Consider the following 68,351-nt stretch of genomic DNA (forward strand, 5'->3'; position numbering starts at 1 on the left):
GCTGCTGTTACTTTATGGCCCAAAGTGAACGGGCCAAGCTGGTCCAGGTTTGATTTCTGGAAACTCTCCTTCCTTGAAATGGGCCGGCTGTCTGCTTGCCTCAGCTGTGGGCTCAGAATGGCAAGCCCCACCCCGGGTCCTTCTGTTACAGGGCAGCCCCGATATAAACCGGGTTGCCTGGCTGTGGGTCCCCACCTGCGCGCTTAAAAAGGACTTATTAATGCTCCACTGCAGACACACACAAAAGGTTAATAAAAGGTTTATTTTCAAGGGAAGGCGAAATGAGGAAATGTACAACTCAGGGAGAAAATAGGGAAATAAAGTCTTAAATGCGTCCTACCCGATCCGCCGACCTGGAAACCCAATGGCACTCTCAGAGCTGTCAGCGAGCCGAAAGCTGGCGGAGAGCCAAAAGGAAGCCCCCCAAAGCCCATGTGTCTGGTTTTATACCAAACCTGGCTGCTTAACTCCACCCTCAGGTTCCAGCAACCTTTCCTTTGGTGGTGACGGGATTTGTCTTTCCCAATGTCCTGATGGCTTTGGCCTGGGGTGGGGGTGGAGTCCACAAAGCCTGCATGGAATTAGCTTAGGACATCCTTTTCCCCCCTAACACTTCCACTCCAGCATCCTCACCGGCTCCACTGCCACCTGCAACCTTCCCCAGAGACGGGCCCTCAGGATCCAGTCATCCTCCAGGGAGGTCCATCGCCACCACCACAACTCCAGCCCTGGGGGAGGTGACACTTACTTTGCTCACAACCTTAAAGTTATAAAAGTCTGATCCTTTAATCCCCAGAACACAGCATATCCCAGTCTGCAGCTAATAAGAAGAATGTACTGGAAGCTGAGGGATACCAGAAAGAACTACTAAGGGACAACTTATTGACCCCACCAGGTAATGGGTCTGGCCCAGAAGCCCGGCCCGAGGCAGCCCACACGCTGACAGGCCCTGAGTGGTGGCTCCTGCGTTGCTCCCGGTCGGCTCTGTGTCCAAGGGCCCAGCTCACCGCACTCAGCAGCGACACCAGGCTCTGGGCCCAAGAGCACGTGGGCACATACAGTGCCAGGGAAACACTCATACACATTTGGTGTCAGAGGTGAGAGATCTTGGGTTTCACCCTATGGGATTGTGGCATTCCCTCAGAGCTGACACAGCTTGCCAGCCCATGATGGGCAGGCCTACACCCTTGGGGAGCCTGGGTCTTGGCGCGGGCATGCCCCTCACTAACCCTCCCGACTGTCATGGCTGCAGTCAGCGGCTTCTTGTTTGACTGGATCATGATCAGAGCATGTTTATGAAGCAATCTCTACTCTGGGGAAGTCAGCAAGATTTTCCTGTGTGTCAGATATGCGGCTGCTGTGGGTGAGGAGAGAGCGGAGAATGCTATTCTCTGTCAGGGACAAAGGCCTAAAAATGCCCATTCATTCCCGCGATTCGATTCTATAACACAAAGCCTTCACACCCTTGTTTTTCTTGGTAACTTAATCTGCCAATGACCAGGAGTCGTGCCCGATGGCCCCGCGCTGTTGGCACAGCCAGTTCTGTCCTATCTGGGCCGGTTCTCTTCACAGGGCCCAGGACTCCAGCTCAGTGACCTGCTTCAGCCAGGAAACCCCAGCGCTTGGGTTGGTGCAGGGTGGAGGGAGTTGTAGAGACTCCCCTAGACACAGACCCGAGTCTGGATCAGACTTAGAAGAAGCTTTTTTTTTTTTTTTAATTTATGCAAGCACTGGGTACAGTCAGAAGTGCGGGAGGGTGAGAGAATTCACCACAGCCAGAGCGGGGAGCAGAGCAGGCAGAAGGACCGAAGGACACTGCTGAGGGGAGCAGCGGGCGGCAGGAGAGGTCTACGCGCCATGTGGGACCCTCGCCGGTGGCCGGGGATCGAACTGGCCCTGCAGAGGCTGCAGGCAGCTTCTCAGCCCAGAGCTCAACTGCTGCGCCACCAGGGAGGCCCACGAAGAAGCTTTTATTAGCTGGCCAGGGACTGTCCTTCTCGGAGGGAGCAGCCCCAACCGGGGGTGATAAGGGTTCTTAAATCCAAAAACCGCATCCAGGAGTGTACAGCGCCAGAGCAAGCGGAGTACAGCAGCAGAAACAGGCAGTTCCAAGCAGCAGTGTTTCACCACATCCCAGGGCCCAGGTGCAAAGGGTACATACACCTTATTTTTCTGACGGGAACCAGCCTCTACTGTTTTGACTGGAATTTTCCCACAGTCCTAAATTGTCCTCCTGAGATGGCTCAAGGTTAGGCCTTGTGTGGTCCCCTACATTTCACATTGCCCCATTCCACAGAGGGCTCAGCCCTCCAGGGCCCCGCACTCTGGAGAGATGGTCCTGGGCATCCCCTGTGGGGGCAGACTCCGCTGTGGAACCACAACCCGCTCCCACGATTCACCTGTGTGGTGGGTGGGACCCCCACGTATGGCTCCTGGGTGGAGGGGGATGCGGCGGGGGATAAATGCACAAACTAAATAAATACCAGCGCACACTGGATAAACGTCAGAAGGAAACAATCCTCTCTTGCCATCTTTACATGAGATTTTTGCCAACAGCATAGAAGGATGTTTCTCAACAGCACAAAATCTCCTCTACTGGGATGGCTGGTGTATTCGGTTTTATTTTTTCTATTATTAGTATTTAATACAAGTATTAAAAATATAAATTTATACATGTGATGCCATGTGGTAGATTTTATTATGTAATACATGCGTGTACTGCTCTATACAGTATACAAGACATGTCATTACATATAATATATGTAATTAGTAATTATTAAATTGTTTTTTCTCTCGCCTTGCAGTGTCCCTTGGTGCTGGGTCCCCTTTCACTTAGCCTCTCTGTGCTGAGTCTCCTTCCTTATGGGATGAGGATATTAGCACAGGGAGTGCAGCTCCCCACCAAGATCCTTGCGCTCTCCTTCATGGCCGTAGATGTGCACCCAGGCACCTGGTCATCCCGGGGGGCCACCTCCAGCCCCCCAAAGTCAGTGTTGGGATCCCTTCCCCATCGGTCTCTGGCCTCCCTCTGAGCAGTACATGTGGGTGTGAGCTCATGGTCCCGCCTCGGGCCTGGGGATAGTGAAATCAGAAGCACCTTGTCCACGTCCTATTTCTCAGAGAGGGACACCTAGATATGGAGGTGACTGAGCTTCAGCCACAGATGGTGCTGAGCTGCAGTGAGACGATGACCAGGTCCACCCTGGGGTCCCCCAGGAGCAGACCGGCCTGCTGTTCTCGGCCATTCTCCTCAGAACTGTTAGGTGAGGATGACCTGAGTGTCTACACCCTTTGAGCCACTGTACTGGGGCGTCTGTGTTAGGCTAGAAAGCCTGTGTCCTTGCCGAGGCCAGGAGGAAGATGGAACCCCATCCTGGGCTGCAGGGGGGAGTGGCAGAGGGTGGGGAGCAGAGCTGGGGTGCCAGGGCCCCCGCAGCCTCAGGTTCCTGGTTCCAGGAGCAGCCCTGCTTGGCATGGTGGGGACACAGTTTAGTGTGATAGGGAGGAGGAGGGGGCCCATGCTGGGAGCAGGCTGGCCCCCCTCTTCTCTGGCCAGGCCCATGGGTCCCGCTCAGCAGTGGACACAGTAGAGCCGGACGCTGCCACTGATGCGGAGCTCCCGCAGCCGCTCCAGGGCCTGCTGGCCCAGGCTGGTGGCCCCCACGCCCTGCCCGTTGAGCGCCAGCTGCAGCCCTCCCTCCTGGCACAGCAGCAGCACCTGGGACGGAGGAAAAGGACGCTGCCTCATGCCCTCTCAGGGGCCCCTCCTCCCCTCAGGGGGCACAGGGCCCCAGCATTGCAAAGAACAGGACCAGGGGCGTCTGGTCTCCGGCCAGGGTCCTCCCAGCCCTGGCCTCAGGGTTACCTGCTAGAGCAGGGTTTGCTCCCCTCGGGAGGAGGGTCTTCAGCCCTGGCTTCAAGCTGGAGCGACATGAGGGCTTTTCAGTAAGCGGATGCGGGGTGCGCCCAGATTAATTAAAGCTGGGCTTCTGGGTGCAGGACCCCCGCCCCAGGCATGACTCCCAGCCTCTGTCGGGCGCCTGGGACGTGCCCCTGGTGTCCGGGACGGGGCTGCAGCCCTGTGCTCCACCCACCGCCACCCCAGGGGCAGGTCATGGGGTTGACCCACCTCAAAGAACCGCTGGGGGTAGAAGAGGAAGGGGGCCAAGATCAGCTGCCTCCGTCCCCAGGGCGAGACCCAGGCCAGAGTTCTGTCCGCGAAGGAAGCCCTGAGGGTCACAGGAACGTGGGCGGCCTCGTCCCGCAGGCTCAGGGTGAAACTGCAGAGGGGAGGACAGGGCGTCAGCCACAGGGGCTGGAGGTTTGGGGAACAGAGCTTGGGCGCCCCCTGTGGGAGGAGTCAGCAGCTTCCACTGAGCTCCTGTGCCCTCCCCGTCCGCTTCCCAGCCCCAGCCTTGCTTCAGCCTCCTGATTGCTAAGCCAGGCACCGTGCTGCCCTGGCAGCGTCCTCTGGGGTGGCAGTGGCACCTGCAAAGGGCCCGTCCCGAGGCCCCCGCTGGGACCTGCCCCGTGCTGGGCTTGGCCGGGTGTTCTGTGGGGAGACGTTCCCCGAGGTGGGGCTGCTGGGGCTCTGCAGGCCACCTGAGCCCCCAGTCCCAGCCTGGCTCTCACAGGCTCTGTCTACTTCTCTGAGGCTCCACTGTGTAAAGTGGGGATTAAATATGTGGTGGGAGGAGAAAGAGCTAAGCCTCTTGGAATAACAGAACAGCGTATAATAAACATGTATACGAAGCCGCCGCCTGCACACGCAGGCTTCTCCCGTCCACCTGGACACTTACTCCTTAGGCTCTGGCAAGACCAGGCCCCGCACGGTGATGGTCTGCCCTGGCCAGAGCCCCCGGGGAAGAGCACGGGAGCAGGGCGCCTCCTGGAGGAACAGGGAGATGACTGAGAAGGCCACTCTCAAGGGGCCAGGGAGGACCCCCCACCCCCCTCATTCCCCAGGCGGGCCCCTGTGTCCCCCATCGCTGCACCCAGGCTATGATGGCTGCTCCCCACCAGCTGGAAGCTGGGATGATTGACCGCTGCTTGGGCTGGCCCCGGGCTGGGCACAGAAACACATCAGCTCACAGTGCAGAGTAAATGGAGAAAAGGCCGAATGGAGCCGGAGCCTCAGCCCAGAGGCGGCCCGCAGTTTGCCTGGAGGAAGGGGAAGCCCTGCTGCCCAGGGCCTTACCCGCCAGGTGGCGCTGCACCCCCCCTCCCCCTCCCTGGCCCTCCCAGCCCTGATAGGGCAGGATGAGGGTCACTCACCAGCCACGGGCTCTCGGACAGGAAAGGCTGTCAGGGAAAGAAAGAGGGTCCAGGGGCCACTTGGCGTTTGTCCTGTGAGCCAGCACCCCTTAATACTATTGTTGTTACTAGAAATTGGGGACATTTGGGATTCATCCCTCTTAGAAATAACACAGGTGGGTCACTGGAGCCCCCAGTGGGGCCCTCTTGCATTCTGAGGAACACCAGCCCTGGAAGATGGGGGGAGCTCGACAGGGGGTCTGTCATTAACCCACTAGGAGGCTTGGGGCCAGCATGGGGTCCCATCCCCCCTCTACCCAGCAGGCCTGCCTGGCCAGCTCACTGCCTTACAGGGTTGCCCACCTGGGGATTGAGAGCTCCCACTAAAAGGGTCATTGATCGGAATATTGGGGTCCTGCCCACTCCTCGCAGCCAGCATCCCAGCTGTCTTAGCTGTCTTCCTTAGGGCCTGAGGCCCAGCCAGCTGTATCCATGGTGGAAAGGAGGAGCAGCTGGTGCAGGTGAGCCACACCCAGGAGGGTGGCCACATGGTGGTGGTGGTAGGGACCCCGGCTCAGCTGTGGCTCCACCCCAAGGGCCAGTCTTGCTCTCAGGAGACTCACGTGTCCAGCAGGGTACTCACTGCCGCCCTCCACAAAGGGCTGTTGGGAAGAGAAAAGGCAACGAGCAGGACTCAGGGTCTCTGCCAGCTGGAGAGCTGCTCACTCAGGCCTGTCTGCGCCAGGGAGGGCCCCTCACCCTGCCCATGAGCCTTGTAGGAGGTTCTTAAGCCTGACATTCTGACATGTGGAAGCCTCGGTCCCACTTCAGTCACACTGAGTCAGAATCTCTGCCGTGGGCTCCAGAAATCTGCATTTTTAATGAGCTCCCCAGGTGGGAGTGGTAGGGCCAGCTGGACTCTCTGGGCCCCGCCTTCCACGTCTCCCAGTCACCGGCCCAGCCTGGCTCCTCTGCTTACCCAGAATGCTCCCCAGTACAGACTCCTGCTGAGGCTCCCGGGCTGCGTCTGGTGTCTCCTCATCCCCTCACCCCACTATTTCTGACGGCTTGATGGGCCCCCTCTCGCTGGGCTGTAACTGGCGTGTCTGGGCAGGAGGGGCCCCAGGGCCTGTCCAGGCATCAGGGCAATCCGAGGCCGCAGCCACACAGGCCTGGGCCGGGAACTCACGTTGCTGTTCAGGAATGCAACGGCCTTCACGGAGACGTCGCCGGATATGCCCAGGGTGTCCACCCGCGACAGCGGGAGCCGGTAGCGGAAGTGGAGAAAGTGTTTTCCGTTCACACTCACCTGAGAGACGGGGGCGGCTCAGCAGGGCTGAAGCACTGAGCTCAGGACCCCCGGGGGGGTTGGCCCCCTGCCTGGAGTTCTCCCCTTTAACTCTCACCCACTGTGGAGGCAGGTATGGTTTATAGGCTTGGGGGGGCTAAAGTGACCTTCCCAATTTTACAGACCTGGTCTTGGAACTGAGGAACCCCCCAGTGCCCTCGCTGACCCTGACACAGCACCCCACGTGTCTCTCATCCTCAGCAGACCTCCCCATTGCACCCCCATCCCAGGGGAGGGGGCCAGGCTCAGGTGGCTGTGTGAGCCCCTACCCCACCGCCCCTCCCTCCTGGCAGCTCCACCAAGCCTGTCCCCGCCCAGAAGTCTGAAGACCCTTTGTCATCTCTCTGGCAGGAATTCACAACAGAGGCCAAGTTCTCGCTCCCTGTCCTCTGGCCCTCAGCTGTCAGAAGGGGAGAATGAAGCGCCCGCCTCCTGGGTGCTCGTGGGGACCCCTGAGCTGATGCCAGAACAGTGCCAAGCACTTTACGGGTGCTCGGCCCCGCCAAGAGCTCTTGGCCCCTCCAGGCCCCGCCACCAGACAGCTTTCGTGCCGCCGTGTGTACCAGGGCACGCAGGCCCAGGGCCGCTTGGAACTGGGCTTGGCGGCCCCTTGACCCCTTCTGTGCTGGACTTTCCGCTCCTGCCCCTCAACACGGTGACGGGGTGTATTTGGAGGAGGCGGGAGGGCGCAGCTGAGGCACCGACCCTTCCTTCCCACACACCTTCACATCCTCGTCTCCAAAGAGAAAGAGGGTGAGGAAGCCGGCTCCTCTCTGCAGGGCCAGGCGCGGCCACCGGGTCTCGGCCTGCCAGCGCCCACCGCGCAGGGTGTTGCAGATGACGTGGGGCTTGGTGGTGTGGAAGCGAGGGTTGAAGTGGAAGGCGATGTCCGGCCGGGGGTGCTGGCTGCAGCCGCACTGGAAGTCCACCTGGAACCTGGCGGGAGGGGAGGCCTTCCATGGGCACCTCCGCTCAGAGCCCCCAGTGGGGTGCCTCGGCTGAGCACCAGCCCCCCGGGGTGCCCTTTACCTGCGTGCATCCAGAGGCACCTCTCCCTGGAGCAGGACCATCTTGCCGGCACGCAGGCCACCGAAGATTGTCGTGACATAGGGAACCACCTGGATGGGGAGAAAGCCGCCCCCACACGGGTGGAAAAGGGTCAGGACCCCAGGCTGGGGCTGGGGGGAGGGAAGAGAAGAAGAAAACTCAGTTCTTGTGCCTGAAATAAAAAATGTCCTATCGGGAAAGAAATTCATTTTCCTTGAAATGTTCCATCCCCGTCCCTGAGCCCGGGTCACCAGCTCAGCCTCTCTCCCAGCTCCAAGGGTGCAACCGTGTCCCCAGTGAGTCTCTGTGTCCACAGGGTGCCACCCCAACCTCCAGAAGGCTTCCTGAGGGCCATTTATTGGTCAGAACCTGGGACCCGGGAGGCGGAGGATGGACAAGCTGGGCCTGGAGAGCAGCCCTCGTGCACATGCCTGGGGGACGCGCAGCCGTGGCCCAGCTTGCCTTCAGCCTCACCTTTCCCACGAAGCTGCCAGGCACCCCACACAATACATGCTGCACAGCTCCCTACCTGGTGGGGTTGAGCCCCACTCTCCCTCCACTCTATGAAATCTAGCTTGACTTTCAAGGCTCTGGCATCTCTGACACCTTCTCCATCATGGACTTTGGTGTCTGACTTGTTCCTTCCCTCCCATGCTCCAGAACACTCCACTGTCTGGTCTGCCGGGTCCTTGCCGGGAAACCGGGGCTGTTAATGTGGGGAGGCCACACCCGTCCTCTGTAGGCTCAGCGCAGCTGAGTGCCAGAGGGTTCTGAGCAGGTGTAGCAGAGTGGGTGTGGGCCGTGAGCAGGTGCGCGCTGGGCAGTACCTCAGGCTTCCTGGATCTCCAAATTCCAGCAGCTTTCAGTAGCCCAAGCCACCTAGGAAGAGCTGAGCCCCCGCAGTGCTACCCTCTGCTGGGAGATTGCAGCCTGCAGAGCAAGAAGCGGCTGCAAATGGGGCGGCTGCTTCTCCCATTACTCAGGTGCTGGGGTGGGGGGCCTTGCTGCCACAGCCAGATAAGACACTGGCAAGCAGCTAAGAAAAAGGGCCTCACACTGTGGGGCTGAAGCTCAAAGAGCCTCACACCGTGGGGCTGAAGATTAATCTATGACCTATAAGCATCTCTTTGTTTTTTTGTTCTTGGTCACATAAGAAAAAAGTCTCGGAAAGTACATTGGGTAATAAATTATATGTACAGAATACTGTAAGTAAATGGCACAAAGAAATACCTGCTCAAAAATTACTCACTGTAAATTTGGCCTGCCTGACAATGGGAAATAATTGTTATACATGAACATGCCTGGCAAGCAATCCAGCACAACAATTATAGTAAATCCTTCTTTTGCTTTTTTTAGAAGTTTCTTAGGAAAGTTTTTAAATGAAGTTAATTGTGTTAAAAAGCTTCTAGGTAGAAAACCCTGTTAGCTGATAACCAGAAAGCAGCTGGTCTCCAGCTGAAGGCCATGCGAATAAGAAGAATCTTTTGATGCTTAGGCTTTAGCTGATAGGAATGTACCAACGGCTATCAACTGTCCTAGGTAACTGTCTGAACTGAAATAATGAATTTCAGTGTAAGGCTTAGTTTTTTATCTATTAACCTTGAAGGTTGCCTTCTTGCTGAGAGCGTGTAGCAGCCAAAAGTCTATGGGAAAAGAACGTACTGATTGTTTCTGCTTTGCTTCTGTGCATATGATGATGTCATCTCACTGCTTGCAAAAAATTAATAAAGATCTGCTGAGTCCCTCAGCAGAAGATACTTGCACCTCATCAAGTGTCAGTGTCTCTTCACTACCTCATCCCCTTCCCCTTAGCCCTTAAGTTTTCTCGCTGACTCCGTCTCATCCTTTCAGGGACTCCTGACACGGCATTTTGCCGAGGCTGGTCTTCAGCACTCAGGCACCCAGGGAGGTGAGGGAGAGCCCCGGTCCTAGCTCAGAACTTCAGCCTCTCCCATCTCCAGGCACCAGGCCTGACAAGAACTGTGCTGTAACCAGCTCTCCTGGGAGAGCAGATGGCCCTTCCTAAGTCATCACTGTCTCCCCCAGTGCCATAGCCCCCCTCAAGCCTCTGAATCACCCTTCATTAAGCAGGGGCTGGGTCTCCAGGCTCTACTTTTAAAATGCAAGGACCCTGCGAGCCTAAGAGTCATCCACCCAGATGCCCATCGGCCACTTGCCAAGTTCAGATGCTCAGCTCAACTCAGATCTTCAGGTGCTAGGGAAAGAAGGCGCTAGGCTGAGGCCCTCTCCACTCCCACGTGGGGTCTGGGCCAGCTGGAAGGGAAGAGCTCTGAGACCTAGGTGGTTCCCGGTGGAAGGGGCGGCTCACCGGGTGGAAGGCAGGCGGCTGCAGGATGAAGGGGTCTGGAAGAGGATCCAGCTTTTCTCCAGGTGCCATGGGCAGTGGCTCACCTCAACTCAGGCTGCAGATCCTGGTTCCAGGGGCCCTGCCCCCTCTGGACTGACTCACCTCTCCCAACCGGATCCTAAGTGCCCGGCACAGCTCTCCCAGCTGATAGTGCTACCTGTGCCCTGCAGGGTCCTAACGCCGAAGGCAGCAGGGGTGGGTGGGCAGAGACCCCTGGCCCCACACCTCAGGTTCCTGGAGGCTCCCCACCCACCGGCAGCCACTGACCTGGCCACAGCCTCCCATTCACTGCTGAGTGCGCCTCAGGCTCCTCCTCTGCTCCCCACAGAGGTTTTCTCCTTCCCTTATTCCCCTGCCTCTTCCCCCACTCTTCTAGCTTTTGCAAGTTTTATAGTCTCCCTGGGGACTCCATTTCAGCTTCAGTGGCAAATGCCAGGGCCCAGTGGGGGTCACAAAAAGTGGGGTGGAAAGGAGAAAAGGGAGGGAGAGAGGAGAGCAAAAGGACAAAGGCAGTGGGTGGGGGTGGGGGGCACACAGCGGCACCCACAAAGACCTGGTTCTCCCCTGCCTGGGCTCTATGTACTCTGGGACGTGTCACTCCCCTCCTCTGGGCTCCCTTCGCACATCTGTACATGCCAGGGGATGCCACATCAGAGGGTCTCCAGAGAGGTCTGTATCTGGGGGTGATCCAGACATCTGCATGTTTACCAAGCTTCCCCATGAGCTTGCACTAGAGTCGATGCAGTTCTGCTTCAAATTCCAGTAAGGCTTCCCCTTTAAAAAGTAGCACAACCTGTCAACTTTATCCTTAGTTGGGAGATCTCATCAACTCTGAACACAGTGTCAGACTTGGCAGCAGGGAATCCCTGGCAAGACCAGGCGGGCAGAGGCTCCAGTGCCTGGCCCTGGGGGGGGGGGGGGGGCAGTGAGCTGTCCTTTGATGGGGGGGAGACTAATGGGTCTGGGGAGAGGCCTCTCCAGGTCAGCATCAGCATCCCTGAAAGTTCATCAGGAATTCAAATTTGGGGGCCCCACCCCAGGCCCATTGAAGAGGAAGCTCTGCTGGCAGTGCCTGGGGAGCTCTGGGCGATTCTGCTGCCAGTTGATGTTTGAGAAGCTCTGACTTGGGTCCTGGCTGGTACAGCTTGGGGCCAGGAGACCGGAGTTTGTTGAGATCTTGCTGGGTAGTTGGGACTGGGCTGCTGAAGGTGCTTTATGTGGGGAAATCTGACCAGAGGTGTGTTCAGAAAGAATAATCTATACACACAGTGGGAGGAGAAAACAAAGGTGGAGAAACCGGTTGGGCAGGTCCATGGAGCCCATCTGGGCCCTGGTCCCAGCCTCCAACCATGTGGCCATAAGCCATGGCCCCTGTGCCCCACTCCCATCCCAGCCTCAGTTCCTGCCTGGAGGGAGGATATTTTAGTTTGCTCTGGCTGCCATAACAAAATGTTTTAGACTGGGTGACTTAATTGATATATGCAAAGGCCTCAACCTTCCTAGTGATCTGTGGCAGTGAAAACGTCATGCATACTACTTTGCTTGCATTCACCTGGAAAAGTTAAGTAGGACAGTACCCAGCGCTGGTGGAACTTACGTCAACAAGAATTCTTACAATAATCCCTCACGATTTTTTTTAAGATTTATTTTATTTATGCACACAAGAGCTGGGGTACAGGCCAGAGGTGGGGGGGGGGTGAAAGGATTCACCAGGGACAGAGTGGGGAGCAGAACAGGCAGATGAAATGCACTGCCGAGGGGAGCAGCCGGCGAGACAGGAGAGGTCTGTTGCACCCTGTGGGTTGCACCCTGTGGGTAGCTCCCTGGCCGGCCAGGGATCCAACTCCTGCTGCAGTGGCTGTGGTCTCCCCACCAGGGAGGCCCAAAAATCCCTCACGATTTTAACTCCTGCCTCACGATTTTAACTCTTCTGGCCTCGGCCACTCTCCAGATGTCATTTGTCCGTCGGGTCCACGTCGGTCCGCTCCATCACATTCAGGTCTCCGCGAGTCAGGTGCCACCCCCTGGCCTTCGCGCGTCCGGTTCTGCGTTCCCTTCCATTCCAGGTGAATCCCCTACGCCTCCTCTCCCAGTATTCTCCCCCACAGGCCCCCCGGTTCCTGGACCTTCAAGCACCCCTCTGTTCACTGGACGTGCTCAGCCGCTGGTCACCCTCTGCGGGGCCGGTCACCCCGCGCGCCTCTGGCCTCACGCACCTGCCGTTGGCCCCGTGCCCCGGCTTCCCCTCCTCGCGCCTCCTCGCTCCCCCCCAGTAGCTCCTCACAGCGCTGCCGCCTGGACCTCCACCCCGCGGCTCCGCTGACCTGAGGCTGCGCCACCTGGGCACTGGCCGGCGCTGTCCTCTGAGAGGCCTGGACCCGCGGGGCCACCGCAGCAGCCCATGGGTCTGAGCCCCGGCGCCACGGGGGAGGGCGGGCTCCGCCTTGCGAGGTTACCCCGCTTCCGCCTCTCCTTGAGGACGGCGGGTAAGTGGGCGGACAACCACCAACCCCTCCTTGACATTCAACTATTCCCCCCCCACCCTACGGTCGCCCCAGGAATGGAGCCCCTCCCCATCAAGCCACCACGTCCTGGCCTGGAGTCCTTCTGAATAGTTCTCCCGGGCACCCCACCGCCTGATCCCCGGAAAGTCGCCATAGATGCCTCTAAGGCTCTGGGTCGTAGATATGTGACGAGCAGGCGATGGTTGTTGGGAATGAGCGCACGTTTCCGAAATGATGGAAATGATCGCTTGCCGCGAGTCTAGGCGAGCCAGGCGCCCAGCGGCAGTGTCTGGTGTCCACCCTCCAGGGCCTACAGGAGCAATGGCCTCCCCCACCGGGAGGGAGCTGAGAAGGCTCTGCCTCTGAGGAAGCCTCAGCCCCAAGGTTTCTCTCCTCCAGAACAGAGGCAACTCTGACTTCATCCTCCCCAGCTGTGCAGGGGAATCCCAAAGTCTCCAAGGAACTGAGCCTTCTCTAAGCAGGTCCCACAACCCCTTGACGGAGCCTGCATTGCAGGCTTTCCGGAACCACCTGCCCAGGCTAGAGCTCACCCACCTGGGTATGGCAGTCAAGGTGCTCGCTCAGACTCTCCTGGCATGGGGTTCATCCTCCATGGCAGGCAATTGAGGTTAAAATAATATTCCTCCCTCCTTCAATTAGAAGACTCCGAGGCATCGCAGGCGCTGGCCCAGTTCTCACCCAAGCAGCCTCCGCAGGGCCCGACTGAGCAGGGCAGAAGCGCCCAGCAGGGGTAAGATTCCTGTGGGGACAGGTCGGTCTTCATCACTGCCTCTGCTGGCAGGTCTGAAAAACAAATCTTGAGGTGTTTCTGTGCCAACCAGCCCACCACCAACCAGTTTGCTGAAGGCGGGTGTGGGCCTGCTAGTAACAAGGCCTGGGCCAGAGGGGGTTGGGGGTGGGAGGGCTGTGTGGCTGTGGGTTGTAGCCCTAGGACCAGAGAAGGGAGTGGCACGGGGAAGCCCCCCTCTTGATAACTCTGTGCTCTAGATATTATCACCTCTAGCTTACAGATCATTAAGCTGAGGCTCAGACCCCTGGGAACTTACTAGCTCAAGGCTGGACAGCAAGTGTCAGAGCCAGGACTCAAGCCCACATCTTCATGGCCCCGATGCATTCCTGTTGGCTCTGCACCAGAAGCACGCCTCGCCCATGGCATTTTCTTTCACGGGACAGAATAGGCCCTTCTCTCTCCCATTGCTTGCAGACCTGAGCAGTCTTCTTGCGGCTTAACATGATTTTCCAGAAATGTGGAGCTAATTATTGGAAGAGGCAGTTCAAGATACCAAGGGGAGCAGCAGGGCTGGGAAAGGACTGTGGCAGAAGGGAAGGGGCAGGGACTGATTGCATTTCATTGTAAGTCATTTTGTACTGTCACTATTATAAAAAAAAAAAAAGCTGCATACAAATATCACTTTGATACCATATAGGAAAGATTGTTAGCAAAACCAATAAATTGCCCCCCAACCCTGGAAACTAGTCATTGCTACCATGAGCATTTTAAACAATTGCCAGAAAACCATTCAATGGTTATTTTATTTTTAAAGATTTATTTACTTATACACACAAGAACTGGGATGTAGGCAAGAGGGGTAAGGGGTAAGAGAGGATTCACCAGAGAAAGTGGGGAGCAGAACAGGCAGATCGACTGAAATACACTGCTGAGGGGAGCAGCGGGGAGACAGGAGAGGTCTGCTGTGCCAAGTGGGTCACCTCCCTGGCTAGGGATTGAACTCATGCTGATAGCTTGATAGCACTGTGTCTTTAACCCCTGTGCCACTAGGGAGGTCCCTCAACAGTTATTTTATATGACAGCTAATGGTGTCACAGAAACAAGCTTGTGGGGAGAGGTTTCCTAGAATTTCAGAACTGAAAGTTATCATAGATTCCCAGTCTGGAGTAATACGGATTTCCAGCAATTGTGCAAGAGTGTTAGTTGTGTCCTGATTGCACAATTCTCCTAGGGAGAAGCCAGCTGCTACCCTGGAGACCACAGCCAATGAGAAAGGAGAGTGCGATGCAACACCCAAGCCTGAGGGGGCCGGCAAGTCAGTAAAGCAGGCTGCGGAGGTGGGTACCCCAGAATTCTTAGACTGCATATCTTTAGCCTCCCTGGGGACTTCTCTATATCCTGTGATTTACTTTATTTAGACCATGTGGCAAGTTGAACCGCACACTGATTGGGATGTTGCTTATGCTTCTTTAATGTTTAAAACACGATTTTTGGAGCCATTTATTGAACTTGATTGAGGTATAACACCCTTATAATTGGCATATAATAAATTGCACAAATTTAGAACAGATGATCTGATAGGTCTTGACATAAGCGCACACCCACAAACCCATCACCCAACCAGGATAACCAATAGGACTTCATTTGCGAATCCTCCTTTGCTCTCCTTTTCAATCTCTCCCTTTTCCACCCCCCACCCCCAGATAACAGCTGATGTGTTTTGCCTCCATTTACTAGTTTGCATTTTCTAGAAGTTCATATACATGGAATCACATTGTATTTGCTTTTGGGGGAGGTCCATCTCCTTTTACCTATTTCCATGTAGTTACTTTGTGTTCTATGCATGTGACATGTTGCACACAGTGCATTCTTTTTCGATACTGAACAGTAGCCCGTTGAGTGGACATTCCACTGTTCATCCATCACCTATTCATGGGCACTTGGGTCATTTCCAGTTGGCCTCAGTGGTTTTTATGCTCAGAGTGGAGGGAGGAGGAAGAGGAGGCTCCTGGCGGGAGTGGGGAGAGGCAGAGGATGGGGGGAGGCTCCTGGGTCCCTGGTGAGAGGGGAGATTTTTCCAGTCTGTTGCTGATCCCCCAACCAGGTGTCTCGAGTCCCTGGGGCGTCAGTGTCTTTACCTTGCTGCTGTTTCTAAATCTGTTACAGAGCAAACCAGCACCCCAACCCGGAGACCTGATTGAGATTTTTCGAATTGGCTATGAGCACTGGGCCATCTATGTGGAGGACGACTGTGTGGTCCACCTGGCTCCCCCAAGTGAGTGTGGACCCCTTGTCGCCGTGGGGATGATTGGAGTCAGCACAGCAGAGAGTGCTGCTGCCTGAGCTGTGAAGCACCCCGGCCTTCCTGACCCTAATTTACCCCACGGTCTAAGGGTAGAGTCCCCGGGTTCCCTGACCCCAGCCGCCCTTTCTCTCGAAGTACAAATGTAGTGGCCTGAGGTCCATTCTGTACTGACAACAGCTCAGTGTCCTTCTCTGTTTCTGAGGATCCCACAGAGGGGCCACGCCTCACCCCATTCATCTCCACCTCACTGTGCCCAGACACCCTCGCCCCTTGTTTCAACAAAGAGAGCTTTGGTCCCTCCTTCCCCATCAGATTTTTCTCTTAAAGTGAATTCTGCCGCCTCTGTCCTGGCAGCTGCATGCCTGCTGCGTCTGTGTACTCGGCAGCTATTCTTCACCCCCCGAAACAGAGCTCCGGGGACAGGTCTGCTTGCAGACAGTGTCCAAAGGGCGAGGCCTCACCTTGCCCAGCTCTGTGGCGGTGGCAGAAACGCAGTCCTGGCCCCGGCCGGGTTCCTGGCTCTCTCCCACCCCTGTCTCCTCTAAGGACTGAATACAGCAGCTCTCAAAACGTTTCTAGTTTCAAAGCAGTGGAACCCTGTTTTCAAACAACCCCCAAGTGTGTTTTGATGAACACTCTGATATTTGAGCAGGGAAAGCAAGTGGCTGGGGTGGAAGCTGGTGGGAGGGGGTGGGCACCCTCTGGAGCCCATGGGCCTGCCTCCCTGAGCAGGTGCCCCTGCTGGGGGAGTCCCCAGAGAGCTCCTCTCCCAGGAACTGCCACTCCCCCCAAGGGGTGCTGGTCAGGCTTTGTGAAGACAGTGAAGATGGCCCTGGTGTCTGGTTAGGAAGACAAGACCCCAGTTCCAGGACTTGGCGGGGTCAGCAGAGTGCAGAACCGAGTCCGGCCACGACCTAGGGGGCTCCTGGAGGTTCACAAACAGGCCCTTGCTGTGGGATGCGCACAGGGAGGAGCCTTCTCGGTGCATTTGGTTCTGGGCGATTCAGTGACTCCGACACCCCATGCCCTGTCCTGCCTTTGGAGGAAACCCAGACTCCAAGAGAAGCCGAGCCAGTGGCCAGGCCCTCCACCGGCTCCGGGTGCGCCCACTGCGCCTCCCCCTCCCCCACCCGCGCTTTCCTTGGCCGCAGGCGAGGAGTTCCTGGCGGGCAGCATCACGTCGGTGTTCAGCAACCGCGCGGTGGTCAGGTACAGCCGCCTGGAGGACGTGCTGCACGGCTGCTCGTGGAAAGTCAACAACAAGCTGGACAGGACGTACCTGCCGCTGCCCGTGGACACCATCATCCAGCGCACGAAGAACATGGTCAACAAGATGGTGCAGTACAACCTGATCGAGGGCAACTGCGAGCACTTCGTCACCGGCCTCCGCTACGGCGTGTCCCGCAGCCAGCAGGTGAGGCCCGGTGTCCCCACCTCCCGCACCGGAGAGCCGGGCTGCAGCTCACAGGCGCCCCGTATGCAAGGGGGGGCTTGATGAGGGGGGATCCCTCACAGCAGGGGTGTGTCCCAGGATCTGCCTGCTAGGTCCGGGTCTTTATCCCCCATGAGGCCCCCACTGGGACCAAATCGCCTAAGGAGGTTTTCTCAGAACGAGCCCAAGGGCTGATTCTGACACTAATTCAGCCTTGACTGTCCACTGAGTGCCCCCCCATCTTCCCCCCCCCCCCAGATTGCCGGTATGTAGGGTCTCGGTGACCTCTCCCGGAGCCCCAGGCAGACCCTTCGGCCACTCAGGCTGCTCCACTTTCTCGGGCTCTCCTGCCTTTGCAGAGGAGGGTAGCAGCGGCTGCTGCTTCTCACAGAACAGACTCCAGGCCCTTCCCCGACAGGGAGTGGTGAGGGAGGGGGATGGCGGTGCAAGCCGAGGAGGGACACTGAGCACCCGTGGCTGGCCTGCCTTGCAGGTAGAGCAGGCCCTGCTGGAAGGCGCCAAGGCCGCGGGCGCCGTGATTTCTGCCGTGGTGGACAGCATCAGGCCCAAAGCCCTGACCACCTGAAGCCCCCGCAAGTCCAGGCAGAGGAAGCGCTGTTGACCCCAGCAAAGAGAACTGTCTGCCCACCCCTTGCCTTCTCCTCTCAATGGCCCCATGTAAGAAAATTATGAGCTTCTGGAAGAGTCTAGAATGCATCCAATTACCCTTCTGGAAATACATCCCATATATGTGACCACAGACTTGTGGATTCTCCGTGGGAATATCCCACTCTATTGTGCGTGTGTGGTAGGTGCTAAACATTTCACAGGCTTGTTTAGCTTTATTTTCTCTTTGGGAAGGGGCCTTGCGTGTTTCACAGGCTAGACCCCACCAGCAGCGTCGGCATCAGTGTTCCCAGTGATGTGGAGCTTTTTTCAGAAGTTCTTTTTGTCTTGATGCCTGATCCCCACTCACCCTGGTCCTGTGCTTTTAGGCCCACAGAGGGACTCAAGGAGGAGGCGTCCACGGAAGCCTGCAACTGTTCAGGCCAGCTGCGCCTTAACCTAGGAACATCTCGCCCAAGAAATACTTTCTTTTTAAAGTTATGCATCAAGTTAAAGCAGCCCCAAGTTAAAGCATAATCAGCAAGACCAGTTATTTTGCTTTTCTACTTTATAAATACTAGAAAATTTGAATTTTTTATAGTCACCGATTTCAGTTGAATTCTTAAAACAATATGGTCAGCCCCTGAGGGAGAGGAGGGAGTGATCCTTGTGTTTGAAGAATGTCACGGTGGGAGGCCTGAGATTACGGCTGCAGATGGGTAGTGCCAGGACGAACAGAAGTCACCCAAGGGCTCTCATTGCTTGGGAGGCAGGAGGAGTGTGGAAGAGAGCAGGATAGAGCCCCCAAAGCATCTCACATAAGATCTTAGGGTCTCCCAAGAGCCTCTCTCCTGTTTGGAGAAAATAGACCTACACATGAAACTTCATTTTCCCCTCCTCATCCTTTCCTGGGTGATTCAAACTGGACTCCCCAGCTGTTTCCTGGACGTGGGAATCGGGGTGTGTCTTTGATGGTTTTCCGTCTGCCTTTCCTGAGGGGTCTGTCTGCTTTGTGTGGGAGTTCTGGGTGCTGGTAGTTAGTGGATGCCCTCACCCCTCCCCCTGCTTCCCCAAGTAACTCCCATCACCCACAGAAACAGTCCCTAGTACTTCTCCCTTCAGTTTCTCGATTCATTATATGATCTAGATTTCTCACTTCACTTTCAACCACCTCTGTTATGTATTAATGATCCCTTTGGTCTGAAGATGACTTTGAACTCACAGGCCATGTTCATCTATAGCCAGAACAACACCGATCCCCATTGCCAGTGAGTGTTTGGTAACTGCCTCACAAAGGTCTCCTCCCTCCACTGCTTACCTTTCAGACAGGGACACACTCCTCTGGCGACTTTCCAGTTTGAACCCAGGGAGGTAGAGACCACCAGGAACACATCAGGGCTTATGTTCATTTGTTCATTCAACAAACATTTTCAGTGTCGACCAAGTGCAAGCCCTGGCTCCCCTCACCTTTGCCTGAACCCACAAGCAGTGGTCAGGAATGAGAAGAGGTCAGTGAGACGCTGTCACAGTGGAGTGTAGGGTGGAGGCCACCTCCTGGACAGCCATTGCCCATCTGAGAGCCAGAACATACTTCGCACTGCAGATGGGGGTGGGTGGGGCAGTTCCTTCCACTGCAGATGGGGGGAGGGATGGGGCAGTTCCAAAAGTGTTATTAGAAACCTGTACACACAGGTCAAAACCACAAGGACACATCATCTCACACTTGGTCGAGTAGCACAGATTAAAAGACCCCAACAACAAAGGTGGGAGGATGCAGGGAAAGGGGAACCCTATTCCACTGTTAGTGAGAATGGAAACTGGTACAGCCATTGTAGAAAACAATCTGGATTTACCTTAAGAAACTGAAAATGAAATCCCACTCTTGGGCACCTCTCCAAAGAAGATACCCACTCAAAAACCTACATGCGCTACAGCATTTATTGCAACACTATAAGAGTGAGGCCTTAGAAACATCCCAAGTGTCTGCCAGTAGGTGGTTGGATCAAGATGATGTGGCGCATCCACACAATGGAATTCTATTCAGTCACAAGGAAAGGCGAAATGATGCCATTTACAGCAAAATGGAAGAAGTTCAGGGGACTTACGTGCAATAAAGCAAAGCCGGAATGACAAAGACAGATATTGGACACTTACATAGTAGATGACTATACTTATTAAAATTGGTAGATATTAATAAACAATGATGGGGGAGGGTAAAAAAAGAGACAACCTCCAGAAGGCGATAAAACCTTTACAAATCCTACATCTGAAAAAATAAAAATGTAAAGAAACCCAAACCTGTACAGCTCCTTCACTTCTTTGGCTAAATTTATTCCTAGATATTTTAGACTTTTTGCTGTGATCTCAAATGATACTGTTTTCATCATTTCTCTTTCTGCTAGTGTATTGTTTGCCTATCAAAAGTGGAGGCAGTTTTGATTGTGAAAAGGGGACATTGAATAATTATGCTGAGATCATAAGTGTAAGTGGAGGCCCTGGCATCTTAAGTGAAGAAATTAAATGAAAAGTGGGGTGTGTGTGTGTAGTTGGGGCCAGAGAAAATATCAGTTCTTACTTGAAAAGATCTTACTTTGCATCAAAATAGAACATATAACACTGCTAGATACCCAGGCCTTGTGGGTGCATAGTTGATGATGTTGTAGCATTATTTTGAAATAGAGCCTTTCTCTTTGCATTATCTACAGAGTCTTCTGGTTTAGACCAAAATATCTAATGTAAGCAAAAAAGGCTTCTCTTTTTCAAGAATGCCTGATCATTTTCTTCTTTGCCTCAGCAGTAATTTTCCGACCCTATGTTTCTTTTTTACTAAATACCAGCTCTTTCATTTTTACATTTTCTACCCATTTCTATAAACGAGTAGTGTTTCTCAGGGAAATCATTGCATTTCTTTAATAAATCAGTTTCTTATGCTTCTCCACCTGGGTTCACTTCCAGGCTTCATCCTTGTGAGAAACCCCTAAATCAGATAATTTGTGTCTGGGTCTCTCCGCATGAGGTTATATTTCAGTTATGTTTGAAATCACATGGATTTCTCTGACGTTTGCTTACTTGTGGGCTCTGACCCTGCTGCTCTTACAGAGCCACAGCCCAGAGATCATTGTGGGCCTCTGATGGGTTTATTGTTTACATCAGGCCACCCCCAAAATAAAATTCAAATTTAGTGCAATCCATGCAGGAGTTTTTTGTGATGTTTTTAACATACAGACAGAAGGTAGCTTTTAACTTATATAGATAAAAGTACTAAAAAAATGTCACCTGGAAGTGCACAGCCTCTGCCAGATGGTCAGAGAAGGCAGCGCCACCAGGCTGGGCTGCCTGATTGATGGGTGGGATCAGAATTGCAAGGTAGTTTGGAATGTTCTTCCATAGACATATGAAGAGCAGCAAGAGGCAAAACTGGGCAGGAACAGAGTGCTGAGTAAATGTTATAGCAGCCTGTGTGAGGCTCGAGTGCATGAAAGACAAAGTTGCTCCCCTCATATTAGCTTCCTCCAAATATCTTAGTCTCCTGTGGGCAGAAATGAGGGAAGAGTGTTTATGCAGAGAAGAAAGAACCCGTGCCATTTATCCCTGACTTGTGGATGAACTAGAACTAGACTGACCTGTCTTAATGGGGTGTCTCTGCCCTTTGGGTTAATCATTCGTGGTGAGGGAGGCAGGGATGGGAAACATTGGGGTTGCTGGAGGCTCATTCTGTGCAAACAAGTCTCTGCTGACAATTTGAAACTTGGCAGAAGATCCAGGCTGAAGATCTTGTTGGGGCTGAGCTGTTTTAGATACTCTGGATTCCTGCTGCTCAGTTCCAGAAATGCCCTCCTCCCTGCCTCCCTGGGACCTGGTCCTTCAGGTCCCCTTTTTATTTTCCAAGCTCCCCCAATATCATTTTCTCCAAGCCCTCCTTTGTTTGCATAGGTGAGCTGACCCTGTTGCTAGTAGAACACAAACAAAAGTCTGTTTGGTTCCAGAAACTGTTTTTTATGCTCCGATGAACCAAAAGTCATCTTACTCTGAGCTGGGGGGGAAAAAATGCTGCATGTGACACACAGACATGTTCTGTGTCTGTATTTACTTATTTTTCACATTTCGATTGGAAAGCAGTTACTGTTCATTAACTGATCAGATTACAAAAACAATCCTGGGGGACACCTTCGTCCATCCTTCTAAGGATCCTTTGATCTGGTCTTCCCTGTTGAGAGTTTGTCCACCTTCTACAAAATGGTGGCTTTCTTCTTCATTCCACCTCATAGAGAGGGAAACTGGAAGGGCCAGGGAAAGGCGCTGGCCTCTTTGAAGCATTTTCCAACAGAGTAGGTCTCATGAGTCAGAGCCTTCAGGCAGATGGCGCCGTATTTACCGAGAGATGGAGCAATTGATGGAGAAATCGCCGCATTGCCTGTTGGGGCTCTCTGCAGGTTTGGGAGGACTCACTAGTAAAACCAACTGATCCTGGGCTTTTGTTTTGGGGGAAGCTTTTAATTACTGTTTCAACTTCCTAGGTCTTTCAGGATTTTTATTTCTTCCTGATTCAGTCTTGGAAGGTTGTACGCTTCTAAGAACTGGTCACTACTACCCAATTTTACCATTTGTTGGCATAAAGATAGTAATCATAGCAGTCTGTTGTGATCCTCAGTACTGCTCAGGTGTCTGTAGTAACTTCTTTTTCATTTCTGATTCTACTCATTAGAGTTTCTCCCATTTGTTCTTAGGGAGTCTAGCTAGGCGTGTGTCTATTTTGTTTATTTTTTTCAAAGAACCAACTTGTAGCTTCATTGATCTTTTGAACTGTTGGTCTGACTTCTACTTCATTTATTTCTGCTCTAATTTACATCTTATACTATTTTGGCAATTTACATATTCCTTGCTTCAACTTTCTTGAACCTTGCAAAGAAGGGTGTGAACACTTTTTACTATGTTTACTGTAAGTTCTGTGCTGAAAACTAACCATTTAAAAAAAAAAGTAATTTGGTGAATATATTTTCTGGTCTTCTCTGATAGATTGTTAAGGTTTTTCCAACAGAGGTTTTACATGAGTATTAGTCAAAAATATCCATCTTTACATTTCTGTCATAAGCCTTACTATTCAGAACATAGTTTTACATCAAGATTTTGTAGGCAAGTTTTCTATTTAAAATTGTGGTTTATTTGGTCTATATAACTCCTTATCCAAGTAGAGTATTTTTTTGGTTTAGGGTATGAAATCATATGATTAGTTATTTACTTTTGAATCATTATACTATTTGTTGCATAATCCTTTATCTTGTCTAGTGATTTCTGATGATAAAATTATATTATTCAGAGATATGTCTACTTGCCGCGGACCAGCACAGCAGTGAGCGATGAGGCTGTCTCAGGGTTGAGAGACTGCGCAGGGTGGTCAGGGATTCGGTTAAAGAAATGACAAACAGACACACTTCAAGAGTGAAAATCTGAGTGTAATTTTATTTGAGTTGGTGACCAGTATATATATGTTTTCTAAAAGCATAGGAATGGCAAACATCAGTGAAGAAATCAGCTTGCTTATAGGTTTAGCTTATCATTGACAGGGCAGTGATTTACATCTGGACCCAGGCGCATTCCTAAGTAGTTAGGCTATTAATTTTTCTTTTTGTTTTATATGATTACTTTTTGTTTTAACTACTCACTATTACTATTAATTAACACGGGTGAATTTTACTTTTCACAATGTAATATTTTTATCATTTAGATTAATACAAACTAGGCTAAGTATACAACAGAGAAATTATTAAGCTAGCAGTTCTATTAATACACAGAGTTTAGTAACGTTTCATTTGAATCAGCCTAGTTATTAGATTTCATATGTTCTTTTTTAATCGGCAAACCAATGACCTTTTAAACAGAGAAAGAGAAAAGATTTTAGAGAGACAGTTGTATTAGAATAAAGTTTGTGGGTCTAGAGAAGGTGAGATAAGTTTCCGTGCGGACAGCATTCCTGTAGTGGCTCCTGGTGGTCGTTATCTTTCAACAAGCTTCCGTCTTATCTATGTCTTCAGGCGGTTTTTGCTGTTCTCCTCCTGCGCGCTGGTTGTCCAGCCGGACCTAGGGATTCCTAGAGGTCACTGCAGGAGGAGGTGCAGCATCTACTATAATCTGTTTCTGAACTTCCTTTGATATGTAAACACATCTGTGGTTACTTTTTTGACTATCATGGCTACAAAATAAAGTCCAGCTTATGTCACCCCACGGTAAACAGCTCTCCCCAGCATGCACACCATGTTTTTTGTTTACCGTTTATTTCTAGGTAAACAATAGCTATTTTTTCTAATTCTTTCAAAATTATGTGCTTTTTCGTTGTGACTAGTATGTTGATTATTCCATCTAACTGGGGGAAGAATTGTTATATTTTAGTACTATTCAGGCTTTCTATTAAAAAAAATACTAGCTACCTGTCTACAATTACACAAATATTCTAAGTCCTTTTAAAATATGATTTTCTTCACATTTCTTATTATGATCAATCACAGTCATTTTCTATTTCATAATTTAGAACTGTACTTGAAGAAAGGGCTCACTTTGTCCACTATATGTTTTTGTTTTTATTTATTTTTCTAATTTTCCTCATATCTAGGCATTATCTTGGTTTCTTCCTTTATTTAGCTCTTTGATCAGCAGTTCCTGGAATTCCTTAAAACTGTGTCACTTTCGTGGAGGTAACATCCTGCTTTGTTTTTCTTGATGCTTTACTCCTGCTAAAAACACAATGAATCCAAAAAACAAATTAACACAAAAAAATGGAAAGACATCAAACAAGCACATATGTCCTTCATTCTTGAGAGCCAGCTCTGGCACAAGTGTGGCCTCCGCCCTGAGTGTGGGAGTTAATTGGCTGAAGAAGCCCCAGATGCAGGCCAGGGTCCGGGCAGCTCTGGCACTTTCCACTCTCACCCTGGATACCTACCACAGCGGGCACCCTGTGCTGGGCTCTTGGCCTCTAAACTGACAGGTCTGTGCAGAGGGGTGTGTGGACAAGAGGATCTGGGGGTGGGTGGGAGGGGGAACGTGCTGTGATGTCACTGTGGGGCGGGAGAGGAGATTCTGAAACCTCAGGCACTGACCCATGCAGGTAGCTCAGGACCAGGCCTGTGGGGGCACAGTGACCTGGTCTCACGCATGTTCCTCCTTCCTCATCCCTGGTCAGTAACTCACAGTCCCCAAGGAAGCCACAGCGGGGAGACTCACATGTTCTCCACTTCCTGGATGGAGTCAGGCAGGGGCCGGTTCTTGGTTTCAGGCAGGAGGAGGATAACAGGGATAGTGAGGAGGGGGAGGGCTCCATAGATGATCCAGGGCACGTAGGGAGAGTACACCACCAGGATCATCACCAGGGGGGCCACGGCTGCCCCAACACTACCCCAAATTCCCAGGATGCCTGCAGCTGTCGCCCTTGAGGAGCAAATAACAATACTAAAAATCTGGTAGAAATCTAAACAAGTAACTTGTGATTTGCTATTTTGCTTTGATTATAGGAGATACCACAACAGTGTGGAAGGTTGACAACATACTTCTGCTTTTGAAATTTTCTCTATTTGCTAGCAATTTTTTCAAGCTGAAGTGCGTTAAGTGCATGAAGACAATTTCATCACATACAAAATACTGTTCCTCATTGCACCTGCCTTTGTACACTTCAGAAGATTCTAGGAGATACCATGTCAAAGGATGTAACCCTGGACAGAAATCAACTTTCTATAAATTTTGCCTATAAATTGTTATTTTGATGGGCTACTTTTGATAACCAATCACCCTTGGCTTTCTTCCATTAACTGCTCATTCACTGGAAAAGCTCTGTCTGAGCGCCTGGGAGATTTGTACCTGATTATAGTGGGGAGCAGTTCAGTGGAATGGGTGATAACGCTGGTCATCAAGGCATAGGAAATGCCTACTCCGAAGGCTGACAGAGCCATGCGCATGGTCTGCATTTCTGGAGAGGAAGATCAGACAGACTCAGGAAATCTGAACTGAAGGAACTAGCAAGCATCCCCCAAATTACCCTAGTGGAGATGCCTGCGAGTATAAACACCTGTGTAGAGGAACTGCTGAGAGGCTGAAAACCTGCAGTGGCTAATTGCTAGAAATGTGACTTACCTACATAGTATGACTTACATGTTATTTAATCAACTATTCCTGAATATCTAAGATTTTCTAGAAAAGGATGGTCCAGGAGGCTCCCTCTTAATTCCGTTCTGTGTCTCCTCTGACCCCGCACAGGGGACAAAGGACTCCACGTGGGCGGCTGCTGAGGGACGTAAGACGCACCTGTCACCTCAGTGCAGGATTCACCCAGGACTAATACTGTGGAAGAGATTAATTAAAGGGCAGAGGTCCTGTGTTAATGGACAATGAGGAGAGTAGTTAGGTTTAGAATAATATTCAAATAGTGAGAATAAGGACCTTTGTCAGGGAAAAAAAATATCTAACATTGGAAACCACTGAAGGAAAGTTTCAGAGTTCCTATCTAATTGAAAAAAATTCCACAAGAGCCTTGCAAAGATGGAGGAGGCTCCGGGTCAGGCGGCCACCTGGCACCATGGCTGATCCTTGCGCTGAGGAGAACTGCCCCCACCAAAGGTCATGTCAGAAGCACAACTTCACAGGAGCTGGGGGCAGTGTGGTCACTCCAGGTCCTCTCTGTATTACGTATAATCATTGAAGTCAGTAAAACTGATTCTAAGGGAGATTCTGAGTTGCTCAGGGCCTGTTCTTACTGCATTCTTCTCTCTCCCTGACTACAAGGGATTTTTGTTTTCTTGAAGTCAAGGTGATGGCCCTAAAGCAGACTAGCAGTCATGGTGACCCTAATAGTTGCAGCAGAAACAGGAAGCTGCACTAATAAGGAGCCGGGACACAGAGGTGACAGTGTTGCGTGTCACCTGCCATTGGATGAGAAGGGTCATCCGTGCTTGCTGTATTAAGCGTGATTGGCCAAAAGTAAGTGATCGGCTGCTGTCCTAGAGAAACTGTTGGGGCAAATGACCCAGCTTCGAATTTAATGGATACATCCGGAATTGCAGCCAGCCTTAACTGACCGCTGGCTCTTTTTCCAGCCACTTAAAGGCTGGAGGGATGATCAAAACACAATCTCCATTTCCTTCTGGCTTCGAATACGTCTAACCAGCACACTTCATGAGAAATGAGGGGAAGACATGCTGCTCTTTCCTCACCTTGAGGCACAAAGATCATGCTCAGAATGGAGACGCCCTCCAGGAACATGAAAAGTGCCTGGCTGAGTCTCCGGCCCAGGCAATTCAGAATCAAAAGTGCGATGTAATTGGCTGGGAGGGAAACTCCACCGAAGAGAACCTGGACCAGGAAAATGTGGCTTCCCACTTGCTGGAGGTTGAGACTCAGGCCAAAAAGAGGCAGGAAGCTAGTAAATCTATGATGAACAAAGAAGACATGTGTGATAAGGCTTAGACCGTGCACCCTACACACTGCAGCGGGGATGGTGATAAAGGAGAAATGCATGGTCTGTTTGGTGGAATAAGGTTTTTTTTTGCAATGTTAAGATTTTAAAACTACCATAAAATAGGGCCTGGTGGTGCAGGGGTTGAAGCCTCAGAACTATCAAGCTATTGCCAGCCACTGCAAAACGAGTTCGATCCCCTGTCAGGGAGCTGACCCGCATGGTGCAGCAGACCTCTCCTGTCAAGCCTGCTGCTCCCCTCAGCAGTGTGTTTCAGTAGATCTGCCTGTTCTGCTCCCCATGCTGGCTCTAGAGAATCCTCTCACCCCAACTCTGGCCCACACTCCAGCTCTCGTATGCATAAATAAATAAAATAAATCTTCAAAAAAATTACCATAAAATAATTGTATGATGATAGAGGTCATAATTATAACTTTTTTTTTCCCCTGGAAGGTAGAGAGTTTTGTTGTTGTAAACCTAAGACAGGGCCCTCTAGGGCTTTCAATTTTTTCTCTAACTTAATCTTGGTTATATGTTTACATGTGGAAATATTCATTGAGTTGCATGCACCTGAGCACTTTGATGTTTGTAACTTGACCTTAGTTAAGATGGAAGCAAATAAATGAAGAAACTGGAAATGAAGAAACTGAGTGCCTTCTGGCAGCTCAGAGTCCCCTCCAGGGACGAGCCCAGGGGGTGATACGACAGCAAACTCCTAAGGGGACATTACAGCCTTGTCAGTCTTTTCAGCCCCTTTGGCCACCTCCAAATATGACAATGATCTTTCCAGCTCCCTCCTGTTCAACCTCAAATCTGTCCCGACAGCACGTTGTACCTTGGGGGAGGACTAGATTCACACCTCCATTATTTTGACCCTCCCCACGCGCGCTGAGACGCCTACCTCACAAAAGACAGGACACAGACCCTTTTCCGCATGTTGGGTGTTCGGAACAGGTCAAGCACAGAATATCTTTTCTGCATCATCTCCAACTCCTCCTGCATGGAGGATCTCAAGACCTTCAACAGCAAGAAACAGTCAGTTGCCACAAATTGGCAGGTAAGGGAGGTGAGGAGAGACACCCTCCATTTGTCTACAACAAAATACAGACAAGGAGGCACTGACTGGTGTACAAGTGGCAGGAAAGCGATTTATGGAGCTAAAGGGCCCTGAGGGGAAATGATGTTTGACAAGGAATTTTGATCTGAGACTCAGTTTGTTGCAGGACCGCAAAGGAGTGTGCAGGTCTCAGAGTTAGATAAGGAAAGCAAAGGAGATTACTTGGATCATTGTCCAAATCTTCACTTCTATCACGGGGCAGGCAAAGGGCTGACAACTGGGGCTGGCTGGTAACTAGAGCTCTTGGTAGAGAAAATAAGGAGAGTAACAGGGTAATACCCTGAGAGCTTTTTTTTCCCCTTGGTTCTTGAATCAGCTTCTTTCAGAGAAATCTTGGCAGGCTGTGCCTCATGAATGAGATGCCCAGAATCACCTCTGAGGACAAAATCAGGGGAGATGTTGGTGTCATATGATTTGTCCCTGGTGTCACAAGCCAGGTGTATGCCTTGAGGGAGGGAACAGGTTATCTCCAGTCCTCCATTTCCTTGGCATTCAAAGGAAGAATGAACAGATGAATAAATAGGAGAATATGGAGTAGGAGAATCAGGAGTAGCAGAACTGGGAGTAGATAAGGAAGTTTAGGAAGACAAAAATAATGGCTCACTACCAGAATTTCCTAGGCCATACATGAGGTCACAGATGCGCCTGTTAATTTGCAGCCAGGACAGCTTTTGCGCTTATTAATTATTAAAAGACTATCAGCTCCATCCTCACCCCACCTCTACAAGAGAAACAGTCCTGTGACGCTCACTGGGAGAATTCCACAGAGAGGTGGGGGGCTTCAGAGAAAGGAAAGCCCTCCCTAACTGAAGACCTACTGTAACAGGGTGGTCCCCAGGGAAAGGGGCGGTTCCAGGTTCCCTGCCCCACCCAAGGAAAGGTGGAGCTGAGCAGGGTGGGGAGAGGCTGCAGGAGACTGGAGGAAGGACAGAAGTAGGATGGGGAGCCAGCAGGAGACCTGGAAGAGCCATGTGGAGCAGAGACATGTGAAGAAGCTGCACTTGCTTCTTGGTCCTGGGCTGGGTGAACAGACGTGGGTGAGAGACCCGTGGGGTCAACAATGGTTGAACTTGACTTTGCTCCTTTTGTTGCAGAAGTGCTGGGCCCCTCTGCCGCTTTTTTATGGGTCCCCCCAGAAGGTGCCTTAGACTCGTGGTAGGCTTTTGGGTCTCAATGGCCCTGCTTTGGTCCAGCCCTGTGTGGCTGGGCATTTACCCACGAGGGGAGGGGTAACTTTGGGAGCTTGATTTGGAAACTATATTCTTTGCCTTTTAATACACACAAATTGTATTAAAGTTCTTTTCCATTAATGGTCTTATGCACTAGAGAATATTTCGTTTTGAGGCAGCAGATGGCAGAACCTATTTAGAGTGGGCAGCTTTGGGGGTTTTGGGGTGCTCCTCACCTTGCCCTGTAACACTACAAGGCCAAGAATGTCCTTTCAGTTGCAAAGATACTGGAATTTTGGGAGAGAGGTCACGGAGAGACTCCTCGTCTCCCGCATGAGAACTGATGACCGCAGGCCACCATGGGGGTTGGTGCTGTGAGAATGGCCTCCAAGAAGCCCTGAGACCTGGCCTGGGGCAAGGGATGGGGGGGCTGCAGTGCCTGTGAGGCTGCTCTTCAAACCCCATGAGCAGACGGAGAGGTGAAGCTGCTCGGGCAAAGGATGGCAGCCGACCTTCAGCACTCCAGGGGCTTATCTCCTCTGGTGGGGTGCTCCCCACTCAGGGCAGAGGAGACCCATGTTCAAAGGGGAACTTGCTGGATTTTTATATTTTAAATGCATCTTTCTCTAGAAATTTTCCATCTTGTCCTATTAAAAAAGCACTTGTGCCAAACACCACCCTCTTGTCTTGCCCCCTGCGGTGTGTCGGGGTAGCCACTGGCCTTTGTCATTGCATCTTCCAAGAGCCCTTTGTTAAGCCTTTAGAAAATTTGTGAACCTGTTGACATCCTGATGGTGCCTTGAAATCCACTCTGATGGAAGTATTCCTACCCCCGAAATTGGCAATTGTTAACAATTTTGGACTCTAATTTCCCATCCTTTGGAGTGCTGAGTGTTCGACATTTACCAAAACCCCACTGGCTCACCCCCTCGGAGGTCACTTGCACCGCTCTGTACAAAGCCGGTCGCTCCCCTGGCCCCTTTAAACCTGGCCAGTTCAGCTGTCACCTCCAAGACCCACTCTGGACAGACCCACCGCTGAGGGGCGGTCAGACGCTGACCCTGACCACCCCTCAGTGCATGCTGCTGGCCTTTCTCTCGCTGCTGGTCACACTCCACTCTTCGCTTTGCCCCACACAAGCCCCCTGACCTGAGTGTTGCCTGCCTGAAGAGAGAAACAGTGGGCTTTCGCCCCCTGCCTGCCATAGCACCTGTCACCAAGTTGTCAGGGAGCAATTTGGAAGGGAAGGGGAAGGGGAGGAGAAAGTGTAGGAGAGGGAGGCGGGAGGGTCAGATACAGGGGGAGTGATGTTGGACTGTGAGCAAGAGCAAGAAAATGAACACATCCCTCCACGGCGAGCTGTGCGTGGCTGCCACACTTTGGGAGGCATGTGTCTGTTAAGAATACTCAAACTTTGGGGGGGATGTGTCTGTTAAGAATACTCAAGATGTGCTCTCAGTGACGTTCATGCACGTACCCCCCATTACTATAGTCACCATGAGCTTCACCACACCCCAGGGCTTACCCTTCTTGTGAATGAAAGTTTGCACTTTTTGACTATAGTTCCCCATTTTCCCTTCCCCCTGAGCCCTGGTAACCATCATTCTATTCTGTTTCTGCGAAGTCAACTTTTATCTTTTTTTTAAAGATTCTACATACAAACAATAGTGTGCAGTATTTGCAGTTCTCTACCTGTTTCTTCAGCGTGTGCCCTCCAGGTTAATCCCTGCTGTTGCAAATGGCAGGATTTCCTTTTTGTCCAGTTGGAATAATATGTTGATATAATAATAACAATCATAATTTTATTTATCCATTCAACCATTGAAGGACATTTATTTCCAGGTCTCAGCTATCGTGACCAGTGCCCAGTTACTGTGGGTGAGCACATGTTTCTTCGAGAAACTTGTTTCATTTCCTTTGGCAATACACCCAGGAGTGGAATCGCTAGAATGGTAGCTCTGTTTTTAATATTTTCAGGCACAGTTATGTTGTTTTCCATAATGGCTGGACCAAGTACATCTCCACCAACAGTGTCTGAGGGTTCCCTTGCAAATGTTTGTTACCCCTCGTGTTGATAACAGCCTCCCTAGCCTGTGTCCTGTGATATCTCATTGTGGTTTTGATTTGATTTCCCTGGCGATACGTGACCCTGAGTACTGTTTCATACACCTATTGGCTATTTGTATGTTTTCTTTGAAAAAACATCACTTCAAGTCCTCACATCCCGTAACCTCACATCCCGAGGCCCATGCTCCTCACCTCCATGGTTAGAGTATCATCCGCATTCTTTACTCCATTTATTTGTGCAACTTTCCTAAGCACCTGTAAGCCGTTGTCGAGTTTGTTGGTGATAATCAGCCACCGAGCAGACTCCATCAGCCACCTGCTCCAAGACGGAGGAGCAGTTAACACTTATTTGCTTATTTTTTATATAACCTTTGTCCAGAGATGCCTTCCCCCAACCTAATACCTGCAACCGTTTGGGGCTATACCAAGAAATGTGGCCTTATGTCCTCTTGGATCTAACTGGAACACTTCTCCCTGCAATGCGCCCTCACTGCTGGGAGCGCAGCAGACCCCAGTCGCATGGACCCCATTCTTACTTAGAAGTGATTTCACCAGGGAGTGCATGAAGCTGGAGTGTGAGGGGCACTCACCTGTACAAACCTGGGCCAAAGCCCTTGTGGGGACACTCATAACATGCTCTCCCGGTAATAAACACCCTTTCATGGCTATGGACAGGGGATCCTTGCATAGACTGGACTTGCTCCCGCTCCTAGCAGCTGGGGTGGATTCTGCCTACCGGACTGGTTGTTGTCTGCTTCACTTCTCTGTGTGATGAAGAGGTTGTGCTATGTAGAATTGCTCTGAAGATAAAGTGACACAGCATATGGCCTGACGGAGAACACTCCTCCCCTGAAAGAAGGCATCCCCCTGCACTGTATCTGTGATCATCTAGCTGCAGCAGACTCATAGAGGCTTCTACCACCGAATCTTCTTAGAGAAGAAATGTAATAGGCACTCTTGAGACTTTTACACAAAGGCGGAAGAGTATGTATAGAATCAATGATATGAATCATTTGACTTGGAAAGAGATTGGAGAAGTCATATTGTGCATCCTCTCCCTCTCTCCAAAATCACCTATAAAAATGAAAATTACCCATATCATCATCATATAACTATTGGCAAAGCCATACACATACACAGATTGTAATGGATCTAATCTTCAAATGTTTTTCGCTACAGAGAAAAGATTTTTGTAGCAATTCTCTTTCTATAACACTGTTCAGCCTTTGCAGCAAGGAGGAAAAGACTCAGAAAAACTCAGAACATACTTTTGTTGTTATTCCTGTCTTTCAGGTGCTGATTTAACTAGTGTGTCTAATTAAATTTGAATTTCATACATAGTATATAATTTTTATTATAACTATGTCCAAGCAATATTCTAGACCTATTGATACAAAACAGTTATTTGTTCTTTACCTGAAATTCTAACATAAAGGAACACCCTTTAGAAAATCTAGTTAGTGAATAAAAATACAAACACTAAACATTCAGTAGAAATCATAAACCATGACTACTTACCAATATAATTATCTGTCTTGAAATATTTGGAATATAATTTTACAAAGATCTTAAATTCAAATTTAATTCAGTGTTCTAAAATTTATCTGGCAAACTCTACCGATTCTGCTTCTCAAATTGCACATAGGGAACATACCTGGAAAGTACATGCTCAGAAATAGATCAAGACCAGACAGAGTTCCATGTACCTTCTCATCCCAGGATGGATGCCACAGACTAAGGCAAAAAGATGCATACCTTGTGGGCAGAAGTAAGACAAAGAATGGTATAGACATCACTAGCTGGAGGGTGATCCAGTCTTGACATGCAAAGGCCAGGCCTCCCAGGGACATCTGCCCCAGACTACCCACAGAGATTGACAGCATCGTACTCATGGCTTGGTATTTGGGCACCATCCATTCTACCACTAAAAGAAAACACAGACAGACTTTTGGATTTCAGATTCAAAATCAAGGCTTGGAAAATGTTGAAGAAACTAAAGTGTTGACTTACTGAGCATACTACAATTTGTCAGGATACTTGTGGTAGAAAACCCAGCCCAGAAGCGCAGGAAGCAGTAGATGAAGAAGTTGGGAGCAAAGGCTGTACAAGTGCCAGAGATGGCGAGCTGGAGGAAACAACATCTGATCACCAACTTCCTGCCAAGCCTGAGAAAGAGCACAGGGGTCGACTGAATGAAAATTAGCAAAAGTGAAAGCATTTTGAACCCATAAAGAATAAATGGATCATTGCAGCAGATCTCTGAAGCAACCTTGAGTCCCAGGAGTCCTCTCAATGTTTGCACATTGGCTTTCTACTGGGACACTCATTGAAGTCTTACGAAGATTTCCTGTGAAGCAGGGATCAATCCAAGGTGAAAGTTGAAGTTCTTTTTAAAATTTTAATCATTTTATTGAGGTAACAATCGTTTGCAGCCCTGCATATGATACTAGGTCACACCCTTCAGATGTGTGTTACCACACCACACTCACCATCCCCCACCACAGTCCATTGGGCACCCTCCACACTTTGCCTCTCCTATCCCCCCCACCCACTTCTTGGAAGCCTCAATTCTATAGTCAGATTTCTAGAGCTGTTATAGGGCAGCCCCAATATTGAACGGGTTGCCTGGTTGTGGGTCCTCACCGGCGAGTTGAAAAGGGACTTATTAATACTCCACTACAGGCACACACAAAAGTTAATAAAAGGTTTATTTACAAGGGAAAAGGAAATAAGGAAAATGTACAACTCAGGGAGAAAAAAGGGAAATAAAGTCTTTAATGTGTCCTACCTGATCCGCCGACCTGGAAACCCAAAGGCACTCTCAGAGCTGGCCGGATGCTGCGAGCTGGCTGAGAGCCAAAATGGGGAACCCCCTCCAAAGCCCACGTGCTGGCTTTATACCAACCTGGCTGCTTAACCCCACCCTCAGGCCCCAGCCACCTTCCCTTTGGTGGTGATGGGATTTGGAGTTCCCAGTGTCTTTGGCTTTGGCCTGTCCACAAAGCCTGTATGGGATTGGCTTTAGGACATCCTTTCCCCCCTAACAGGGCTTGTTATCGATATGGTTTTATGACACTTTGTTTTGTTTTTCTATATTCCACATATAAGTGACACCACCCTGTCTTTGCCTTTTTCCTTTCTGACTTATTTTGCTCAGCATAATATCCTACCCAAAGAATGCAAAAACACTAATTTGAAGGGATTTGTGCCCTCCTATGTTTTTGGCAGCACTGTTTACAATGGCCATAATTGTCCAAAGACAGCAGATTTGGAATGTGGTCTATATACACAATGGAATATTACTCAGCTATAAAAAAGATAAATTATCAGGTCTATTTTGAACATGCATCCTCCCTGTCTACCACATTAAATAGCTTAATGTGTGTTTTTAGCATGAATTTCTTGCCCTAGTATCTGTAGGTCTTTAATAACATTGCAGTTTTTGGCAGCAGTGCGAGGTTCCTGCCTGGGATTCAAGTCCGTCCATCAGAGATGAGTGCCCTTTGTCATATCTACCTTCAGACAGGTTAGATTGTATGTGCATGATATTTTCAAATACACTCTTTTTGGTCCTTTGGTTTGAGAAAAGTAAATGAGAACCAGGCTGTCACTTCAAGACCAAATTTGTTGTGTAGTATGATGGGGATGGGGCAAGACTGAGTAAAAATCTATTTTTAGGATGACTCTTCTCAATTGGGCAATTGCTTGGTTCCTGTATATCCCTGACTATTTTTCAGAGCTCTGACAAAGTTAATTTAGACAGTGTACTTCTTTGTTTTCCAGTGTTTCTGTGGGGAATGAGAGCTTGAATGAGATCCTAGCCAAGGCTGGCAACAAGGGTATGAAAATTCATGCAGTGAAAGAAGTGGGCTCCCACGTGACGAAACATCTTTCTGGTCCTATAGTAACTCTTGTATTTCTAAACCACATGTGATGGCGCCTCCCCTGAAATCCTGCCTGGAGCACCTCCAGAGCTGATGGAGATTCATTTCCGGGTCTTGTACTTAGCGCTCAGTGCCGACAAATTGTCACTCACCACACCAATTAATGCTCAGTTTTTATTTCTATGTCTCTGGGACCAAGTCAACTCCAGGAAAGTTTAACTTGCAAGAAATAGTTCTTAGTGAATGAATGATTTAGCAGCTGATGAAAATTCTCGAGAACAAAGAGAGCCACGCTGGAGAGGGACTCACCTGTCTGATAAGTGACCACATATGAGGCTTCCCAACAGCACGCCAGCCATGAACAGGAATTTGGCCACTGAGCTCAGTGATTGAGAGTCACATACCAGGTCCCACTGGAAGAGAAGGAAATCAGCAATGGAAGCCCCAGGGCAGCTTGTAACTCCTCAGGGGAAATAACACCTAATCCCCCTTAACATAACTTGCAAAATTCAGCATTCCCGTCCCCTTTTCACTCTTTCTAGCTTTCTTTGTCTGCATTAGTTGACCTTTTCTCATTCAAGTTTCAGCTTAAACATCACTTCCTCAAGGAAGCCTTCCCTAAACCCAATGTCTGGTTTTACTCTGCACTGGGTGGTTCGGGTTAGTGCCTAGGCTAGACTTTTTTAAAATTTTGTTTTATCAGACCCCCAGCCGTTTTAAATTTCCTACCAAAGGCTGAACACCATTGCCCTAGCACAACAATTTTAACATTATTCATACCTTCCACTCCTTAACTGCGGGGTTACATCCAGATGAATCCATGCAACGTTAAATACATCCTCAAGTTGAAAACGCTGACCGTTCCACCCAGCGTCCTGAGGGAATGCACCAGGGCCTCCACCCACGCCCATCATTTTTAATCAAACCATCTAAAGTCAAGGACCACCTGCATGGTACTTGCCTAACTTGGTCCTCCTAAGAATAGATGATGGAGGGGTTCGTGCTTGTTTTTTGATTCATTAGTCTCATTATCCAAGCAGGCTCCTGGCATTCGATGGAGAAGCATCCCTGCTCGCTGAACGTGTTATAGGGCAGGGAGAGGGGCAGCCCAAACCCTGCAAACCTGCCTGTTCTAAATGGGTTCTGCCATCCGCCACATCAACACAAAACATGAGACTTTAATGGGAAGGAACTTTAATACAATTAGGAAACAATACAGGAAAGGCAAAGAATATAGTTTCTAAATCAAGCACCCAAAGTGACCCGTCCCCTCGTGGGTAAAAGTCCATCCAAATGGGATTGGGCCAGAGCAAGGCCCCAAAGCCTGCTACAAGTCTAAAGCATCTTCCAGTGGGGACCCACAGAAAAGGGTCAGAAACAACCAGACAAGCCCAGAAGGAAAAGAGCAAAATCAAAATCAAGATAAATGCTGCCATGGTCACCTCCCCACGGGTCTCACCCACATCTGTGTCACCCAGTCCACAACCAAAAGACAAGCGCAGCTTCTTCACGTGTCTCCCTGCTCCATGCGCCTCCTCCAGGGCTCCTTCTGGCTCCATCCTGCTTCCTTCCTTCCTCAGTCTCCTTTGCAGCTTCTCCTCTCCCTGCTCAGCTCCACCCTCCCTTGGGTGGGGCAAGGAACTTCCCCCTTTCCTGGGTACCACCCTGTTCCCTGTTACAAACGGAGAAGGGGCGCAGTGCCCGCCGGAGCCCGAACCCCGCTCACCCCCAGGGGGTCCCTAAACCAACCCCGCCCGCTCCTCCTGGCGGCCCGCGGGGCCTCTCACCTGGCTCACGATGGTGGCGGGGAAGGCGCTGCGGTCGTACACCCAGCCGTCCAGGCACGGCTCCGTGGCGGGCTCGCGGCCGGCGGGGACCGTCCCGTTCAGCCGCAGCAGCTGCCACTGCGGGTGGACGAAGCGGCGGCACTTGTCGGGCCTCAGGCTGGAGTCCAGGGGGATGGACACCCTCAGGAGGGCGTCCCGGCTGAGGGCCCCGGTGCCATTAGCAGACGCGGTGAGGTTGTCCAGGATGGGGACCCAGCAGCGGTGCTCGGGGACGGCGGCCGTGAAGTTCTCCAGGAGAATGTGGGGGTACGCTAGGAAGGTGGAGATGCAAAGGAAAACCATCTGAAGTATCTGGAATCTCCCCAGGCTGCCGACTTCATCCAGGAGGCTATGAAAGGCCATCAGGGCTGAGCAGAGGATCCCCAAGAGGAGGCAAAATGAGTATTTCTAGAAAGTTCAAAGTCTCTGCTTCACCTCGGCTGCCCGCAGGGGATGAGGTGCGCGGGCATTTTCTTGAAAGTCACAGAGAGAAAGATTTCGCTGTGGTATTTCCAGCAGTTGACTAAAATCTATTAAACGTGTACTTTGTGAAGTCTTGGACTCAGCAGTGGCCAGCGTATGCCGGACTTCGACCTGCACATTCTCTGTGCTTAAACAACTAAAAGAACTTGGGGCTCTGTGTGCATAGTTCTTTCTCAAAAGCAAAATTTTTGAGAAGGATGTTGAGATGCTTTATGATTTTTTGTGTGGGAAGACTGATAGTAAATGTTTCATTTGAACCTGAAATTTGCTTGAAAGAGTTCATGAGAGAGGCCCTGAGTTGAATTAAAACAAGTGAGTGAGGTTCCAGCTACTCCTTTGGAAAGTGAGCCTCTTCCTGCAGCTGAGGTCAGACCACCCACTCATTCTGACAAGTTACTTGAAACTGCGTCAGAAAAGAGATAGATGGAGGGTATAAGACTCCGCCAGTGGCAAACTCACATAGAGGCTTATTTTTATATCTTATTGATCCATTGAAACAATATTTGTGAGATCTTTTTTGTGCTGGCTCCAGGAATGCAAATAAAGCCTAGCGAGTCAGGGAGAGGTCAATGAATAACCATATTCTGATGTTATAAACACACATATTTATGTATGCATTTATATTAAAGATATATAAATACATATACATTTATATACAGGGTAAATACACAATTTGCTATGGAGTAAATGTTGCCTTGAATAGCACGAAATCTTTGATTAAAATTAATGTTTACTTTTTTTGAAATTTAATTCATATACCATAAAAACGCCCCTTTGAAATGCACCCTTTTAGAGACACAGGAGGTGCATTCATCCAACTACTCAGAGTTCTCAAGAGAAAAAGAACCGATAGGATGTATCTATGTATCTGTTGCTGAGTCCCTCCAGTAAATTTTTAAATTCAGTTTTTCTATTCTTCAATTCCCAAATTTCTATTTTTTCATAGTTTCTATCTCTTGATATTCTGTTTTCATGATTTTTATGTTAGTTGTCTATCAATGTTTTCTTTCAATTCATTGAGCATTTTTATGATGGTTTTTAATTCCTTAGCAAGTCATATATCTCTTTTCTTTAGTTCAGTTTCTGGAGATTTCATTGGTTCATTTAAATGTATCATGATTTTTTATTTCTTTGCATATCTTATTTTTTGTTTGGAGGATTTCTGCAGCTGAAGAATCAGCCACTTCTCCCAGATTTTGTAGCTTGGTTTCATCAAGGAGGTCCCTTCTACAAGCCTTTTCTTGGTATGTGCCCTCTCTGGCTTGTGTGTGGAGTCTGCTTGAAGTGGTTTTCTGGTTGTTGTTGTTTTTTAACTCAGTAGCTCCCCCTGGTGTTTACATGTGATATTGATACCTAGTGGACGCTGCTGCAAATCCCTGTCCTGGGAATCCATCTAGTATTTCTCTGAGGGGTTGAATGTTCAGGTGCCCGGTGGTCATCGTGGCTGGCTTGCTTCATATTTATACCTAGATATAGGTCAGACAGCTCCTAGTCCCACTTGCAATGCCCTTAAAAGTCAGTTGTATGCAGAATCTTTTGGTTTCCTTTCCCAGAAAAGATGGGAGTTGGTAGTTTTCTCTCAAATGCACCCCGCGAAGAGGTGTGGGAGTGGGGCACAGGCCAGAGAGAATGAAGAGTGCCAGGATGCACGTGACTGGTTGACTGGGTAGGTTTTCTGTTCATCTGATGTATGAGAATTTTTAAACTGGTTTCTGGATGTCTTAGAGGTATTTTATCATTTTATTGATAACTGTGGGGAAGGAGGACTTAGCTGGGGCTTCTTATTTTGCCATTTGCTGACATCACTCACAGAATTAATCACTCACAGAGTTTTTATGTTGACTTGGTGCCAGCAAGTTTCCAAAGAAGCGTGAGAAAACGCTTATTAGAAACGGGAGGAACGAGGATTCTTATTATACAGAAGCAGAAAGCTTAACAGCACTTTCCCTACTGATAGGTCAGAAGTAGAAAGTGAACTTGAACATAGCTAAGAAAATTTTCATGTAAAATGTTGACGATGTTACATGGTTTCTTCTTGCTGGCTTGAGAAAAAATAATGAAAGAACTACCAAAGTCAAAAGAACCAGGACATAATGATTTTCAGTGTTCTTCTTTCTTGAAAGAATGTGAGCTAAAATTGAGCTCACTGCTGAGGGGTACAGCAGGCAAGACAGGAGAGGTCTGCTGCACCATGTGGATCAGCTCCCGGCCGGGGATCAAACTTAGGGCACAGTGGCTGGCGATAGCTTGACAGTGCTGAGACTTAACCACTGCACCACCAGGGAGGCCCTTGTGTTTCCAAAAAATGATTCAACAGCAGGCAACAAGACCCACAGGACCGAAGCCTAGGGAGGAGCTAGATACTCGTTTTTTTTTAAAGATTTATTTTATTTATACAAGAGCCGGGGTACAGGCCAGATGTATGGGAGGGTGAGAGTATTTACCAGAGACAGAGTGGGGACCGGAATAGGCAGACTGACGAGATACACTGCTGAGGGGAGCAGTGGGCAAGACAAGAGAGGTCTGCTTGCCATGTGGGCATCGCCGCGGCCAACGGGGATCAAACCAGCACTGCAGAGGCTGCGGACAGCTTCACAGTGCTGGGCTCAACCGCCTGCACCACCAGGGGGGCCTGGAGCTAGATACTCTTTAGGCTAGAAGGTGTTAAACAGGTCAGTTAATGATCCAGATGGCAGGACACTCTATCTGGTGATACCTTCGGAGGGAACGACTGATGTGGTTGAGCTTCTCAGGGGTGATGTTCTCTGTGACATCAGAGAAGAGATGTGATGACGTCATCTATTTCTCTACCAATGAATTGGAGAAGAAGCAATGTTTTTTGTTTTTTGTTTTTTTTAATAGAGGCATGTTTTATTTATTTATTTGTTTGCTTGTTTGTTTGTTTTTTGTTTATACAAGCACTGGGTACAGTCAGAAGCGTGGGAGGGTGAGAGAATTCACCAGAGCCAGAGCGGGGAGCAGAGCAGGCAGAAGGACCAAAGTACACTGCTGAGGAGAGCAGCGGGCGGCAGGAGAGGTCTGCACGCCATGTGGGACCCTCCTCCTGTGGCCGGGGAGCAGCCGGGGATCGAACCGGCACTGCAGAGGCTGCGGGCAGCTTCGCAACCCAGCGCTCAACAGCTGCGCCACCAGGGAGGCCCAAGAAGCAATGTTTTTAATGTTCTATCTTTCTATTAGAAATGTTAGGTATCTACAATTATGTAAATTATTGTTTCCTTCAAAAGTGTTAGGATTTTTCTCAAACTTATGATTCATTGTAGGTTTTTTTAATATGTATAGTAATTTACTACTGCAATTGTAAATGGGACTCATTTTTCCATTACATCTTTTTATTGATTTTCCAAATTTTGCCAATATCTGGGAGCAATCCCAGGTTCCCGCCCTTGTTCTTTGGTTCCCAGCGAGTTCCTGGAATGCCTTAAAACGGCGTCACTTTCACGGTGGGATCTTCCTGCTTGGCTTCTTTTGAGTCTTTTCTCCTGAGACAAAAATGATGAAAACAGCAAACAGATAATACAGAAAAAATGTAAAAGTACATGGGAAAAGCATATTGTACCATCAGAGCAGGTGATCGCAGACGCCAGCCCTGGCAAAGCCGTGGCCTCTGCCCTGAGGGTGTGAGTAAGGCTGGTGTAGAGCCTGAGTTCTGGGGAAGGGTCAGGGCAGCTCTGACACTTTCCACTCTCACCCTGGACGCTGTGGCACTGGCCAGAGGGCAAGGGGTGCACACGGAGGCCCAGAAATCCTTCCCAGCCCCTCGTGATTTGAGAGCCACTGCTCCTGTTTCCCCTTTTCTCAAAGCTTTGATCCCAGTGGAGACGTGATGTTCTGACTCGCGGACAGCCCGACTGGACTCCTCCCCATGAGCCGCGCTGTCCTCCCCGGCAGGACCCTGGCCACTCCCTGGTTCCCCTCACTCCTCAGTGACCAGGGCAGTCCTCACCCACAGGAACTGGCTTCTTGCGCTCCCTGGGCCCAGGCTATGGGGTGTGGGTTGAGAGTCTGGTGTTTCTGTGTGTGTGTGTGTATGTGTGTGTAATGCCCTGGGGGTGTGCCTACCACAGAGGGCACCTGGTGCTGGGCTCCTGGCCTCTAAGCTGACAGATGTGTGCAGAAGGGTGTGTGGACCCGAGGATCTGGGGGCGGGGACTGTGACATCACTGTGGGTGGGAGAGGAGATTCTGAAACCTCAGGCACTGACCCATGCAGGTAGCTCAGGACCAGGCCTGTGGGGGCACAGTGACCTGGTCTCACGCATGTTCCTCCTTCCTCATCCCGGGTCGGTAACTCACAGTCCCCAAGGAAGGCACAGCAGGGAGACTCACGTGTTCTCCACGTCCTGGATGGAGTCAGGCAGGGGCCGGTTCTTGGTTTCGGGCAGAAGGAGGATAACAGGGATAGTGAGGAGGGGGAGGGCTCCATAGATGATCCAGGGCACGTAGGGAGAGTACACCGCCAGGATCATCACCAGGGGGGCCAGGGCCGCCCCTGTACTGCCTGCAAGTCCCATGAAGCCTGAAGCTGTGGTCCTTGGGAAGCAAACAGCAACACCAAAAAGCTAGGCATAAATCCACACGCGTGATTCATGGTTTAAAATTTTGCATTGATTGCAGGAGACACCACAGCGGCGCTTAGGGAGGTTGACAATGGACTGTATATGATATTTATGCTCTTCCATTTGCTTGCAACTTTTTTTCAAGTGCACAAGTGCATTAAGTCATACATTAATTATCTTAAAAACACCTTTACTCTCAACACCTACCCTAGAGTGGTACAGAATATTATGTGCTCTCATAGCTTAAAGGGCTTGACGGGTGTCTGAAAAAAGTCAGCTTTCAGTAAACCTTGGTTATACTTTTTTTTTTAGAGAACAGAAAAGGTGGATTTTATTGAAATGTCCTGCAAGGGAGCAGGGTTAAGACGGGAGATAGCATCTGCCTGATTTTTGCAATAAATAACGCTGTTATAATAGATGCTTTTAATAACCCACCCATCTTAGTTTTCTTCCTGCTGGGTCAATTAGCTGGAGAAGGTCTGTTTTGATGCTGAGAGAGTTTCAGGAGATTGTGTACCTGATGACGGTGGGGATCAGCTCGTGTCCATGGGCAAAAGTGCAGATGACAGTTGCAGAAGATACACCTACTCCCAGCGTTGACAATGCCACGCGTAGGATCTGCATTTCTGGAGAGGGAGACAGTGAGAATCAGGAAATCAGAGGTGAAGAAATGAGCACCCCATGAATGAGGAAGACCCTATGGGAGATCTGTTTACTGTAGGGAAAGCGTATGGTGGCAGAGAAGGTGGCAGAGCTGAGGAGCGGGACTCAGCTACATGCCACAGCTTAAGTAAAGAATAAAAATACAAGAGCTAGTGCATCACCTCTCCACGCACATCAGAGTCACAAGGATGGAGAGAGCAACGTGAATTCAGCGAGAGTTTTAAAAAATTGTTCTATGAAGTGTCTCTTCTGCCCTTTATGTAGAATGGGTGACTGTCCTGTGAACAATTCCTGGAACAGGTAAGATTCAGCCATGTCTTTGAGAGTTTAAAACCCAAGCGTGTACACAGTACTGACATGCTGATGACAGTGTAGTCAAGGGCCAGGCAAGAATGGGGTTTGTGTAAATGTCAGCTTGATCTGGAATATTATTTGTAGATTTAAAAATAAAGATCTGTATTAGAGGAAAGTAGATTTTGGAAACTTCTAAGAAGACATTTGCAGAATCAGCTTTCTAGCCATTTAAAATAAGTCCCAGTGTTCCACACTGGAGGGCTTGGTTGTAAGAGCAACATTGCTGACACTCGGACAGAATCCTACCTGGGAGTCAGGAGATGCAAGGTGACCACCTGGAGCCCTGGTCATTCAGTTGATCATTTGTTCTATCATCCTGTCATTTACATATGATCATTCAATTCAGTAAAATTAACTCAATGAGAAGCTCTAATTGCACAACGCCTTGTTCCTAGTATACACTTGTCTGCCTGAAAATCTGGGATTTTATAGCCTTGACATGAAGAAGACTTGCCTAACCAGACTGCTGTTACAGTGACCTAAAATGACACACGTGGGTCGACAGGCACAAGGCAGGGAGTAGCCTGTCCCTGAAGTTGCCACAGTTAGAAAGAGCCCAGTCCAAGGAAGTGACAGCATTGTGTCCTCAGGTGAGTTAAAATGACATATAACGACATGTTCCGTCACTTTCAACTCCAAGTATGATGGGCCAGAGGGCAAGTGGCCAATGGCTGCCCTAGAGAAACCATCAGGAGAAAGTGCCCTGGCGGCCTCCCAGCGCTGACGGCCACGTGCTTGTGACTCTTCGTCAGCAACTTAGTGGCGGAATCAGCTCCCTGCCCACATCCCCAGATTGGTTTTGGGGGATCACGATGACCAAATTCTCTCTCTTGGCCTCACACAGGTGTGAGTGCAGCCCCGAGGAGCAGGGAGAGCCACTCCCTCTCTTGGGCTTGTGGTCTTTTCTCACCTTGAGGCAAAAACGTGCTGGTCAGAAGGCAGAGCCCCAGGAGGGACGTGAGAAGGATCTGGCTGGCTCGGCGGCCCATGTGATTCAGCACCAGGAGGGCCACGTAATTGGAGGGGAGGTTGACGACCCCAAAAAGCACCTGGAACAGAAACACGTTGCTCCCCATGTGCTGGAGGTGGAGAGCCAGGCCGTAAAAGGGCATGTAGAAGGCAAATCTGTGGAGACCGGAAGGAGAAAGGTCAGGCGTCGGCCTGCGTCCCGCAGGGGACGGTGGTAAGGCTGGCCGGGGGTGGGGACTGGTGTTCAGGTGTGACTCAGAGTCTGCGTTGGTCATTTCTCTGCGTGGTGAGGCTCTTAAGCTGTCATAAAACTTGTGTGAGGAGGGAGCTCGTAGTTAGGTTTTGTGGGGAACGTTACAGAGAAAAATAACGGAGCTTCTGGGGGGCTTGTTTTCTCTCTTGATCTTGGGGGTGTTTGCCTATTTACACATGGAACTGTACCGGCTGTAGGTGTGCTATACACTGTGGAATTTTCCTTCAATGGAAATGAAATAATGTGAGGAAATAAACAGTGAAGGAATTTTTAAAGCCAAAATGTTCCATGAATGAAGCTCTCAGCTCCCATTTCTGGAACAGCCTGTTGCAGTGATTGAGAGACAGAACTGACTGGGTAATTAGTTCTTGGCCAGTGTTTTGTTTGCTCTTATTTTTTGTTTTGTTTGTAGCTCGCTGGCCATCTCTAAACTTAGTGGTTATCGTGATGGTTTCCTCCCTTTGATCTGTGGTCTGTCCCCACCGCAGCCCCTGAGAGGATTTGCGTCTCCCTTCCTTTAACATGCCGCGCAACATCATGCCTACCTCACAAAAGATAGGAAACAGACCCTTTTCCGAAGGTTGGGTGTTCGGAACAAGTCAAACACAGAATGTTTTTTCTGTATGGCCTCCAGCTCCTCCTGCATGGCGGATCTCAAGACCTTTAACAGCAACAAGAAACTGTCAGCTGCCACAAAATGGCAGGCATGGAAGCCCCCACAGAGGACCAGGGAGGCAGCTTGCTACTATATGCAGTGGAAAACACAGACACTGATAATACAGCCACCACTGTAAAAGGGGCAGGGAAAATGAATGACAGAGGGGCCTCCCTGGTGGCGCAGGTGTTAAAGTCTCAGCGCTACAAAGCTATCGCCAGCCACTGGGCCCTGAGTTCAATCCCCAGCCAGGGAGCTGACCCACACGGCGCAGCAGATCTCTCCTGAGTCCCTGCTGCTCCCCTCAGCAGTGTATCTCAGTAGATCTGCCTGTTCTGCTCCCCACTCTGTCTCTGGTGAATCCTCTCACCCACTTCCCACACCTCTGGCCTATACCCCAGCTCTTGTGTGATAAATAAATAAAATAAATCTTAAAAAAAAATGTGCATAGTTTTCTCAGCAACCGCATATTCTTTCTTAATGTGACCCCAGCCATGCTGACAGCCACTGAGAACCAGGACAATGAGTTAAGAAGACCCAGACCCAGATCTGTGTCCCACCCTTTGCGGACACCAAATAGCGTATATGTCAGTCACCCCCACCCCACAGCCACCCCATCTCCGGCTCACCTCCATGGTCAGGGTGCTCCCTGCATTCTTTATGCCGTTCCTGTGTGCGGCCTTTCGAAGCTCCTCCAGGCCCTTCTCGAGTTTGTTGGTGATGATCAGCCATCGGGCGGACTCTGCCAGCCACCTGCTCAGAGAAGACAGAGGTGCAGCCCACTCTCGCTGGCTTATTTTTCACATAACCCGTGTGTTGAAACGCCTCTCTGCTTCTGCCTGGGGCCGGCTCTTGCTTGATTACACTAGGGGACATGAGCTAATGTTGCCTGTACCGTAACTAGGAAAATGTGAGAGTGGCATCTCTGCAGCGCACTTCGCCGTGGGAGTATAGAGTAGGAAGTGCTTTGGTTCCTTACCCAGGGGATCTGACACATTTTAGCAAATAAAAATAATTCAGATGAGCAGTGAATTGTGTAATGATTGAGTCTATGATGCAATATTTTGGAAATCCTTATACCAAAAAGTGTTTGTTTGAAATTTCACTTCAATGAAACACCCTGTATTCTGATCAGCTAGTAAATAAAAATCCAGAGCTCTCAGATAAATAGATATTTTACATACACCACAAATAATTTCTGGTTCAATTATGCTCCACGCAGTCTTTGAGATACCATACCAAAAATATCTGTTGCTTATTTGAAATTCGAATTTAACTGAACGCCTTTGGAATTACCTGACGACCACGCCTGCTCTGCTTCTTGAGTTGAAAGTAGGGCACAGATGCGTGGGGCATGCGCTCAAGTGCTGACTCAGCACCACACACAATTCCTGGGTCCTGATTCTGTGTCTTGCCTGCCAGGGTCCTCTAAGACCAAGGAAGGAGCTTATACCTTGAGAAAAGAAAGATGACGAATAATGGCACAGAATACACCAACTGAAGGGTCTGCCAGTCTCGAATGGCAAAGGCCAGTCCTCCCAGGAGCATCTGTCCGATACAAGCAGCACAGATGGTCATTGTCATCCCCATGGCCTGGAACTGGGGCACCGTCCATTCCACGACTGGAAGAGAACACAGAAAGGGCTTTGACTTCAAACAAAGTTAGGATTTCAAAGTCGACATTAAGCCTTGGAAAATGTCAAAGATCTAAAGTTTTCACTTACTAAGCACAGAACAGTTCGTCAGGATGTTCATGGTAGAAAACCCAGCCAAGAAGCGCAGGGAGCAGTAAATGGGGAAGGTGGGCGCGAAGGCTGCACAGGTATCCGCAATGGCGAGCTGCAGGAAGCACCATCTGAGGGTCAGCCTCCTCCCGAACCTGAGAATCGGTCACGGACAGACATTCAAAATATTTAGCAACAAGAACGTCAGGGGCACTGACCAGTAATAACAGACTCTGGCACTGAAGCGGCCCCACGGTCTTCTTGCTATGTGTATCCATCCTTGAGCGGGGGGTGGGGAGGGTGGGGTTTGTGGGGTGTGGGGTGTGGTGGTGGTGGGGAAGATGGCTGCCTGAGTATTTATGAGCTGAATGTCATCCTAGGGGTCATATTTGAGGTTGTTATTTTCCAGCAGGTCAACACTTTCGATGCTGTTTTTCCACTGCTTGGTATTTCCTGCTGTCTGACTAATAGGCACTTCCAAGCTATTGTATCCTGACATAAGACCTGCCTTTCTCTTCAATGTGTTCTTTCCTCTGTTTCTTCAGCTCATTAAATTCATCACTTATCCATTTGCTCAGATGAAGGTGTAGAGATCATCCTTGATCCTCTATTTGCCAAGCCAGAGCCTCCTTAAAATTCTGAAACCACGAAGAAGTCCTATTGTGTCAACCTACAAATTATGTCCCAATCCAGTTACTTGTTACATTTCCACGGACAACTTCTTGATTCAAAGTCCCACCATATTTCCTAAGGATGATTTCCATAGCCTCTTATGTGGTTCTCCCTGTTAATTATCAAAGGACACTGAAGAACGAATATTTTCAATTTTGTATCATAATGTTTATCTTAAAAGCCTCTACTGGGACTTAAACACTACCACCTCTTCAGAAAAGAACTATAACCCCTGTACATTACACAAAAGCAACTACCTGAACATAATGGAGAGAAAGCCGAAGCAGTCAGCTGTGCTGGGAGGGCCAGTGGGGAGCAGGAGATGGAAGATGCTGAGTGCCTGGTTGCCAGCCTGGAGGATGGGGCGGTAACACTGTAAGTGAAGTGATGGATGGAAGTGCGTGGGGGGCGGTATCTGTCATCCTGTTGGTTTAGAAACCCAGGTCACAGAAGGTGGGAACTTGGGAACACCGACATGAGTGAGGGTTAGAGTCATGGAAAGCTCAAAGACAGAACCCCTATACCTGCCACTCGTCTGCAGTGACCGATGAAGTAGAACACGGCAGAAGAAACTCAAGGCAGGTCAACTAAGAACGAAAGTTGGAATTGAGATCAGAGCTGCTGTCAAAGCTGCTGTCGTTTCAACCTCAGGCATGAAAAGGACTTGCTAATGGGAAGAATCCATGCTTGATGAATAATAATGAAAATAGAATGTTCACACTAAGTATTGATATTTTCAAGACATAATGCAAGGTATCTTTGTATGTAAAGAGCCAAAGAAAGCAAAAATCTTTTCCAAGAGAATGGAAATCATTCAACTCTTCTGAGAGGAGACAAATTTGGGAAGTAATAAGCATTTTAAAGTGGTGATAGAACGATCCTCATAGATGTAAATAAACTATGATCAATATGTGAAAATCACAGCTGATTAGAAAAATAATAGGCACTCTCAGTCGAGAAAGCATAACAAAAAAACCAAAATAATTGAATTTCTGGGACTGAAAAAGTCCAATTTCTGATGTAAAACTTCACTGGATGGGTTGGAGAACTACGTGGACGCACGCGCGAGAGAGAAATGTGCATTTGAGGAGCGGTCAATAGAGATTATAGAAGACAAATAACTGAGATAAATAATGATTAAAGAAAACACACAGCCTTGGAGTGCTGTTATACTAGAAGTCGGTAAACATTTCCTAGAAAGGCCAAGATAATTATTACCCGAGGTTTTGTATGCCACATACTATCTCTGTGACGTGTTGCTTTTCTTCTTTTAAGCTAACTTCTGTGATTCCTTTTTTAAAATAGATTTTTTAAGAGCAGTTTTAGGTTGACAGCAACATCGAGCAAAAGGTGCTGAGATCTCCCAAGTCCCTCCCTGTCCTCACCATGTGCAGACTACTCAGTGTCCACACCCTGCAGCCCGATGATTCTTTTTCTTTTATTTTTTTTAATTTTGTTTTTGTTTTTGTTTTGTTTTCTTTTTTTTGTTTTTGTTTTTTTTCTTTTTTTTATAAATAATAAATTTTATTTTTATATTCCCCCATACAATTGCAACCCCCCATTCTGACCCCAATCCCTCCCCTCCCGCCCCCCACTCCCCCAAAAAGTGTCTCTGGTTCATAGTTTTTTGTTGATTTTGATTTTCACTTTCTTATAGTTATTCATTTTCCTGGTCTCTTATTTAAGTTTTCTAGATTCCTGCTATGAGTGAGACCATTCTTTTTTACAATTGATGAGATGCAATTTGCAGCAACCGGGATGGACTGGAAGGGATCATGCTTAGCAAAATAAGTCAGAAAGAAAAAGAAAAATACTGGATGGTCTCACTCATAGCAGGAATTTAGGGACCAGGAAAAAGACTAACTATAATAAAGAAAAAATCAAAATCAACAAGCAACTATAAACCAAAGACACACTACGGGGTAAGGGGGTGAGGGGAGAGGCAGGATTAGTGTCAAAATAAGGGGATGCAATTGTATGGGGAATATAACCAAAATGAAAATGCATACATTGTGCAAAAATGAAAAATGATGTAAGAATTATATAAAATAAAATATTTAAAAAAAAACAATTCGTGAGAGACAATCAGTAAGTCATAACCCCTCAATGTCCATCTTTACTTTAGGGTACACTATTCATTCTATGGGTTTTGACATGTGAAAAATGACATGGACCTGCCTCTCCAGTATCCAGTGGGGGAGTCTCATTACCCCCAATGTCACTGTTTCATGCCTATTCATACATTTCTCCTCTGTCAACCACTGACACTTTACTGTCTCCATAACTTTGACTTTACCAGAATATCTGTACAGCTGGTGTCACCCAGTATGTAGCCTTTTCAGATTTCTTTCACTTAGTGATATGCATCTAAGTTTCCTTCATGTCTTTTTTTTAAAAAGATTTATTTTATTTATTTATTTATTTTTTTATTTATTTTTTTTTTTTTAATTTTCTAGAGGCATGTCTTATTTATCTATTTGTTTGTTTGTTTGGTTTATACATGCACTGGGTACAGTCAGAAGGGAGGGTGAGAGAATTCACCAGAGCCAGAGCGGGGAGCAGAACAGGCAGAAGGACCGAAGTACACTGCTGAGGGGAGCAGCGGGCGGCAGGAGAGGTCTGCGCGCCATGTGGGACCCTCCTCCGGTGGCCGGGGAGCAGCCGGGGATCGAACCGGCGCCGCAGAGGCCGCGGGCAGCTTCGCAACCCAGCGCTCAACCGCTGCGCCACCTAGGAGGCCCTTTATTTTATTTATTGATGCATACCAGGGCTGGGGTGTAGGCCAGAGGTGCGGGGGTGGGTGGTGGTAGGGAGGTGTGAGGATTCACCAGAGACAGAGTAGGAAGCAGAACAGGCTGATCCAATGAAATACACTGCTGAGGAGAGCAGCGAGTGAGCCAGGAGAGGTCTGCTGCGCCATGTAGTAGCTCCCTTGCTGGGGATTGAACTCATGCTGCAGTGGCAGGTGAGAGCTTCATAGTGCTGAGACTTAACCCCTTGCACCACCGGGGAGGCCTTCCTTCAAGTCTTTTAATGGCTTAATAGTTCATCTCCTTTTTGCACAGAATCATATTCCACTGTCTGGATACCCCACAGTTCAGCTACTGAAGGATACCTTGGTTGCTTTCAAGTTTGGGCCATTGTGAATCAGGCAGTTTAAGGACCCCACCCACGTGCAGGTGTGTGTGTGGACAGAAGTCTTCACCTCCCTGGGTCAATGCCAAGGTACATTATTGCTGCGTGTATATTGTTTATTGCTCACTCTTATTGTTTGGTGAGAGTCTGCTTAGCTTTGTAAGAAGCTGAAAAAATTGGCTCAAAAGCAGTTGTATTTTGAATTTCCATCAGCAATGAATGAGATTTTGTTTCCTCTTGCTCTTCATCCCCACCTGCATTTGGTGTTGAAGGTGCTTGGGATTTTGGCCACCCTAATAGGTGTGCAGTGTACTGTTCTTTTCCTTCCTCAGACCAAAGAACTTCAACTGTCTTAGTCTCAGTTTCACTAGTTTTTCCATGTTGTCCATATTTCAATATAGGTACTGATTGAAAATTACATTAAAGTCTGTTAAAAAGTCTGGTTTCTGGGGCCTCCCCTGGTGGCACAGCAGGTGAGTGCTGGGTTGCAAAGCTGCCTGCAGCCTCTGCAGTGCTGGTTCCATCTCCGGCCGCCAGCGAGGGTCACTCATGGCACGACAGACCTCTCCTGCCGCGCCCGCTGCTCCCCTCAGCAGTATATTTCATCAGTATATTTCATATTTCTGTTCTGTTCCCCGCTCTGGCTCTGGTGAATCCTCTCACTCTCCCGTGCTTCTGACTGTAACCAGTGCTTGTATAAATAAATAAATAAATCTTTAAAAAAAAAAAAAAGTCTGGTTTCTGGACTTCTGCAGGGAGTTTGCTATTTTCCTTCCAGACTTGGCTGGCCCCTTCTGTGCCTTTCCTGTGGGTCCCCACCAGAAAGTGCCTTAGACTTGTGGCAGGCTTTTGGGCCTCAGTGCCCCTGCTTTGGGCCAACCCTGTTTGGCTGGGCATTTACCCATGAGGGGACAGGTGACTTTGGGTGTTTCCTTGGGAAACTATCTGAACTATATCCTTCCTCTTTTTTTCTCTCTATTGCACACACAGTACAGTAGTATTTACTTTTAGTTTTTTGATAAAGTTCAAAGTCCTTAGATAATCTTGATCTCTGGATCAATTTAGTTCTCACTGCCACCTCCTGCTAGACTCCTTCTGTCCCCCATTTCTGCCACTTTATTGTCCAACAAAACTGGTCTAAGTTTTCACATGACACAACCACAGAGGGCTGTGTTATGGAACAGGAGGGATTGACACCAGCTCTGAGCCCTGCCACAGGTTACATTTACTGATACACGCTCACAATTTCCACTTCACAGACAGTCTTATGCTCTTATGCTGGAAGATGGGAAGGGGCTCATTCCCCATATTCCTCAGAAGAGATTTGCCTGGGTGGCAGCAAGTGACCATCTAATTCACAAGAGGCACTGCAAGGCACAGGACGCTCCAAATGTCTAACACTACAAGTGGTAGCCATTGTCATTGCATGAATTACCCTATGTAGTTAAAGTTTTTTTTTTTTAAAGATTTATTTATTTATTTATATAAGCACTGGGTACAGTCAGAAGCGCGGGAGGGTGAGAGAATTCACCAGAGACAGAGCAGGGATTAGAACAGGCAGACTGATGAGATACACTGCTGAGGGGAGCAGCGGGCAGCAGGAGAGGTCTGCGTGCCATGTGGGACCCTCGCCCGGTGGCTGGGGATCGAATTGGCGCTGCAGAGGCTGCGGGCAACTTCGCAACCCAGGGCTCAACCGCTGCGCCACCAGGGAAGCCCTAAAGTAATTTTTTTGCATAAGCAAAAAGCAAGGTTACTGGAACAATTTTTCTACATACCACCAAGACACACTGCATGGACACCCCAGGTCTACCCATCACACTTGGGCAACAAGGAGATGATGACCAGGCTCTGAAGAGCCACAACATTCAGCTCACAGGTGCCAGGGACCACGTACAACCCCTCCCCAGCACCACCCATCTGTCAAGAGCTACAACACTGTTTTACATTATTTGTATCTTTAAACAGGATAAATCCCAAATCTCGAGACATCTTCTCAGTTCCCACATAACTTTTTTTCTTACTAAACCACATAGTGTGGTACCTTCTCTATCAATTTGGCCTTAAAATGCCCCCAGGTCTGAGGGTATTATTCTGGGTGCTAGACACAGGACTTAGAGCTGGCAGAGGAGTACTCACCACTTCTCCATTTGTGTTTCCAGAGCCTTGGGGACCAAGGCAGCCCCTGGGCAATCTCATTTGTGGTAAGTTTCTTAATGGAAGAATGATTCCCTAGTTCCTGGAAACCCCAGGTGCAGAGAACTGTGACCCAGGGCACTCACCTGTCTGACAAATGGCCGAAGATGAGGCCTCCCACCAGCATTCCAGCCATGAACAGGAATTTGGCCATGGATTTCAGTGACTGAGATTCACAAACCAGGTCCCACTGGAAGAGAAGGAAACCAGCAAAGGAAGCCCCACGCAGCTGTGACCACACTGCAGAATCCCAACTGAATCCTCTTCAGCAACTTAAGCATTTCTTCATCCCAGGCTCTGAGCTGGCCATGTCCCATTATCTGCCTTAGCTGACCTTTACTTCTCGTTTCAAACTCAGCTTCAACGTAACTTTCTCTGGAAAGCCTCTTCTAAACCCATAGGTCCAACCAGAGCCCTGTCTTACTCCATAGGAGCGGTTCCCACACTTGGCCACGGAGGCCACAGAACACAGTTGTTTCAGGAACTTTAAAAATATACTCCTCTTGGGCCTCCCGGGTGGTGCAAGGGGTTAAGCCACAATCCATGAAGCTGTCTCAGCCTCTGCAGCACGAGTTGCTTCCCTGGCTGGGGAGCTGACTACATGGCACAGCAGACCTCTCCTGACTCACCAGCTCCTCCCCTCAGCAGTGTGTTTCAGTCAATCTGCCTGTTCTGTTCCCCACTCTGTCTCAGGTGAATCCTCTCACCATCTGCACCTCTGACCTGTACCCCAGTTCTTGTATGCATACATAAATAAATCTTTAAAAATAAAGGTGCTCCTCTTGCTTGTGGCTGCTCTGCGTGGTCTGTGCTCCACGGCTTTGATCAATCACCCCCCTCTCTGCAGTGGCCTACGCTGAGCTTGCTGGCTTTGCAACCCATTTTGAACACGTTCAATCAATTGCTCGCTTAAACTTTGACCTACCTACGAATAAAAGCCATACAATAGCAAGGTTGCCTCTATTTATTTTTCAGTTCGACTCATTACATATGTAGGCGTCTGGCATTCGATGGAGAAGTATCCCTGCTCGCTGAACGGAGAAGGGGCGCAGCGCCAACCGGAGCCCGAACCCCTCACCCCCAGGGGGTCCCTAAACCAACCCCGCCCGCTCCTCCCAGCGGCCCGCGGGGCCTCTCACCTGGCTCACGATGGTGGCGGGGAAGGCGCTGCGGTCGTACACCCAGCCGTCCAGGCACGGCTCCGTGGCGGGCTCGCGGCCGGCGGGGACCGTCCCGTTCAGCCGCAGCAGCTGCCACTGCGGGTGGACGAAGCGGCGGCACTTGTCGGGCCTCAGGCTGGAGTCCAGGGGGATGGACACCCTCAGGAGGGCGTCCCGGCCGAGGGCCCCGGTACCGTTAGCAGACGCGGTGAGGTTGTCCAGGAAGGGGACCCAGCAGCGGTGCTCGGGGACGGCGGCCGTGAAGTTCTCCAGGAGAATGTGGGGGTACGCTAGGAGGCTGGAGATGCAAAGGAAAACCATCTGAAGGATCTGGAATCTCCCCAGGCTGCCGACTTCATCCAGGAGGCTATGAAAGGCCATCAAGACCAAACGGGGGGGTGCCCAAGAGGAGGCAAAGTGATTTTATTTAGAAAAGTTCAGAAGGAGACAGTATTTCCCTTGCACTACGTGGGTACTCTGGGCAGTGCCCACCCTCTCTTCACAGGCTTCGCCTCGCCCACCGACGCAGGACCATGGATGTTGCTTCTCCAAGTTCGCTGGGAATCAGGAAGGGAGCTGATTTCTTTAAAATCACAGAAATAGTTGATGAGCTACTTGCCCAGCAGTTGATAAACAAAACTGTGTAAAGGTTTGCCTTGGGAAAATCTCTTTGTTAGCAGTGCCCAGAGTGGCAGGAGACTTTGATCCCCCCACTCTGTGTACATAAAACCTGCTCCATCACAGAGTCCTTGCAGAACTGTCGTTTTTGAGACTTGAAAATGACGTGTCTTTGCTTTTTTAATGAAAAGCACTAAAAGTAAGTGCTTTTCTTGTTGAGTATTAAATTTTGATCAAAAGCATAAGTGAAAATGATCCTGACTTAAAGCAAGTGAAACGTGGTGCAATCTTTCCCATTTGGGAAGTGACGTTCTATTTTAGGTCAAATCAATCAATGAATTCACATTGGAAACAAGAAGGTGGAAATGGCCGCCAAGCAGGTAGCGATGGAGGGCAGAGGGCTGGCCCAGCGGTTAGCGTGGATAGAGGTTGATTTTCGTGGGCTTATGTTTGTTAAGGTGGCATTTATGAGCACAAATGTGCTTGTCTAGAAATACAATCATGTGAAAGATACTGTCTTATGGGTCTTAGAGTCTAGTGTATCAGAGAGAGGTCCTTTTCCCAGTTGTAGCTTGGGTCTGCTAGACTTAAGCGGCCTGTTCAGCCACCATTATGGCTACCTGCAGTTCTGCATTCCTATACAAAGGTCAGAATTGCCCAGTCAATCAGTCATAGCTGCCAAACCTTACAAGATGCCTTTCAAATAAATCAAGAGCAGAAAGCTTGATCACTCTGGGAAGGGTGTTCATCACCGAGGTATGACTGGGAACAGGGGGTGGAGGTGGGGTGGGGGCGAGGACCGATACATGACAAGGGACCCCAGAAGCTAATCAGTGGAACACTTTGTTGATAAGATCAGGACCATGCCCCGGGGTCTGCGGTCTGGGTTTCAATTACAACACTTGGTCATCAAGCGGATAACATGGTCAGCAGACTCATGTCCCCCCAAGCCCTAGATGACATTCTTGAGTTTCACCATCCTTTTCTCCTTGTCCTCCTAACGCAAGTAGCTAATGCTGTATGATTAATCTATCAATAAAAACAGCCAGGATCTTGCTCTCAGCAGCACCCTGCCTTGTGCAGCCTGCTCCATGACTCCCGTGTCTTTGGCAGTATGGTGTTGCCCGACGCAACAGTAACTACTCATTTAGTCTTTAAGGAAGAGACACAAAAAACAATTGCTTTAAGTACTACTCAGTGAGATGCTAGTGATTAAGAAATCCTTGAAAGAGCAGTAAGCTGTGGTTACTGGAAGGTTCAGCATAAAGTTCTTTCTTTTATCACTTGTTCTTTTTGTGTTGTATTAAAGATATTATTGCACAACCCAAAATCTTGAAATTTAGTCCTATGTTTTCTTCTAGGGGTTTTGGATTTAGGTCTCGGATTCATTTTGCATTCATTTCTATTCATGATGTGAGGTAGAGTTTTAAATTCATTTGTTGTGTAAGATATACAGGTGTCTCAGCATTATTTTTGGAGAAAACTTTTCTTTCACTTGATGAGCTTTCTTGGTTCCTTTCATGAAATTCATTCCACCATAGTGTTAGGGTTTAATCCTTATCTCTCAAATCTATTTCTTATTCTACATTGTGTAATTCTTTTTCTATATGTTTGGCATATCCCAATAAAGAATCACACTGTCTTGGTGACTGTATCTTTGTAGAACATTTTGAAAATGAATACACATGTTTTCCAAATGGTGAAAATGAATACACGTTTTCCAAATTTAAAATCCCTTTTCAGAGCCTCCCCGGTGGCACAGCAGTTGAGCCCTGGGTTGCGTAGCTGCCCGCAGCCTCTACGGTGCCAGTTCAATCCCAGCTGCTCCTCGGCCACCGGAGGAGGGTCCCGCATGGCACGCAGACCTCTCCTGCTGCCCGCTACTCCCCTCAGCAGTGTACTTCAGTCCTTCTGCCTGCTCTGCTCCCCGCTCTGGCTCTGGTGAATTCTCTCACCCTCCTGCGCTTCTGACTATACCCAGTGCTTATATAAATAAATAAATAAATCTAAAAAAAAAAATCCCTTTTCAATAAAAATACTCATTAAAGTTGAAATATAAATTCCTGAGCTTTATCAAGGGCATCTACCATAATCTCAGAGGTAACATATTCAACATTGAAAGCTTAATATTCCTATCTAAGATCAGAAACAAAGCAAGGATATCAACCCTGATCACCTTCATCTGGCATTTTAGTAAAGGTCCTACCCAATGTAAGAAAAGAAATAAAAGACAAATGATAAGAAAATAGCAAGTATAACTGTTCTTAAATGCAGATGATATAATTATATAACAGAAACTTTCAGGAATCCACAATAATGCTACTAGAACTAATGAGTGATTTATCAGAGTGGCAAATGTAAGCTCGATGTAAGAAGCTCAGTTTCATTTGCGTATAGTAGCAATGAATAATTAAATATTTTAAATATTAAAGTTCCAAATAAAAATGTCATAGCCCCCCCCAAAAGAATATCTAAATTAATGGAGAGCAATATTATATTTATAGATGATAAAAAAGAGTATTTTTTAAATGGTAATCTTACCCAAACTGCTCTATAGAGCAAAGGCAATCCCAACAAGAAACCCTAAAGACAACATTTTCTTGATTTATAATACCACAATGTGGTTTGTGTTTTTAGATTTATGTAAGTGGAATAGTATATAATGGTATATAATTACTGTACTTAACAGAATGGTTTTGATGTTCATCTATATTATAGCTAGACCAGTTTTTCATTCTTTTTGCTATAGATAAATCTATTATATGAATATTTTGTGTTTTATTTATTTATGTTATTTTTAATGGCATTGTAGATTATTTCAAGCTTTGGGACAGTATAACCAGTAGAATTTGTTATTTAAAAAAATCAATTTGATCATGATCCTCTCTGCACATAATTGTTTAGTGCTTTCCAATAAAATTCAAAATACACAGATTATCTTGATCACTCAACTTCACCTTCTTCACTGCTACTGTCTTCCACTTCTACCCTGATCCATCAAGACAGGCCTAGCCGAAGTGTCTCATGACACTGTCACAGAGGGCTGGTTCATGGAATGTTAAAAATGAACGTTTGGACTCAACTCCTGCAGGGGTTACATTTGCTGTCAAAGATTCAGAGTTTACAATGGCAGGTAAGCCAACAGAGGAATACAAGGGGCAGCTCAACTTGTTGAGCCCCATCTGTTGTGGTGTTTACATGATTGTAAAATTTTCTTTCCATTTCAGAAGAGATACTACAAGGCTGAGAACACCCGACACTTCTTATACCACCACCTGTGACTACAGTTGTTAGATTTATTGCCTAACGTGGTTGCAAAAACTTATCTCTACAGACCTGGTTTGCAAACACAAATATCAAGGTTCAGGTCATAATTGATCAAAATACCACCAGCGGCACCCTGCTATGTACCCCACAGGTTTCTACATGTGCCTATGCTGCACATGTGGGCAGTTAGGACACAGTGGGGGTGCACTGGGTGCTGAGAAGCAGCAGCTCACACTATTCCTAGTGATGGAACACGCCTCCTCTGGCCAAGAGCTACACTGCTGCTTTCCACAGGTGGAATCCTGTTAGAGAAGCATCTTCTTTTCTGTCCTCAGGGGTAACTTTTTTTCATCATTCTAAACCCCATATTATGATACTTTCTCTCTAAACCCTGTCCTGAAAAACAGCATAGAGGGAAAAAAATAACAACAATACAAAACACAACAAAAGAAAACAAAAACAAACAGACAACTATAAACCAGAGACACTCTGCAGGTGAGGAGGAGGGAGAGGGATCAGAGGGAGGGAGGGAGGAGCCCAGGGGACTGTGGTGATGGTGCATGGGTGCATTGGTGGTGGAAATTCTATGGGGACTACACCTGAGAAAAGAAAGCAAACATTGTTTAAAAATGAACAATGATGTAAAATATATAAAAATAAAAATAATTTAAAAAAAAAACCCGTGCTGAGGGTCTCCCCTGGTGCGCAGCAGTTGAGTGCTGGGCTGCGAGGCTGCCCACAGCCTCTGCAGCGCCGGTTTGTTTCCCGGCCCCCGGCGAGAGTCCTACCAAAAAAAAAAAAAAAACAAAACCCGTGCTGAAATGCTCCCAGGTCTGATTGGATATGTCTTTATTGTGTCTTGCACAAGTACCCAAACCTTTAAAAGTAACCCTCACCACAGTGACTCTATTTTCCAATTTGCTTGTAGAACCCCAGGGACCAAGGCAACCTCAGTGTAAATTGTAACATATATTTTTATCAAAAGTATCATGTATTGGGGCCTCCCTGGTGGAAAGGGGTTAAAGACAGCGCTTTCAAGGTACTGCCAGGCACTACAGCACGAGTTGGATCCCCACCTGGCCACCCTCTGCTCCCTCAGCAGTGTATTTCAGTAGATCTGCCTGTTCTGTTCCCTACTCTCTCTGGTGAATCCTTGCACCCCCCCACACCTTTGGCCTGTACCCCAGTTCTTACGTGCATAAATAAATAAATCTTTAAAAAAGTATCATGTATTATTGTGTATACTTGTATATCATGATACACATGTATATCACACACACACACACACACACACACACACACTAGAACATCTAAAAGTAAATCAAGAAACATATATATATTTGGCATTTTGTAGACTTATGACATAATCCACCAAACTCTGTTCCATATATCAGTCAGTTACATTCCAATTCCATGGACTCGTCTATTAGTAATTTATTAGTAAATTTAGAATCTTTTCCACTACTTGCCAAAAGTCTTTTCATAGAACTATGCGTTACTACAAATTATTATTTCATTACAAATTAATTTTATGACTGTAAAAGACATTCATTTTTCCAGGACATATTTTTGCTACTTTGTTGATATAAAGGAAAATGCCTGGGTGTTTTCTTTCCTATTTTTTTTCCAGTTCACCAGCCAGCTCTTGATAGCTCCTTAAAATTTCATCACTTTCATAGAGAAATCTTTTTCATTTCTTCTTCTTGAGAACTTTTGGCTGAAAAAAGAGACAACTGTCAAACAAAGAACATACAACCATGCATCTGAAGGTGTCATCCCGCATCTCTGAGTTACATAGTGTGGTAAACCAATGTTACCTAAAAAAAAAAAAAAAAAATCTGAAGGTAAAAAAACAGAAAAGACAAAAATACATTTGTTATCCTCAGGCATAATGGGGGCTGATACTCTGATCATAGATCTCTTATAACCCAGTAAAATCCATGAAGGATGGATCATGGGTTGAACAGTTCCTGCTGCCAGTGCGGAATCAAGAAGGCAGATTTGACAGTGGCTGCTCTCACTTGGTTCTTTAGACCTCTGGCCAGTGACACCTTGGGAAAGTCTAGAGGTGGATTAAAAATCTTAAGGGAATCGGGCCTCCCTGGTGGCACAAGGGGTTAAGACACAACTTATGAAGCTATCCACAGCCACTGCAGCACAAGTTCAATTCCTGGCCAGGGAGTTACCCACACGGCGCAGCAGACCTCTCCTGACTTGCCCTCAGCAGTGTATTTCAGTAGAGCCACCTGTTCTGCTCCCCACTCTGTCTCTGGTGAATCCTTTCACCCCTCACACCTCTGGCCTGTACCCCAGATCTTGTATGCATAAATAAAAATAAATCTTAAAAAAAAGTTCTTAAGGGAATCACTCAATCCTTATTGGTTGAATTCTAGTGTCCCCTTCCCCCACACCGGCCCCAATCCATATGTTAAAGAATTAACTCTCCCTACCTCAGAATGTGACATACTGTATAAGAATGTGAGATCTCCTTTTCAGAAATAAGGTTATTGTAGTCTCAATGAGGTAAGATGAGGTCCTACCAGGTAGAGGGGGGCTCCATCCCATGACTGGTGTCTTTGTAAAATGGGGAATTTTGACAGAGAGTCATGCCCAGGATAAGCGCCATAGGAATATGGGGTTACTCAGGCACAAGTGAAGGAAACCCTAGAAGACATAATTGTAGGAACAGACCCTCCTCAGAGCCTTCAGCAGGACCTTGAGTTCAGACTTCTACCCCCCAAAACTGCGACAACAAACTTCTTTAAGTCACTCAGCGTGTGGCACATTATTATCGAAGCCCATTATTATAGGAAACTCATATACTATTTTTTCTCATTAAAAAATTCACTTTACTATTTAATTTTTTTTCTTTCTCCTCAACTACTTTCACTACTTGTGGAAGCAAAACTGCCTGAATCTTACAGGCTCCTAAACAAGATTGATTTCCTTTACTATCTCTTCACACGGAGACTTTCAGGCCAGGGGCTCCCTCACGTTATCCCTCCACCCTCTCCTCTCTCTCTCCTGCACACTCCAATCTCTCAGTCTCTGACAAGCAGGAGGCAGCACTGGGCACGTGTGTCCCCCGAGGGGGCAATGGCGCCCTCACACACACACACAGTCTGCCTCTCCACCGCGACAGCTACAGGGCCACAGGGCAGTGGGATGGTCGCCTCCCCCTGGCCTTGTGCCCGCAGGCAGGGCCACCCGCTCTGGGGCCCGCGGGGTTGGCCTTGGCACCCGCAGGCTGGGCACAGGGTCCTCCCAGGGTGGGCAGAAGAGTCACTCACTAATTTTCCACATCCTGGATGGTGTCCGGCAAAGGCTGATTCTTGGTCTCAGGCAGGAGGAGGAGAAGGAGACCAGCTGGCATGGGGGTGACTCCATAGACGATCCAGGGCAGAGTGGGGTGAAACACGACGAGCGTCATGAGCAGGGGGACCAGCGTTGACCCACATCTCGCAGCCATTGTGTCCAGTGCTGAAGCTCTTGCCCTGGAAGACAACCAACAATACTTAAAAATCCGTAAATGCACTCGTGTGTAATTTGTGATCATTTATTTTGACTGGATGGTGAAAGACAATAGAAATAAGGTGCTAAATATTCGAATTGTTTTGAAATTTAACCAGTGATTGTCTGGCTGTCTGTGACAGGTTCTAGTTGGGTTAAGAGCTTTTTCATCATTTTAAACAGAAGGTTGTGCATCTCCCAGCCCGACAGCTGCTGGGAAAGACTGGAGATGGTGCATTGAAGCACAGCTTAGCCAAGAGCTTCGCTTACTCAAAGTCGGTTGTCAATAAAGTTAGGACGTGATTAATCTTCGTGTAATATTACTATACAAATGACTGCTTTACAACAACAGATTTTATCACCTTTATCCCAGCATCTGTGTCACCTGGCTGGGAAGTCCTGTTCTGGCCCCGGGTGGCCCATCCACCAGCTCTTATACCTGAGGACAGTGGGGAGGAGTTCAGCCAATTGAACGGCGAAGCTGGTTGCAGCAGAGGCACTTAAACTCATTCCTACACACGCCAAAGTCACTCGCAGGGTCTGCATCTCTGGAGACATAAAGACCAGGCAGACAATGAGATCTGAGCTGAAGGAATCAGCATCCCCTAAATTTCCTACAAAAAAGACCCTATTGATCACGTCTATGCTTGAAATATGCGATAGAAAACTGCACTTGGCAGAGAAGACAGAGTGGTTGACAGGCTGGGAAATGGAGAGCTATCAACATTCGTAGCTGAAGCCCATCATAGAACCTGGATTAAATTGTAGCATATCTGTCTGCTTAGCTGAGATTTGCCGGAGAAAGAAGGTGAATCTGCAGGTTTGCTCCTACTTATTCTCTCCAGCGTTTGTTCCATCCTTTTATAGGACCCCATGTGGGCAAATACTGAGTCTAAGATCAGCTCTAAACTTTTGGACTTCACGATTAAAGTAGGACTTCAAAGGACTGGCGTCCTGGTTTTCCTGGGAACTGAGGATTCAGCGATGTGAGGTTTTCAGGCTTCACAGGAAAGTCCCAGGCAAACCCGGGTGAGTCAGTCAGTCCAGTGTAGACACAACCTTGTCCCGGGGTGGGTCTGGGGTGAGAGTACTGGAGGACGGGACTACCTCTGGTGGGCTAGCTGAAGAGAAGCTAGAGCTAGGGCAGTTGTGTGTTAGGAACCAAGAATGGAAACTTCTATTTGGAAAAAAATGCCAGAATTTGGGAACCATCACGCAATCATTTCAGAGAATAGTTCTGCCCAATTAAAAAAAAAAAAAGGAATCTACTTATAGCTTTGTGGCATTTGAAAGGACTCTTGTAAGGGAGTAAACCTGCATCATGAGTGGTATTCTGGTGGTCAGACGCCAGCGATCTGCAGTGTGCACAGCAGGCCCTGCGCTGGGAGACAAGGACGCGTCGTGCCCCTTAGGGGTCTCCGAGACTCACGAAGTCAGAGACCAGACAAGGACTTTCCTCTGCTGACTGTGCGCTCCTCGGCTACTTGAAGAGATTGTATTTTGTTTGTTTTGTTTCATTTCCTGTGAGTCCAGAAGGCTCCCGTAAGCGACGGCTGCAGCCCGCACACGGGGACACGTGCGGATGGGGAGGTGGCCCTGTCGTCTCAGCTGGAGCCGAAGAGCCGGGTGGGGAGCGGCCCTGCTGTGTCCTCCCGCGGGGCAGCAGCGTAAGGCCTGCCCCCTCTACTCTGATTATTAAGAGCATGAATGCCAAGTGGCAACTATCAGTTGCTGTTCTACAGTAACAGTCAGGAATAAATGGCTCTGGTTTCCAGACACTTCCAGGATGGGTGAAGGTAAGTATTTGTGTGAGCTGCCTATTGCTGACCCAAGAACTTATTAGCAGCCTTTGTCCTAAACCATGTATTGTTGAATGCTCAGCCACCCATTGGTCCCTCTCTACTCCTGACTTTGGATAGATGGAGCAAGTACACTCCCTGGAGGATGGGGCAAGACATCGCCTTTTCCCAGTGTCCAGTCGTCTCTCACCTGGAGGCACAAATGTGTTGGCCAAAATGGAGATTCCGAGCAGGAACATATAAAACACCTGGGGTAATCGCGACCCTAGGTGATTCAGTGCCCAGAGTGCAAGACATTGGGCCAAGGCAGTTAGAGCCCCAAAGATGACCTGTAACAGGAAAATATTTCTCCCAAAGTGCTGCAGGTTGACCACGAGGCCATAAAAGGGTATCATGTGTGTGAATCTGCAGTGAACAGAAGAGGAACAACAGCCATCCGTGAGCGCCGCCGTGTGCAGTGCTATCAATAGATGGACCCAGACAGCTAGTGTCAGTGTAAAAAATAAAGACCTAGTTTGGTTTATATAATGCTTCCCTTCAGGCGACACTTTTAAAACTATTGCAAATAATGACACAGCATACTCCTGTCATTCTCCAGTCTGAGTCCCCGCGCACAAGCTGGCAATGAGAGACAAACAAAATCTAACGCACTTACTAGAGTGAATGGTAATGAGAAGTCAAATATGGTAGATAAAATGAGGGTAAGGATTTTTTGTGTGGGGGGTTTTGGTTTTCTGTGAGTCCTCTCATCTCCTAGTGCCACTTCAGTGAAGACCTTTTCCGTTCCTTAACTACTGATTGAAGTACAGTGTCCTGGCATTTGACACAACTCTAGGCTCATATCAAATTTCCTAGGACTGAGAGGAAATGTAAGGTCTCAGGGACGCAAACAGCAATGCACTGTGCCATAGAAATAGAATTAAAGCTTCTCTGTGTGGACCTAAATTTAATTTGAAGCATCTAAGGAGAAGGATTCCATTTTAATGATCTAGTACACTCAGGGAGAGCTACATTTAGATGTAAGAGCAGCAAAAACCTAGGCAAATCACAGCAATTACAAGCCAGGAATCCGTGCTTGCTCATCATTTCTGCTTGTTCTTACCGTTCTCATAGTCTAAGATGCAGAAACCTGATCTGTGACCAAAAGGTCATGGGAAAGGTGGAAAATGCAGCTAACTGGCAAAGCCTCCTGGGACGGCCCATGGGACATGCTGACTGTCAATTCAGCAATGACTTTCTGAAGTCTGAAGAAAAGTGTATATTGCCTTGTATGCTTTTTGGGCACATCTTCAAAAATTAAAAAAGTGTACTTAAAATTCCAAATGCTGACCCTACCTAACAAAGTACTTATATTCTCCAAGTGACAATATGTAAGCTCTTTTCCACAGAAGCCCTAGGATCAACACCCCCAAATTGAAAGTAAGCTGTAGTACACTGACATACATCAAGAAGTTCTGGAGCAGTGGAACAAAAGCACACAGGGCGGAGAATGTGTATGCAACTCAATGGCAGAATCATCCATGATAAGCTTGAGGAAAAGCTAGAACCATTTTATCATTTCCATGATGTGAATGCCAACACCAGCAGCACTCCCCTGAGGCCATGGAAGTCAGAACAGTTGTGAGGCTTCATTTGGTGTGGGAGAGGGCAATGGGGTGGTGGTGGTGGTGATTGCTGTAGGGAATATATGGGGGGCAGGGCTAGTAGGAAATTAGGATTTTTCTTTCTTGATCTGGCTGTCCATTGCATGTTCATGTATTGAAATATTCATTGGATTGGCTGTATTCAAGACCTGTTCGCCTTATTGTTTGTAAGATTTGTTGAAATTAAAATTGAAGGAAAAGAAAAGAAAGGAAAATACTGAAATCTTTACTGTGATGGAAATTCTGAACACAAGTCTCCTGTGATGAGAGAGTAAAGGTACAAGACATAAATAACTCCTGATATATATATAATCAGCTCCTCGTGAATCTTTTTCTATCCCTTTGACTATCTCCAAACATAGCAATTATTTGGTGTGTTCTGCTCATTTTTTTATCTTCAAATCAACTCTTGACCTTCACAACACTGTTATAACCTTTGAAATAAATAGAATCATACAACCACTCTTGATATCTTCAGCCCGGCGTGAGGCCTACCTCATAAAGAACAGGAGAAGGATCCTTTTACGCACGTTGGGTATTCGAAACAAGTCAAACCCAGAGGATGTTTTCTTTGCTGCCTCCAGCTCCTCTTGCATGGTGAATCTCAAAACCTTCAACAGCAACCAACACATGTCATTTGCCAACAGTCAGGCTTGGTGGGGAGCACCGCACCCAACACCCTGAGAGAGCTGTGCTCCCTTTCTGTCTAGTGTAACATCACACAGAGTCGCAGGAGTGAAAGTGATAGGCAGGAATATGTAGGCAGTTCAAGAGACCCAGGAATTTACACAGCAAGAATGATATATTGAAAATGAGCCCTGGAGGGGTGCAGGGCCCCTGTGAGTGAGCGTAGGTTATAGCATCAGACCAGGAAGCGAACAAAGAGGGCATTTCGTGGTGCTCAAGCCCCTGTGTGAGAGCCACAGGAAATGAGGGGACTGAAGTGCACCCTCAGCCCTCTGCCCTTGTTAGCCAAACAGCTTGTGTGTCTCAGTCAGGAGAAGGCAGAGGCCAGTTATGTCTTCCCTGTAGCCAGGACCTGCCTCCCCTCGCCTGCTCACCTCCATGTTCAGAGCTTCTCCAGCATTCTTCATGCCATTTATGCATGCCACTCACTGAAGTGTCTTTAAGCCCCGGTCTGGTTTGTTGGCAATGATCAGCCACCGAGCGGACTCCACCAGCCACCTGACGGAAGAGGTGTGCACGCGTGCTGCAGCTCTCTCGTTTACTTGTGATTGTTACTGGTGACAGAGGCTTTTGCCATCCATCTACTATCTGTCACTTGTTGGGATGGGAACAGAAAATCATGTTCCATTATACAAATAATAGGAAAACATGAAAATGACTGCTGGTGCAGTATGCCTTCAAGATTAGGAACACGGGCTTTGTAGCTAAATCACCTCTCTGCTTATTCATTGGAATCAAGAAGTTTAAGAAACGTAAGCTCGAAATTCCCTCCCATGCATAATTCCCTTCCACAGCTTGTAAGAATTCTAGCAAACTTGAGCTCAATACATAGTATTTTTTAAAAAGGCCTTAAATTACGTGTGTCTATAAGCCAAACAAAAATTGGAAGTACCCTTGACACTATCTGCTATGTTGGAAACTTACTACAGAAGTCAGTCATTAATTTCTACCTGCCTCAGTTTCTTATCAATCATATGGGGACAGTCACACCATCTTCCTTACAGGGTTGCCATGAGGATAGAATGGATGAGCCCAACATTGATGACTGTGTCCGCTCTCTCTCTGAACTCACTTGCTGTACTAAATCTATGGTAATCTCTCCATGATATACTGAATTTGACTCTCTCCTATATTGGTTTTAAGTGTGGGAATAAGGTTATTCATAAATTAATGTTAAAATTATTAAAGGGAGTATTGAACACATGCTGTGAATCACCCAGCCTCCATGCCAGGCTTTAGCATTGGAGCAATTATGTTGCTATTTTGTCAAAAAGCTATATAAGTGAGCTTTCTCCCTCCATCTTTAATTTAAATTCATCTACAAAAATAAAAGTCGCGAAAAACTTCAACAGAACCCAGCTGGTTTCAAGGATAAATTAAGATGTTCCTTTTTGAAATACCTGAGTCTATATTTTATGAAGGAAAGTAATGGGAATAACTGTGACCATTATACTGAGTAAGACGTAAAGAAAGATGGCGGGAATACCCAGGCCTCTCAGGCAGGAGAATCACTGTTACTCCAAGTTCTGCTTATCCAGTCGCACAGAGTGAGCAAGTTAGTGACAGGACATGAGGTCCTCACAATAAGGAAGCATCCAGGGAAGAGGAGATCACCGTTCCCCATTCAATATTCATTGTCCATGCCTGTTTCCCACGGGACAAAGTGGGAGAGAGGCTCTTACCTTGAGGAGAGAAAGAAGACAAAGAGAGGCACAGACAGCACCAGCTGCGGGGTGCGCCACTCCCAAAACACAAAAGCCAGCCCTCCCAGGGCCATCTGTCCAGCACTAAAGGCACAGAATATCAGTGTTATCATCAAAGCTTTAGACCTGGAACTTGCCCACTCCAGAACTGCAAAAAACAACACAACACCCAAGGGGATATTAACGCCAGTCTGTCGTGAAAGTTCAAGGTCACTGTCAAGGCTTGGGCAATGGAGTTGATCAAACTGGTGACTCACGGAGCAAACTTCCATTTGTCATGATGGATACAGTAGAACAACCTGACAGGAAGCGCAGGGAGCAGTAGACAAGGAAGTTGGGCGCGAAGGCCGCACAGGTGCCCCAGGCAGAGAGCTGCAGGAGGCTCCATCTGAGAACCAACTTCCGCCCAAACCTGAGAAACAGAGTCGGGTTAGATTGTGGTAGCCAAAATAATTTGTAGCAAGCACTTAAGAAAATAAGCACTTACTCTGAAATGTTTTAACATGTGATTCTTTGTATCTTAAAGCTTGAAAAATCAAGACCTAAACTAATAGTAGAAATCTCCTCAAAATTAGCACTCCGCTTATTACATTATGGGGTAACAGTATCAAAAACTTCATCATCCGATCACCATCTGAGACCAAGCGATGGCATATAAAAGAGAAGGCAATGTTGGTAATTAAAGTGGACGCATCCATTGTACCAACACAACATGTAACATAGTGGACAGTCTATGCGGTGTCTAGAATACAAGAAAATGGAAAATTGCTTGGGCCTCTTGGACCATACAGGCTAAGTAAACCAATGCAAAAGAACACTAGCGGAGTAAAGTGTCAAGGTTTTTAAAGGTGTGTAAGAATCCCCTCTGTGTCAAAAAAAAAAAAAGAATCCCTCTGTGTTCATTCTAGATTTTTAGACCTTAAGCACTGTGCTTTGTCTAGAACAGAATTTGAAAGAGCCACAATCAGAGGAATTGCCTCATAGTGTGTCTTAACCCCTTGCGCCACCAGGGAGGCCCTCCATCTTTTTAATAGCCATCTAGTATTCCATTGTACATACAGACCAGATTTTCTTAACCCATTCATCTGTTGTTGGGCACTTAGCTTGTTTCCATAACTTGGCTATTGTGAGTAATGCAGCAATGAACGTTGCGGTGCATACGTTATTT

At 48.3% G+C, this 68,351-nt stretch overlaps 5 protein-coding genes across 11 annotated transcripts in view; 1 reads left to right on the forward strand and 4 right to left on the reverse strand.

Moving 5' to 3' along the window:
• Positions 1-1,929: 1,929 nt before the first annotated feature.
• On the reverse strand, positions 1,930-10,363 carry LGALS12 (galectin 12). Of its 4 annotated transcripts, none has more exons than XM_037517770.2 (9): positions 9,978-10,363; positions 7,631-7,719; positions 7,324-7,537; positions 6,443-6,562; positions 5,877-5,915; positions 5,275-5,301; positions 4,800-4,888; positions 4,130-4,280; positions 1,930-3,718 (listed from the first exon to the last, which is right to left on the reverse strand). In XM_037517770.2, the coding sequence occupies exons 1-9, from the start codon at positions 10,044-10,046 to the stop codon at positions 3,572-3,574; spliced, it is 945 nt and encodes a 314-aa protein (XP_037373667.1). In that variant the 5' UTR covers positions 10,047-10,363; the 3' UTR covers positions 1,930-3,571. The 4 variants fall into 4 exon arrangements, with proteins under 4 accessions (XP_037373667.1, XP_037373666.1, XP_037373668.1 ...); XM_037517769.2 differs by having other exon boundaries at positions 7,631-7,779; XM_037517771.2 differs by lacking the exon at positions 9,978-10,363 and adding an exon at positions 8,476-9,966.
• A 1,927-nt stretch (positions 10,364-12,290) lies between these two features.
• PLAAT5 (phospholipase A and acyltransferase 5) lies at positions 12,291-19,927 on the forward strand. 2 transcript variants are annotated; one of them, XM_037517779.2, is made up of 6 exons: positions 12,291-12,502; positions 13,181-13,271; positions 14,503-14,608; positions 15,438-15,546; positions 16,728-16,990; positions 18,004-19,927. In XM_037517779.2, exons 1-6 carry the CDS (start codon positions 12,418-12,420, stop codon positions 18,070-18,072), a joined length of 723 nt encoding a protein of 240 aa, XP_037373676.1. In that variant the 5' UTR covers positions 12,291-12,417; the 3' UTR covers positions 18,073-19,927. The 2 variants fall into 2 exon arrangements, with proteins under 2 accessions (XP_037373676.1, XP_037373675.1); XM_037517778.2 differs by having other exon boundaries at positions 17,502-18,042.
• A 4,227-nt stretch (positions 19,928-24,154) lies between these two features.
• LOC119250064 (organic anion transporter 7-like) lies at positions 24,155-37,519 on the reverse strand. Its single transcript, XM_037517734.2, has 10 exons — positions 37,078-37,519; positions 35,600-35,703; positions 33,417-33,571; positions 33,162-33,330; positions 31,599-31,722; positions 27,955-28,070; positions 26,812-27,026; positions 25,463-25,571; positions 24,833-25,036; positions 24,155-24,342 (listed from the first exon to the last, which is right to left on the reverse strand). Exons 1-10 carry the CDS (start codon positions 37,477-37,479, stop codon positions 24,279-24,281), a joined length of 1,662 nt encoding a protein of 553 aa, XP_037373631.2. The 5' UTR covers positions 37,480-37,519; the 3' UTR covers positions 24,155-24,278.
• Positions 37,520-40,933: 3,414 nt separating this feature from the next.
• On the reverse strand, positions 40,934-54,337 carry LOC119250065 (organic anion transporter 7-like). 3 transcript variants are annotated; one of them, XM_037517735.2, is made up of 10 exons: positions 53,936-54,337; positions 52,883-52,986; positions 46,794-46,948; positions 46,523-46,691; positions 45,699-45,822; positions 44,960-45,075; positions 44,103-44,317; positions 42,693-42,801; positions 41,946-42,149; positions 40,934-41,099 (listed from the first exon to the last, which is right to left on the reverse strand). In XM_037517735.2, exons 1-10 carry the CDS (start codon positions 54,335-54,337, stop codon positions 41,039-41,041), a joined length of 1,659 nt encoding a protein of 552 aa, XP_037373632.1. In that variant the 3' UTR covers positions 40,934-41,038. The 3 variants fall into 3 exon arrangements, 1 of the variants encoding a protein (XP_037373632.1); XR_008552605.1 differs by lacking the exons at positions 41,946-42,149; positions 42,693-42,801; positions 44,103-44,317; ... (4 more) ...; positions 52,883-52,986; positions 53,936-54,337 and adding an exon at positions 41,564-41,752 and having other exon boundaries at positions 41,061-41,099; XR_008552606.1 differs by lacking the exons at positions 41,946-42,149; positions 42,693-42,801; positions 44,103-44,317; ... (4 more) ...; positions 52,883-52,986; positions 53,936-54,337 and adding an exon at positions 41,680-41,752 and having other exon boundaries at positions 41,062-41,099.
• A 6,793-nt stretch (positions 54,338-61,130) lies between these two features.
• LOC119250066 (solute carrier family 22 member 10-like) overlaps positions 61,131-68,351 on the reverse strand; it is a 13,097-nt gene continuing 5,876 nt past the window's right edge. Inside the window, 7 exon segments of the mRNA XM_037517736.1 lie at positions 61,131-61,335; positions 61,791-61,899; positions 63,341-63,555; positions 65,289-65,404; positions 65,855-65,978; positions 67,163-67,331; positions 67,441-67,595. Of these exon segments, the coding sequence (XP_037373633.1) occupies positions 61,131-61,335; positions 61,791-61,899; positions 63,341-63,555; positions 65,289-65,404; positions 65,855-65,978; positions 67,163-67,331; positions 67,441-67,595 (1,093 nt within the window).

This window comes from Talpa occidentalis, unplaced genomic scaffold, assembly GCF_014898055.3.
Source record: "Talpa occidentalis isolate TD23 unplaced genomic scaffold, MPIMG_talOcc4v2.1 talOcc4.17, whole genome shotgun sequence".
Lineage (NCBI taxonomy): Eukaryota > Metazoa > Chordata > Mammalia > Eulipotyphla > Talpidae > Talpa > Talpa occidentalis.

Excerpts from the sequence above, each read along its gene's own strand:
- LGALS12 (XM_037517769.2), bottom strand. The coding sequence starts at position 10,046 with ATGGCACCTGGAGAAAAGCTGGATCCTCTTCCAGACCCCTTCATCCTG. Across the intron at positions 7,538-7,630 it reads GTGCCTCTGGATGCACGCAG|GTTCCAGGTGGACTTCCAGT; the intron begins GTAAAGGGCACC and ends CCCTCCCGCCAG. Across the intron at positions 4,889-5,274 it reads TGTCCGAGAGCCCGTGGCTG|GAGGCGCCCTGCTCCCGTGC; the intron begins GTGAGTGACCCT and ends CTGTTCCTCCAG.
- PLAAT5 (XM_037517778.2), top strand. The coding sequence starts at position 12,418 with ATGGGTCTGAGCCCCGGCGCCACGGGGGAGGGCGGGCTCCGCCTTGCG. Across the intron at positions 15,547-16,727 it reads GGTCCACCTGGCTCCCCCAA|GCGAGGAGTTCCTGGCGGGC; the intron begins GTGAGTGTGGAC and ends CCTTGGCCGCAG. Across the intron at positions 16,991-17,501 it reads GCGTGTCCCGCAGCCAGCAG|GTAGAGCAGGCCCTGCTGGA; the intron begins GTGAGGCCCGGT and ends CCTGCCTTGCAG.
- LOC119250064 (XM_037517734.2), bottom strand. The coding sequence starts at position 37,479 with ATGGCCTTTCATAGCCTCCTGGATGAAGTCGGCAGCCTGGGGAGATTC. Across the intron at positions 25,572-26,811 it reads CATGATCTTTGTGCCTCAAG|AAATGCAGACCATGCGCATG; the intron begins GTGAGGAAAGAG and ends CTTCCTCTCCAG. Across the intron at positions 25,037-25,462 it reads CTGCTCCCCACTATAATCAG|GGCGACAGCTGCAGGCATCC; the intron begins GTACAAATCTCC and ends TTGCTCCTCAAG.
- LOC119250065 (XM_037517735.2), bottom strand. The coding sequence starts at position 54,337 with ATGGCCTTTCATAGCCTCCTGGATGAAGTCGGCAGCCTGGGGAGATTC. Across the intron at positions 45,076-45,698 it reads GGAGCACCCTGACCATGGAG|GTCTTGAGATCCGCCATGCA; the intron begins GTGAGCCGGAGA and ends TTGCTGTTAAAG. Across the intron at positions 44,318-44,959 it reads TGTTTCCTATCTTTTGTGAG|ATTTGCCTTCTACATGCCCT; the intron begins GTAGGCATGATG and ends CGGTCTCCACAG.